This window comes from Paralichthys olivaceus, chromosome 14 (assembly GCF_024713975.1).
Source record: "Paralichthys olivaceus isolate ysfri-2021 chromosome 14, ASM2471397v2, whole genome shotgun sequence".
NCBI classification, from domain to species: Eukaryota; Metazoa; Chordata; class Actinopteri; order Pleuronectiformes; family Paralichthyidae; genus Paralichthys; species Paralichthys olivaceus.
Genome location: NC_091106.1, coordinates 1,654,997 through 1,722,322, shown reverse-complemented (window position 1 = coordinate 1,722,322; position 67,326 = coordinate 1,654,997). Strand labels below are relative to the sequence as shown.

General features: G+C 40.4%; 4 protein-coding genes across 6 annotated transcripts in view; 2 read left to right on the top strand and 2 right to left on the bottom strand.

Annotated features, from left to right (window-relative positions):
• Positions 1-6,889: 6,889 nt before the first annotated feature.
• Positions 6,890-8,854, bottom strand: soul2 (heme-binding protein soul2). The gene is made up of 4 exons (XM_069539089.1): positions 8,689-8,854; positions 8,465-8,597; positions 8,007-8,169; positions 6,890-7,511 (listed from the first exon to the last, which is right to left on the bottom strand). Exons 1-4 carry the CDS (start codon positions 8,809-8,811, stop codon positions 7,340-7,342), a joined length of 591 nt encoding a protein of 196 aa, XP_069395190.1. The 5' UTR covers positions 8,812-8,854; the 3' UTR covers positions 6,890-7,339.
• A 3,605-nt stretch (positions 8,855-12,459) lies between these two features.
• Positions 12,460-55,596, bottom strand: vps8 (VPS8 subunit of CORVET complex). Of its 3 annotated transcripts, none has more exons than XM_069538686.1 (45): positions 55,422-55,596; positions 51,363-51,431; positions 49,939-50,069; positions 49,422-49,518; positions 49,155-49,187; positions 48,557-48,611; positions 42,650-42,774; positions 41,133-41,219; positions 40,875-40,942; positions 40,473-40,626; positions 40,326-40,385; positions 38,944-39,051; positions 37,993-38,073; positions 37,449-37,619; positions 36,808-36,882; positions 36,455-36,490; positions 35,566-35,656; positions 33,792-33,838; positions 33,612-33,701; positions 33,062-33,108; positions 32,602-32,824; positions 32,365-32,454; positions 31,927-31,978; positions 31,776-31,818; positions 30,153-30,225; positions 29,751-29,870; positions 29,208-29,279; positions 28,300-28,419; positions 26,722-26,778; positions 26,494-26,576; positions 26,044-26,128; positions 25,703-25,801; positions 24,945-25,034; positions 22,956-23,002; positions 22,715-22,859; positions 21,033-21,122; positions 20,600-20,779; positions 20,293-20,374; positions 19,804-19,886; positions 19,438-19,518; positions 19,087-19,256; positions 17,241-17,409; positions 17,092-17,145; positions 15,496-15,576; positions 12,460-14,574 (listed from the first exon to the last, which is right to left on the bottom strand). In XM_069538686.1, exons 1-45 carry the CDS (start codon positions 55,491-55,493, stop codon positions 14,452-14,454), a joined length of 4,209 nt encoding a protein of 1,402 aa, XP_069394787.1. In that variant the 5' UTR covers positions 55,494-55,596; the 3' UTR covers positions 12,460-14,451. The 3 variants fall into 3 exon arrangements, with proteins under 3 accessions (XP_069394787.1, XP_069394788.1, XP_069394786.1); XM_069538687.1 differs by lacking the exon at positions 55,422-55,596 and adding an exon at positions 55,173-55,300 and having other exon boundaries at positions 37,518-37,619; XM_069538685.1 differs by lacking the exon at positions 55,422-55,596 and adding an exon at positions 55,173-55,299.
• LOC109639877 (DELTA-stichotoxin-Hmg2b-like) lies at positions 43,963-46,686 on the top strand. Its single transcript, XM_020103566.2, has 3 exons — positions 43,963-44,077; positions 45,382-45,488; positions 46,178-46,686. The coding sequence occupies exons 2-3, from the start codon at positions 45,421-45,423 to the stop codon at positions 46,602-46,604; spliced, it is 495 nt and encodes a 164-aa protein (XP_019959125.1). The 5' UTR covers positions 43,963-44,077; positions 45,382-45,420; the 3' UTR covers positions 46,605-46,686.
• Positions 55,597-63,119: 7,523 nt separating the features above from the next.
• The window catches only part of zic2b (zic family member 2 (odd-paired homolog, Drosophila) b), a 6,198-nt gene continuing 1,991 nt past the window's right edge, over positions 63,120-67,326 (top strand). The window contains exons 1-2 of the mRNA XM_020103524.2: positions 63,120-63,854; positions 66,703-67,326. The exon at positions 66,703-67,326 is cut by the window's right edge and continues 1,991 nt beyond it. Coding sequence (XP_019959083.1) covers positions 63,338-63,854; positions 66,703-67,326 — 1,141 coding nt within the window. The 5' untranslated portion in view covers positions 63,120-63,337. The remainder of the gene's footprint in view (positions 63,855-66,702) is intronic.

Genomic DNA, 67,326 nt, shown 5'->3' with positions numbered 1-67,326 from the left:
CTCTACACCTCAACATGTGAAGCAAGGAGACGGAAGGAAAATGCATGGATTTGTAGAGGTGCCATTGTGATAAATGGCTTTGCTATAGTTATCTGAAAGTTTTATTGCAGTAAATATGCTAGTGGAGAAAACGCCAAAAAATTACTTCATTACTGGCAACACAGCTATAATGTTAATATTAACAAACCTTGTCTTTAAGATTTATTTTGATTATGTTGATAAGGTTAATCAACTGCCATATATTCCTCAGTCCACTCATTTCTATCCTTTTAACAGGCTCCATCACTACGTTAGCTGGACTTACTATATCAGTACTTTAGCTTATGGAAATGTCACTGTTTGAATGAATTAAGTTGACCAGAAAATTTAACTCAGTGGTACATAGATCCGATGTAGTGATTAATCCTTCAGGATGACACACCCCAAAAATATTTACAGAGGTAAATGTATGTATTACTCTGCTTGTGAGATCATCATGTGACATACAGTAACTGACCCATCCAAATCTAAACAAATATGCTCACATGCTTTTTTACTGCACACATTTGGAATTGCTCCTTTCCCCTAACTTACAAGTTTCTAGTCTAGATTCTGCAAATTGAATGTGTTCGGATGCTGTGAGCCCACTGGAGGACCAATCTCATCTGTATTTGGTGTAAATCCTGGATCATATGTTAACACTTTAAAATTCAGCAATTTGAAATTAATTCCACATTTGAATAAAACTAAAAGTCCATGGGTTATTGTTATCAAGGAACTGCTTGGATGGTGAGGGTGACCTATTACTGAAGAAGCTGGTATTCCTGTTCTCATTACTTGCTCATTTTCTTTCCCTTTCACTTTATTATTAGATGTAAATTCACCCTTTGATGACTTGTAGTAATGACCTCTGCTCATAACTCGCTAAGACTCTAGAGTTAGACTGTCTGCGTCCGTCAGGTGTGATAGTGGGGTGACCGTCATCATAGGGTTTCAACATAATTTGCCATTCTATGTTACATTACCTAGGGGCAACTCTGGCTCAGGAGTTAAAGTGGGTCGTCCACGAACTCTAAATTTGGTGAGCCAGCAACATTCACAGCCATCCATCATCTATCATTCAGGACAAAGAACACGCTCTCCATAGTCACACACACTTTAAAATTTTAGATCAATAATTAACAGACTGAGAAGAAATTTTTGATAACACACCGTCACAATTGTAGTTTTCTTTCAGGGACCGAGGCCATGAAGGGCCTTAAATGTCCAGTGTGTAAGATTTAGGTGAAAGGAAACTATTGGCAGAAATGTAATGTAGAATAATTCTCATGATGTTTTCACTAGTTCGTTTCATCTAAATTGTATGAATTGTAGTTTTCTTTACCCCAGAAAAAGCCCTTTATATTTAAATACTTTATATTTACATTGAGGGGACCCTCTCTACGGAGGCCGCCATGTTTTTTACATTAGTCCAGACTGGACAAACTAAACACCTTTGGACTTTTTATAACAATTAAAGGCTTCCACAGGTTCTTTTTCATGTTTGGAAGGAGAGGTGAGGGGTGTTCAGCTGCAACATGCAATTTCAACACTCAATATCTCTAAATTCTACACATTGTACCTTTAAAAGTGATCAGTAAAATCTTAAAATCAATTCTCAAAAATAGTACAGGGAGGCAGTGTAAAGACACGAAAACAGGAGTGATGTGATCATGTTTCTTAGTTCTGGTTAAAAGCCTGGCAGCTGTGTTCCAGACAGATTTTTGGATCAGGCAGGTAAAAAGGCTTTTACAATAATCCAAACGTGATAAGATAGGAGATTGTAAAATGGTCTCTGTGTCTTTAAAAGTTAGCATGGCTCATATTTAAGAAACATAAAAACAGGATTGCACAAGCTTAGTGGTGAGCTGCTCAATACGTAGCTTTTCGTCAAACCAGACTCCCAGATTCTTTGCCACAGGCCACATTTGTTGTTAAATAGGGAACCAGCAGATGGCAGTATTTGTTTTGCCATGTGCTGGTACCCAATGACAAGAATCTCTGTTTTGTTCGAGTTCAGCTGAAGAAAATTCTGAGACATCCAGTTTTTAATATCATAGAGTCAGTTATTGAGTGAACTCAGCATAAACAGGTCTTTGTGTCTTACAGGCAAGTACAACTGCATATAGCCAGCATAAAACTGAAATGAGAAACCATGCCTGTGAATTATGTTCCCAAGGGGAATCATGTACAATAAAATAAAATAGGCCCCAAGACTGATCACTGCGGCACACCATCCTTTACAGTCGAAAATGAGGAGACAAAGTTATTGACAGACACACAGAACTACGGGTTACACAGGTACGAAGCAAACCACTCCAGCACTGTGCCAGATATCCCCACCCAGCGCTGCAGTCTGTTTAAAAGAATGCTGTGGTCCACTGTGTCAAATGCTGTTCTGAGGCCCAGAAGTACCAGGACTGAGCACATGCCATCATCAGCAGCTATTAGGAGGTCGTTGGTAACCCTAAACAGGGCAGTCTCACTGCTGTGGTAATTGCAATAGACGGACTGAAACTTTTCAATGATTTTATTGTTTTCTATTGCAGACATTAGTTGGACTGATAATTTCCTAGTTCTAAAACTTGAAAATTGGCCTGTAGTTTTCAGGAAGGGAGGGATCCAGCCTAGCTTTTTTTTAGAAGGGGGGGTTTACAGATGCAGTTTAGACAAGGAACTGTAAAGCAAGCAGGGCCCAATGGATTGCAGTACTTGCAGTGAAAACTTTTCAGAATTATATCAATGGGGCTTGAAGACACTCATGTTTGAGCTGGTTTTTAAAAGTTCAGAGAGTGTGATGGGATAGAACTGGTTTAAACTCTTTTGTTGGTGGTAGTCGAGGACATCCTTGTGGCTGGCATTGGGGCGCTTACTGTCTCGACTCAGTAAAATGAAATAGAAACACTTCACAATCAGCATCGCTTTCAGCTGGGACACATGGAGGGGCTGGGTTCAACAGCTGATCCACAGATTTAAATTTTGGACTATGTAGGTGAGTGGAAATAAGTTGTGATAAGTAGCTTGTTCTCACATTCTTAATCATTGTGTTATATTGCCCCAATAAATCTTTCATGTTATTGTAATGTACATATTTTCCAACTGTGCTCTTCCCACCTACACTCCCTTTTACAATTTCTGATGTTTTCATTTATCCAAGGCTGTTTTTTTCCTAAGGACCAAACCTTCACAGGTGAAATAATATTTAATGAAGACAGGCAGACTGAGTTAAAGTGGTTGACTGTGTCGCACGGCGGATGTGTGGGTTTTATTTTTTCACGTATTCTCATTTGCGTTGTATTTATTGTGCATGTTTTTAAATTTGCTTTGGGGTTGAAGTGGTTTGAGTTTTGTTGTGGTTTGCTTCCTGCCTGGGTATTCTTAGTGATTATGTGATCACCTGCACCTGGGAAGTGTGTTCGCCAATGACATTTGAGAACTGAGTGGTCAGCAAAACCAAACCAAAGGGATCGCAAGACGAGGACCACGGATGCATTTATAGGGTAATGTCCAATAATATAATATAGTAAACATTGAGGGAGTTGCCAGAGCTGCTAGATACAGGGTCCTAGGTCACATGTTGCAACAAAGCCTCTTTGAGAAGCATTTCGCCCATGCTAAGCTTAGAAGTGCCCCTGTAGTTTTCAGGTTGCGGGCAGCCAATGGACGGATGACGGTGTGGTTGAAGTGGCCTTGGTGGATGCTGCAGCTGCCCAGGAGAACCAGGAGCTACCAAAGGAGGTGAATGAGTTGACTAACAGGTCTAATCTGTCTGAACAGCAACAGGAGGAGCTACACACTCTGCTGCTAAAATGGAGCAAAGTGGTTGCACAACACGGTGAGGATTTTGGCCGAACAGACCTGGTGCAGCACCAAATCCATACTAGTGACACCTATCAGAGAGGTATCGACCCCTCTCTTGTATAAGGAGATGAAGACCCTACTCGCAGGTATGCTTGAAAAAAGCTGTAGCCCATGGGCAGCACCCATAGTGTTGGTAATGAAGAAGGACAGCAGTTGGAGATTTTGTGTCGACTACAGAAAGTTGAATGCAATAACACACAAAGATGCTTTCCCCTTGCCCAGGAATGAGGAGACTCTTACCAGCCTGACCCAAGCTGAGTAGTTTTCGACCCTCAACCTCTCCAGCGGCTATTGGCAGGACCGGGAGAAAATTGCCTTTACCACACCTCTTGGACCTTTTGAGTTTGAGCGTATGCCCTTTGGTCTCTGTAATGCACCAGCAACATTCCAACGGCTTATGCAGCAGTGCTTAAGTGGACAGGTGGCAGAGTATCTACTGGTGTATTTGGATGACATTATTATCTACTCACCTAACTTCTCCTCCCACCTGCAGCCTCTAGACGAGGAGTTCCAAAGGCTGTGGCAGCACGAGTTGAAACTGCGCTTGGACAAGTGTAAGCTCTTCCAGCATGAGATGAAGTTCTTGGGGCATGTGGTGGACCAGAATGGGGTGGGTCCTGACCCAGATAAAGTCTCAGCTGTACTAGACTGGCCCATCCCAAACACCATAAGGAAGACTCTAGCCTTTTTAGGACTGGCCAGCTATTATAGTCATTTTGTGTCTGGTTTTGCCAAGGTTGCACACCCTCTTAACGAGCTACTGACAGGGATTCCTTCCAGCTGATAAAAGGTCTGAGACTCGAAAGTGCAGTGGTCCTGATTGCCAGCAATTGTTTGATGCACTGAAAATGGCTTTGACACAAGCACCTGTTTTAGCATACGCTAACACTACTGCCTTTTGTCGTCTACACAGATGCCAGCAACCAGAGTTTAGAAGCAGTTCTGGCCCAGGTTCAAGAGGGTGAGAGCGTGTAATAGCTTATGCCAGCCGAAGCCTACACCCAACTGAAAGGAATGTTGCTAATTATAGCTCATTCAAATTGGAGCTTTTGGCCCTTAAGTTGGAGGTGACGGAGAAATTTAAAGATTATCTGACTGGAGCGTGGTTCACAGTATACACTGATTATAACCCTGTTGCTCACCTACAGCATCGCCTGGGTGCAGTGGAACAATGTTTGGTTGCCCAGCTGGCATTGTTCGTCTATGACATCAAGTACTGCTCAGGTAAAAGTAATGTCAATGCTGATGCACTGTCCAGGTTCCCAGTTGCCCCCATACCTGCTGCCCCGGATGAAGAATGTGAGACAGCCGGGGGGCCGTGGCAACAGTGGAAAAAGCTGCAAGTTAAGGGTAACATACTGAGCCCGAGCTCCAGATGTAAAGAAGTCTGGCGGAGAGGCCATGAAGCTGCTGCCCACACTGGTGTGGACAGAACCCTGGCCCGTCTACGTCAGCGGTTCTACTGAGCCGGCATGGAGGGGAAGGTATCTCAGTTTCATCAGAGTTGTTTCGCCTGCAGCCTGCAAAGGTAGAGAGTAGAGCCCAGGGCCCGTCTAAACCCAATATCCGTGTCATACCCCCTGGAGGTAGTAGGGTTAGATTTTTTGTCTCTAGGCAGACTCACAGACCCTTACCAAAACATCCTTGTTGCCACTGATTTGTTCACTCGTTTTGCTTGGGCCATTCCCACACATGATCATACAGCCCTTTGGTTGTCCAGCCTGGTTTCATTCTAACCGTGGACCAAATTTCGAGTCTGCATTAATGAAACAGCTTTGTGACACCTATGGTACAACTAAAAGCGGCACAACACCATATCATAGTAGTAGTAAATAAGTAAATGTCCCCGTTGTGGGATGAATAATGTTATAATGTGAATTATGTTACAGGGGCCGGCAACATTAAGGTTTGCCGGACTCATAATTAATATTAGTCTCCTGTATAATGTGTTTTTCTGTGGCACATTTTTATGATTGTTTTAAAAAACCTTCCTTTTTAAATTCCTCCATGAAGAGAGCTACTGACTTGTGCCCTGTCAAAAACAGTTGGAAATAAAAATAATCTTGTTTTAACTGAAAGCTACCGTCACTCCTTGGTTTTAAACACAGTGCTCACCACTTGATATTAAAGGACGAATCCAAAGTTGCAATAATCCAATTGGTATTGATCATCAAACTCCATTCTGACAGTCTGCCGTACTTATTCGAAATGAATACAAATTGATTAACAAACTTTAATGGCATTTCATAAGATTCATAAATTGAGAGGTCTTACTCATGAAATGAGGAAACAGTTTTGTTCCTCAGCTGGGATACCTTGCAATCATTGTTTTACCTTGTTACTAATTCAAACTTGCTCAAGCTGTAATATTTTATTAAATCAAACTAACAAGATCACTTTTCTAATGCAAAACATGATCACTAAGGTTTTTTTAGACCAAAAATAAGACACATTTTCCAGAAACAAGACTTTGTTTTACTTTCTAGAAATTCCTTTTAAAGGCATTCCCTTTAAACAATGGTGGCACAGTTGTCAAGACACATTCTCCAAGAAATAACACAGTGAGTGATGATTTCATTGGTCAACAACATAGCTGTCATTCTATTCGTAGGAAAATTAGGACAGGGTCATTTCACAAAGTCAAAAGAGCAAGAGCAGGAATGAGAGAGCAGAAGTTTGGTGAGTGCACAGATTGAGTCTGAGTGAGTGAATCTGCACATCATTGACTCTTTGAGAGAGAGGACGGAGAATAAAGGTAAAACATTTAAAAATGTTCATGTGAAATGAAGGAATAATGTTTAAATGTGAGAGCTTGTTCTTATGTACAAATAGAAAGAAGGTCTATAGCCAAACCATTGTCTTATTAGTAAACAGGGAGTCATTCTGCTGCTTAGATTTGCACAAACAAGTCTAACCAGTGACGAGGAAGAAGCTGCAAGTTATGTAGCCTGTACTTGCATTGAACTATTTAACAGGGAGAAAGAAATGAACCTGTGACACTAACAACACATGGCAGGAAAGATAACATTTATTTTGAAAAGACAAGGGTATATGGATAGAGATATTATCAACAGCAGATATGTTGAAATAAACATTGGAAGACACTAAATGTTGTCACATAGTACACAAAAAGTGACTGTTCGTAAATATCACAACATTCCTGAAACTGTTTTTTGTCATCCAACAGAAGAATGCTGTTGTCTCGCACCTAATGTCTGTTGTTTCAGCAGCAAAACACTGATTTCAATTTAATTTGGCTTCTATAGCACCAAATAACAGTATACATTATCTGAAGACCTAGTTTATAGAGAAACCACACAGTTCCCCAAATGAGCAAACTCTGGACAGTGTAGAGAAAAATGTAACTTCAGAGTGGAATTTGATTTAGAGGATAAGTTTGAAGAACACATGATTATATGATGGATAGTGTACTGGGTTCAGTTGATGATGCATCTTGTCGTCAGGCAGCATAGATCCAGATCTCATTGTGGTGATGAAAAGAGAAGAAGCTCTCATAGGCAGCCCCAGAGTAAGTATGGGGATCAAATGTGTTCCCAGCTTCGTTTAAAGCCTTTCGCAGCTTCTCTGCGTTGTCTTCACCAACCTTTAAGTCTGGAGTTCCCCCAAACACCCTTTTAAATGACAGGACAACAATGGAGGGCATTAGAATCACAGTTACTTTCAGATTACATCAACACACTTTAAGGTTTAGGCCACTGTGTCCATTCCTTCTGTCTCCTGCATTCACCTTCTCTTTTCTTATCTCTGTTGCTTTGTATGCCTCTTATGTTAATAAACACTATTGCAGCCAGATAAACCAGAGTTGACTGAGACAGCTTTATAACCATCTTTGCAGTACAGGTTCCCAGGACCAATGTTAGGTTCAGTGAAGACAGATGTCCGAAAGATATCCTCATTGTTCTCATTTGAACAATCTTTTTATATTCACATCTATTCTTTTCTTTTTATGTTTGCTTGTTTTTGTTAGTTGTTTGTTGAGGTCTTGTTTCTTTGGGGTTGTATTGATGTATGGGGTGAGTAGATGGCTGGGGGTGGGTTCTCTGGAAAATTAGTGAAATCGGCTCAAAGCAGAAAGTAGTGAGTAGATAAATGTAGCCTCTGCTCACCTGACATAGACAGTGGCTGCAGGTCTTTGTTCTAGTCTGATGGATTCATCAGTGATGTTAGGCATGGTGCCAGGAGGAATAAACCAGGACAAAGTAAGATCCAGATTGTCCCCTTCTTTAGAGGTGAGCAGTGCAGGCCAGGTGTCTACACGGATCCGATCATCTACAAGTGACAAACACGACTCTAAAAACCTTGAGGAAGGCAAACTCATTTTCTACACAGACCAAACAATTTATTGTCATCTTGTCACCAGTTACAAAACATTTAGTTGTAAAACTGATTTTGAAATACTGACAAAAGCACTTCAGATAAAAGTGTAGTTTTAAAATCTCCTTAGCCTTAATTTAAAACACAAAATATGTGTGAGTTTTTCTTTCATCAGATTACATTAACTGGACTACTAATCAGCATTAAACAACACAAAACAACAGTGTGAGTGAAAACCTTTGTGTCAAACCTTGGCTTCCTTGATTGTGTTTCTTGCAGTATTCTTTCAGCTTCAAGTTTGCACCAATTACACCTTCTTTGTTGAACGTTTTGGCTGTGATGGTAATCCAGTTTGTGGCAACATATAGACGCTCCTCAAAATCCTGTACACAGCAGAAACATAAAGTGTCTTTCTAATTAAACAAAGTTTAAAGAAGCATTCCAATGACGTGTGTGAACTGCTCTAAATCCTACCTGGGTTTTTTTAACCAGTTGGTACTCAGGACATTGTTTGCCATGACAAAATTCTGGAGCCTTCCAACCTTCACAGAACGACACCAGGACAAGAGCTACAAGCACAGACAGTGGTCGGTCCATGACTCTCCAAAGTTAATCCACAGATGCAGCTTCAGAAACACCGACACTGCTTTTAGATCATTTCCCATCTCAAGTATCCAGTTTATCAGGTTATTTAGACACGCCCACATTGTTCTTCTTGGAAGAACCACATTGTTCTTTTTCATTTCAAAGCTACAGATAGTTTGACTTCAGATCAAATGACCAAGACTTCTCATCAGCACAAGTCAATATATATTTGACAAATGTGTTTTCCTGAATGATTCTTTGATTTCACTGTATTATATGAGGTCATTGTCACGCTTCAGAGATGAGTCTAATGTTTTTGAGGATTCAACTTGGCCATGCAATCTGTAAATGAGATTAAGGCCAACCTGATACCATAGGAGCAGGGACATGAAGGAAGTGAACGACATGTACTCAGGGTGTTTTGATATGATATGTGTTTTATGAGCTCACAATGATGAGCTCACCTAATTTTCATTTGAACTGTCAGCAGCTTAAAGCAGTGGTTCTCAACCTTTTTGGGGGCCAGAGCCCCTCTATCCACCAGTTTCCTTGCTGCCTCCCATCAAATAAATGAAAATGAATTGTCTTCTCTGATAATAAATAACGTATTTGATTCCACTGTACAGTTAGTTTCTCAGGGAGCAAAATAGACATGTGAATTGAAAAGGTATTTGAACAAATACATCCATCAGATCTGTTATCTATACCATTTTTTGGGACATAGAGGAAACTGAAATCAAAGAGGCGGGTACACCCTGGACAGGCCACCATCGTATCACAGATCCAACATAAAGAGACAAACATCCAATAATCCTCACATTCATACCTACCATCAATTTAGAGCCTCAATCAACCTAATTCCAAATTTGCATGTCTTTGGACTGCAGGAGTTAGGACCCAGAGAGAACCCACAGACATAGAACCAGGAACCTTCCTGCTGTGAGACTACAGTGCTACCCACTGCACCACCATGCCAGCCATACCTAAGGTATAAACAAACTAACCCTGTGTTACATATGTTAGTAGTTTTGCAGAATAAAACTTTTTGGCATAAAACAGAGCAGGAAGGATTTAGTAGATTTGTGAATAGAGTTCAAACATTGTTTTATGCTGTCCCAGGAAAATGATCGTAATTGTTCTGTATTTTGGGGTGTGACATTTTCTTTTATTCTCAGACTTATCAAAGATTTTAAATGTTCACAACATGAGTGTGATGAAACCAGAGTTGCAGCAGTGTGTAGTACACTCCTCTGTCTCAGACACGTGCCTACCCCATTGGAGAAATCTACAGTCGTGCCAAAGCCCAAGACTTCCAAAACTTAAAACAACACAGAGAAATGATTGACAGGACTTGTTGTGGTCTCACTGATGAGAGAATGTACCCTGAGTTAGCTTCTAAGCACCTGCTTTGGTACCATATGAGAGTCAGTTCCAGGCCAGTAAGGTGAAGTTTAATCCTTAACATTTATACACAGACGAGTGTCTGTTGGTAATAGTCAGACTAATTAGACTGAACATATTATCTCCTAGTATTTGCTAATTCTGCAAACAGAACTATTTTGTCATTAACTGATTAGGCCTGGTCTTTTGTTCCACTTTGCATCTTCCACTCTCAGTTATTGTGTTTATCCAGCATTAGTGGTTATTAGTCAATACATTCGTTTTCATTAGACGGTGACATTGCTTGTGTGTTTATAAAGCTACACCTGACTGCTGTCTGCTGCAGTTATATTACTCATTTCTCCATTAGTATGTGATGTCAGTTTGGGCTAATTTATACTGCATACTGTACATCCATTATACTGAGTTGTCCAGAGGCTTCTGCAGCTTTAATGTTTCATCATCTTCTCAGAAAGATACTTGAGATGTTAAATGCCTGTTTGTGACCAGAAGTCCTAGTACAGGGTGGGATCACTGGGTTATCTCTGCCTCTGTTAGTATCCTCTTTGTGGAATGTGGTGGTTATTTCTATGGACACAACACATCATGTGAGATGTGAAAATGATTAGAGAGATAGATAAATAGAAAATTATTGAAATCACTCGCATCTCAACCTCAGTAGCACATGCCATCACTCAGCCACTCAACTGCTATTTTCTTTAATGTCAAATCAGGTAGAATCAGTGCATCAGGGCCTGTGTTTCAACCCTTATCTTGTGAGAGCAAGGGAAACAAAAAAACAGATGTAAATGGTGAAATTAAGTTATTTGTCAGCAAAAGTTTGGGATCAGATCACAAAAATAAAAAGGTGAAGGGCCGAAGGATGCTGCCCCAAAGAAATAAATATTCCCACAAGAGGAACATAGAGCTAACTACAGCAGGGACTAGAAATTGAAACAAAATCATCTGGTCTATTTCAAAAACCCAAAATACAAAGAGGACAGCACCGTGACACCAGTTTCTAATTCTAATACACCGGCATAGTCCCAAGGTTAAAAAGATTAACATGTTAGTCAGTACAGAAGAGGCATGTCTGGCTGAGTGCAGCTGCCATGACTGGTAGGTCGCACAATACTATTGTGAGTCTGCTACACAACAATGCGTCTGGTCATGGCCCAGCTATTTATGATTTTATCAGTTAGTGTAAAGATTCTTTTTAGTGCTTAACATATCCAAAACAAAAGGATAGGATTATTGACTTTAGAAAGTATGCTCCAACATATGATTCTACAATCCTCAAAGGCCAGAATGTGGAGAGTGTTAAAATAGCATCTTGGAAGAGTCATTGACTCTAAATTAACCTTTAATAAGAACTGCGAGGCAGTTCGCAAAAAAGGTTATCAGCATTTAACTTGCCTTAGTAAATTGTCTCCTATTAACATTGATGTAACCATGCTGACCCTCTTTTATTGAATCTGTGTTGTTTTCTTCCCTTGTGTCTTGGTTCAGTATAACTTGTCTCCGCACTACTGGTGTTTGTTTTGATGTTTTATGAGCTGATAAGATGTGATATCCTCTTTTTAACGAATGTTGTGTTGTTTTTGTTTCCTGTTTCTAACTTTGGATTGCTGTACCCCGTCTGCATAACAAATTTATCTACGGGTACTAAGAAACCTTGAAGTACAGTCTCACCAAGCTGCTAGCATGGGTTCTATTCCACTGAAACATCCTTGAAGGAAATGATGCTGACTGACAGCAACTACTCTTCTACATTTTGGCTGAGTGAGTCAGATCAGTGGACAAACAAACAAATACCTTGTGAACTTTAGCAGCATGATGGGATAAACAATATAGGAACAATGGAAATAGTGTTATATTGTCAATGTAGGTTTATTCCACCCTAATATGAGAGGTTCTGCAAATGAGATCATTGTATATTAACCGAGGACCTGAACACTTCCCATCTGTACCATCCATCACATACGATATGAACCTAAAGACACCTCCAACCTCTGCTGTGTGCACATCAACACTATGAATGTTCTGTGCTGTTCACAGTCCATAGTGTCCTGACTGAGTCTGTTAGGTGAACAGTAGTTGATCTGGCATGATCTCTGCAGTGCCATCCTGTGACTGGTGTCATACAGTATGTCCTATCATGTTTTCAGTCAATCAATGGGAGGACGTATTAAGCATCTTTATCTACTGTGTCCATTTTGGATGATTTAGCAACAGTGCTTGTGTTTTCTTCTGACACAATTATTACTCAGCACATTTTCATTTCAATTTCATAGCAAATTTCCATGTAACTTTATTACATGAGTTCAATGTTAAGGTTCACATTTAATGAAGTGTTTTCTATCATCTGTGAATACCTAAAATACCTTGAGAAGAATTTGATTAAATTAAGACATATACATAAAACCTGTATATATGTATACTTAAAATACTGTATAGATTTTAGGGTAAATATACATTTTAGCACTTTAGTTTTACTTAATTTAATCAAATCACTCATAGGTTATATGAATTATTTGCACTTCATTAAATGTCACTTCACTTTCAAAACGCAGAAAATATGGAAAATTACGAAACAATATTCATGCTTGGCAGAAATGGAAACGTTGGTGTAATGATGACAGCTCATGTAAATACAATTTAGTGCAATGAAAACAGATTCATTAGAATTTGAATATAAACCTTTCCCACCTCCTGAATATTTGAATTTTAAGTTAAAAGAAAAAGCACTATGGGGCGGATGGTGCAGAGGGGTAGAGCGGTCGTCCTCCAACCAGAAGGTCGGCAGCTCAATCCCAGTCTTCCCCAACTGCATGCCAAAGTGTCCGTGGGCAAGATGCTGAACCCCGAATTGCTCTCATAGAAAAAGGTGTTGTTAATAGATGCCCTGTGTGAATGGCAAACTGTAGTGTAAAGAGCTTTGAGTGGTCATCAAGACTAGAAAAACTCTATATAAATATTTACTATCATGCCCCTTTTCCACCACAGCAGTTCCAGGACCAGTTAGGAGCCAGTGGAAAAAGATCTTTGTATTACAATAGCTAAAAAACTGGCTCTTGGCCACACAAACTGGTTCCAGGCTAGCACCAACTCATTGCCGGTCTAGAGGAAAGAATAGTCTACTTCAGCGTCATTATCGTGACCATTTGTGATTCAACCATACCTCACTGCTCTCTGTGCAAAACACATCTGTGTTGGTGAAGACCAAATCTATTGTTTTTACCCATTCTGAGTTTACAGATGTGTCTGAAAACAAGGTGTGTGTCTCTGTGTCAGTGCGCAAGTCAGGGGGATATAAGGATGAACGAAAGATTTTAGTGATTGCAGAAAAGTCTTGATAATGATAATGTGGCGGTGGTTACAAACAAATCAACGAGTAACCTGAACACATCAGGGGAGTCAGTGTGTGTCTGTGTGTCAGAGAGAGAAGAGAGCAAGTGGAGTAAGGTTGGACTAAATGAATGAATGGATCTATTTCACGGGGCGGCCGTGGCTCAGCGGTAGAGCAGGTCGTCCAATAACCGGAAGGTTGGCGGTTCGATCTGTTCGAGAAAAATTGGATGGGGTGGCAGCTCATCTCCTCGCCACGACCGAGGTGCCCTTGAGCAAGGCACCGCCCCCCTCCCCCCAACATCTGCTCCCCGGGCGCTGACAACAGCAGCCCACCGCTCCAGTATATGTGTGTACATGGAATCTGTCTATGTGTGTGTTTCTATGCATGTGCGTGTTTCGACAGGTGCCAACTGGATGGGTTCAATGCGGAGAACAATTTCGTGTTTGCATGTAAAAGTGTTAACATGACAATAAAGTATATCTTCTTCTTAATTTAATATAACATATGATAAGTGCCAGTTTGTAGGTTCATTTATACAGTAGAGGCATAGAGATGTAGTCAGTGACGTATATGGTGACACAATGACGTGGCTCTAACCCATGGAAAAGCAAACAGTTTTTTTTTAAAGGTACCTAAATTGAACCAGCTCCGAACCAGCACTAGCACTCAGTCCACTTTGGTGGAAAAGGGGTATTATTCTGATACATGGAGTTATAGGAGAGGAACATTAATAGTAAACAGTTTGTTTCGAAATAAACTTTTTGATATAGTAACATAATAGTTATACAATATCAAATTTGTCACAATAAAAAAAGAAATTTACAATCCACACTGAAAATATCAAGAATGCTCAGTCTCCTCCAAGTTTCAAATTCTACTTGAAACTGGACAAATGACGGAAATGTTGAACAGTAACTATGCTACTCCTCCAACAGAGGTGGAGGAGAGAGCTGCAGTTGGAAATTCTCTGCTCCTGGTTGGGCCGGGATCAGAGGCCCCGTCTTCTCGCTGTGGCAGTGGGAGAGTTCTGAAAGGATGGACAACTGGAAGACAGAGACAAAGAGACAGAGAGAGAAAACACACACACACACACACACACACACACACACACACACACACACACACACACACACACAGAGAGAGAGAGAAAATAATTATATATTGTACCTGTGTACGTGGTCAACAATAACAAGATAAAAATGAGATGCTGTACAATTATTAGGATGTGACAATAAAACAGAGAGGTGTGGGGTGTGAAGTGCAGACCCTATATGGAAACTTACTAACTGTATGACTAATATTTATTCAATAAGACTAACTATATTACCACAGTGTTATGAAGAGCTGGCGTGACTCAACAGCTTGGGGCAAAGTGACCTTCCACTTAAACTTAGCTCAAAGTAAGGGTGTTGTGATATACCACAATTGACAATGCTCGTAATTCTTAATGAATGAATTATTGACATGTTATTAATAAACATATGTAAATTATTCAGAAATAATCAGCACCTCTCAAATCATTTCGGTTTCTTTACATTGTGAGTTTTATTTACATGATCTCTTACAAGTGGTGTATTGATTAAACAAACAAAATTAACAAATTATTAAAAATGTTTACTTTGGTATTCATTTAATACTACTAATACTACCACTGCTACTACTACCACTACTACTACTACTAATAATAATAATAATAAGATGAAGTTAAAGATGAAATTGATTAACAGAATCAATATTTAAACTTTCTATAGATATGATAATATCATGAATATGAATATTATTACTGTGAACTATTTAGGACCCAATAATCTCTCAGTGAAAATCTGATATTGTGACAGTGTTATCTCAAAGCTGATGTCATGACCTACAGTGATGTGACTGTGACTGTATATTGTGACTGTTTATTTTGACTGTATATTTTGACTGTATATTTTTGAATTTGTATATGCAGACAGTGTCTGTACCCTGGATGGTCCCCGGTATAAAGAGCGTAGCTGATCCCAGGACTGTTGCTGCTGAAGGTCCAATGATGCCTCAACAAACACCTGGTACACAACAAAGAAACAGAAGAAATTTATTTGTTGCATTTGTGCAATAAGTGAAATACATGCAGTTTGAGAGCAGCTGTGATACAAACAGCATAAAATTGGGATATTTTGTGGGGGTGGGCATAATTAGAAACAATACTGCAGCACTGCAGTGAATGCTGTTGAGTTGGGGCTCAGAGCAGAGGGCAGAAATGGGATCATCAAGGATGATCTTTGAGCCAGAGTGCCGTAGGGCAAAGGAACCAGCTGGAACTTAAGTTTCACTTTTGGTTGCCGTTCCCGGCAGAGCTATTAGATCGGCGCTCCACTGAAGAGAGGAAAAAAACAACAACAAATCACCGGGTCATTAAGAAAAAGTGAAAAAACCAGTGTGGACAGTTGGCGTCACAGCAGGGAGACAAAGAGAAGACAGCGTTCTCCTCACGGCTTAACCAAAGATGCTACTGGCGTGGAGAAAACAAAAGAGACTGATTCAATTTGATTTTGATATTGGAAATGTGTTACAATTTAAATTAATGAAAATGATAAAAGTTGACTCACCTTGATTACGAGTGATGTGAATATTATTGTTTAGAAGAGTATTATGTTTGTTTTCTATTTTTGATGTACTTATGTAAAGTTAAAGGTACAGTGTGTAAAATGTTTGTGACATCTAGTGTTGAAGTTTCATGTTGCAGCTGAACACCCCTCACCTCACCCTCTCCTTCCAAACATGAAAAAGAACCTGTGGTAGACTTCGGTTGTCATAAAAACTCAAAAGGTGTTTAGTTTGTTCAGTCTGGAGAGGACCACCCTCGATGTAAATATAACATATTTAAATATAAAGAGCCTTTTCCGGGGTAAAGAAAACTACATACAATTTAGATGAAACACACTAGTGAAAACATCATGAGGATTATTCTACATTCAATTTGTGCCAATAGATCCTTTCACCTAAATCTTACATACTGGACCTTTAAATTGATATTTTCTTTAGTATATATTGTGAACATTTTTAATTTTTGTCTTTTGACAAAAAGTGTGAAAATTCTGCAATCGATATCAAACCTCCATTGTGCACAAACGTGGATTGAAAATAAAAAGGGAGGAAAAGAAGAGCGAGTTGTCCTGTGCGTTAACCAGGCCATTGTCAAGTTTGGGCAGGGGCTGAACAAAACCTAGGAGAACTTGGCAAATACTATGCACATAATAAACCTTAGAAAGACCCATATAGGTTGCACAATAACCTCAAAACAATGTTGCTAATAAACATTTTGTACAGCAGCTGACATGTTACATTTTTCCAAATTAAATCAATCTTAAAGGTAATTCCACTTTTCCACTACTACAACTTGACTTGAAGGACATTTCAAAGGGCCACTACAAAAGATGGCAGTAACCTCTCCTAGCTGTTGGATGGAATAGTCAAGAAAATGAAACTATCCACTGAGTTTAATGAGTGAAAATCTAAAAACACATTTCAGTATATGCAGAGCCAGAGACGACAGGAGAGCAGCTCAGATAAAATGTTACCTTCTTCCTGTGAGCTTCTGCTCCTGCATCATGATGTACTGATGTAACACGAGTCTGAGACAGAGAGAGGAGCAGAGTTTGGTCACTGTGTGTGTGTGTGTGTATATTTGAACCCAGATCTTTCTTTCTTTGCATGAACAAACACACACCTGTGCCAGGGACGTGCTGCGGCTTCTGTTTGGTTCAGAGGCAGACCCTCCCTTCCCTCCTTGGCTGGAGGAACACTTGTAGCAGCTCCACCGCTGCTGCCGCTCTGAAGCAAGGCGCCACCCACAGTCCTTCTGCTGCAGGCACTGGAAGTGGTACAGGTGACCACATCTGACAAGACAAACACATTTTCAATTCAATTTGCAATTTAGCCGATTAAACGACAGCAATACAGTTAAACTTAATATTTTTGGGTATATTTTCTACATTGTCATGCAAGAAACATTCAACATATCCTTACTAGAAAATCAATATGATATTAAAACCAAAACATTAGCCGCACAAACGCTATCGGTCGAAAGCTGGATGTGACGTTTATTTTGCCCGTTCTGGAAAGGCTGGAATAATTCCTGACAACATGACAATAAACAGATTATCAGAAAACTACTAAATGTTAAAAGGTCCAGAATGTAAGATTTAGGTGAAAGGATCTATTGACATAAATTGAATATAAAACAATCCTAGTGATGTTTTCACTGGTGTGTTTCATCTAAATTGTACAAACTGTTGTTTTCTTTACCCTAGAATGGGCCCTTTATATTTAAATACTTTATATTTACATCTAGAGGGGGTCCTCTATACGGAGGCCGCCATGTTTTTTACAGTTGCCCAGACTGGACAAACTAAACACCTTTTGAGGTTTGATGACAACTGAAGGTTTCAACAGGTTCTCCTACATGTTTGGAAGGGGGGTTGAGGTGAGGGATATTCAGCTGCAATATGCAACTTCAACACTTGATGTCACTAAATTCTACACACTGAACCTTTAATGTTTCAAAACCGCGACACTAAAGAGGTTAAGTTTTCACCCATGTCCGTTGGTTGTTTTGTTTGTTTGTCAATTTGTTAGCAGGATTAAACAAACCAACACTGGAGGAACAAAACTTGGGGGAGGGATGGATTTGGGAAAAACATATTACATATTGGTGCAAATGAAGATTAAAAGGCAGATTTATTTTATGACAAATAAATTATTTGGGTTATCAGACCCCTTTTCTTTCTTCTATAAAAACTTCAAAAGTCATGTGTAAGACTGCTGGCCCTACCTAGTGGTATGCACACTGAGTTCTATTCTAGCTTCAGAAAAAAAACCACAAACAGCACATGCACTGAATGACAGTGTTTTCTAATATAAGGATCATAATTATCACAAATATTATACATTTTATTTAATTTCAAGCTCGTTTGCTTGACTCTGAAGAGTGAAGAAGCAAAAACCAAACAGGGCAGATGGACGACATCACCTCAAATAATGCTGTTATAAGTTCCCCATTTGCAAATCAGAGCTCAGTATTCAGGTCAGGTGACACTCCATGGCTGTGACTCAATATGCAGCCTGATAAAGAATTTTAATGTAATCTTGTGTATTAGTACGAGACCCTGGGTATTCATTTCATTCTGTTCAAATGATGAGCAACACCTGAGTTCTACTTTACTTCCATAATGAAAATACTGCGTGTGCTGCCACCTAGCAGTCCCTCCATGCTCCACCACACAAGCCTGAAAACCACTGTCTGAGAATGTGCCACACGCATTATTTCTATTTATGGAATTTAGGAGTTGAATTATACATTTTTTCACACACATTTTACATTTTTTGTGCACCTAGTAAACTGTATATAATAAAGTGTATATAATGTACAAAACTAAATGTTAAGGCTATTACCAGAAAGCCACACATATGCCAACAAAGAGCTGAATGCAGCTTGTGACTTGATTCTGACAAAACTTGAACTCACACCATCAAAAGAATTTGTCCAGGAATTAAACACGTCCGGTGTGTATTACCTGAACACAATGATCTCCTCAGCTGAATCCTGTCTTCTCTTGTACTGCTGGAGGCAGATGTTACAGTAGTCTTGGCGTGGGTGGAGTCCCCTTGTGACAGCAGCACGGAGGTGTGCCAGGGACCAGTGGAGGTCATGGTTCAAAAGACTAGTGGTTGTTTCAAGTAAAGTCTAAAAATTGAAAACACAGCATAATAAAAGGCAAAAGTGAAGTTTTTATTACAAATTATATATTCACATATTATGTAACAAAAAGAATTGTTTTCAAAAATTAAATATTAGTCCATAGCCATTAGTAATAACAAGTATTGTGTACACACACACACACACACACACATACTTTGTGCTTTACCTGTTCATAGTTAAAGGTGTCCAGCATACCCAGAATAAGGCCTTGGATCTCTGCAAGCTTTCCTTTCCCATAAACCGGGTCCTGACAGACACACACATGCAGAAAGTGTCATGGATAAACAATACACAGTCTCAACAGACATATCATCCGATAATTAAATCACACATTACACACCCACGAAGCACAACTCAGAACAATGCAACAACACACTGGAGATCACTGTAACCAGCTGAAGGGATGTAAACAGAAGCTGCAGGTGTCTGTGAAGCAGATCCACAGTCAGTAAGATGAGCCACTTTAAAGTGGGGAAGATTAATAAAAGACACACACACACACACACACACACACACACACACACACACACACCTGCAGTATTCGTTGGATGATGGCAGGCAAAGGAATGAAGCTGCTCATAGAGTTGAGAACCTTCATCGTCAGCTCCTTCAGCACTGAGATGAAATCAAGCAGAATTATATTAATGGACAGCGTGATCACAAGATCCAAACAAGACAATGGCTACTCAGTCAGTTTAAGGTGTTGAACACATAATATATAAAGGCTATATGAAGGCTAATTATTTCCAACAGTACATGATTATAAAGACAGAAATACATTACATCAAATCCTAAACAAAATGAGAAAGTGTACTGTGTTTCTTTGTTAGCCAGCAGGACCTAAACATGCACCATTCATTTTCATAGCACAAAGAAATGGTGCATGTGTGTGTTTGGTCCAGGTTTACCCATGTTCTGGGTACAAATCAGTTTACAGAGTGACCTTGTGGGACAAAAACAAATTCCCCACAACAACATGTTTTAAGATTAGGGTTAAAGTTGTATGTGCGTGTGTTTTTACCTTCAGAGGTGTGTTTGGGATTGGACCCCTTCACTAGTTTCTGAGAAGCCATCATGGTCTCCAGAAGTGGAAACCACAGAACCTGAGAGACAAAAAAGCAAAGAATGAGAGAGAGTGGTCCCACACCACCATCACACCCACATTCACTCACAGCCAAACCCCCCTCGAACTAATCCTAATCCTAAAACCTAAAAGAGTCTTAATCCTTAAAAATCCTTCTGAAGTTATGAGGACCTGCCTAAATCTGTCCTCACAAGCACAGACACACACACACACACTCAAACAAACAAACAAACAAACACACTACCTCTCTTTGTTGCTGGTAGAGGTTGTGTGAGCTTCGATGACACAAGGCGATGATGTCATTCAGTGAAAGCTTTACTCTGGTCAGTGTTGAATCATCGTTTCTCTCGTCTTCAACGTGTCGTCTGTCTTCTGCCTCTGTGCCACTCTCCGCAGTGAGGAGACACAGTTTCTCCTTCAGTGTCTGCAGACATGGGGACAATCGTGGATTCATAACATTCGCCCGCTTAATTCAAGGACAGTTTGTGCTATTGGCACTGGTGATATGTATCAATAATTCTTTACAATGATGGAACTGATGCACATAAGCACACTGGTGTGTGTGGTTATCAATATAACAGACATGTCAATCTGCACAAAAGCCAGTGCAGTCATGGGTATGATGAATAATCAGTTTATTCATTAATGACTGAGTACGTCCTGTGTTCTGAAGCTACCTCTAACAAGACAGAAAAGGCTCCGTGAACGTCTCCCTTCCTCTCCAGCAGATAGGCTGTGGCTTCACTGTGGTGGTGCCTCTCTGTTATCTAGAGAGAGAGACAGAGGGGGAGAGCTGTCACACTCATTGTTGTGGGTGGGTGGTGCTGTATCACACTTTACTATGGCAGATAATAGAATTAAATTCACGCACTCATTATATCATTCAGTATAATACGGGGCTATGTACGTTTTCATTAGTGTAATACAGCCTTCATGTTTACTTCCTACAAAGGAGAGTGGTAGTGAATCAGGTTGTAATGTATGTCTGGCTGTGTCTGACCTCATTCACTCCCCCCTACTCACTGTCTAACAAGAGTTCCATGTAGAAACTACACAGTGAGCCCATTGAAAAAAATGATTAAAAAAAAACACACTCAGGGAAAATACTCGTCATTTTCTTTCAGCTGTTAATGACACCATTGATGTGCCACATCAACATCAATAAGTCAAATCCGTATTTTAGTTACAAATACATAAGATACATATGATGAGGGTATTATCCCAAACAGAAAAGTGTTCGTGTCTATTACAACTTTACAACTTCTCTGTTTGGTCTTTTATCTCACATTTGAAGCTTGATGAGCTTGACTGTTTGTAACTCATGATTGTAGCATGCCTCTAGCACCCGTCCACATAGTTAACATTTCAGCCAGTTTCTCAATCATCTGTCCCACAGAGCAGGTAACAGCATCGTGCATTCACCTGCAACCACACATGTTCATTAAGGTTTCAATTTTATTTCCATCTGTTTTATACATGTAACTACCATGACTGTAAATTGATCAATGTCAGAATTGTGGCTAAACACTGATGGAAGTTTATCCACATAGAAAGTATTTGATCTGTCTCACGAGTCTGGATGCATCTGTCGTGTCGACACAGGCAGCACAGTGAACACAGCTACAGTCCCCTGCGGGGGATGCATTCAAGTACAGTATAGCTGTCTAGGTCTTCCCTGTTTGTCAGCACTCAGAGCCCAATAAACAATACACATATAAAACAGAAGAAAAGAGACTTGAAGGCTTAAAGGTCATTGGTCGATCATAATATCTTATAAGTAACGTATATGGTAGATTAAGTTCATCCTTGTGTATCTGACGTGTTAACATCACAATATAACTTTAAATTCTTTGTATGATTTTTCGAAATGTACTGTTCTAAAGTTTTTCTTTAATTTCAGGATATTTCTCTGTTCCTTTTCCACTTTTATACAGCCTCACCTTTCTGAAGCCTATCTGGCAGATTGAGACATAATTCAGAAGTAAGATGTGACTGTAATCAAAAGTCAGCAGGAAGAAAACCTAAGGGTTTTAAATTCTTAATAGACTGCGCTGGACTTCAGCCTCTTGTGGCCAAAAGGAAGTACTACATCAACAAACTAGATCACTAGATAATCTCTCTATTTTCTTCATTACAGCTGCTAATGACAGGCACACTGTGGCCTGTTGTCCAAATGAAAGATTATTTCTGTTGAACTTCACCTGAGGGCTAAAATAGAGTGAGAAACGTATGTTCCTGTTCTGGAATGAGAAAGATGTGCCAATGTGATCTATCCAGCCACCCATCCGGTCACATCTGTCCTCAGTCTTATACATGCTTGACAATACAAATATTTATAACAAACTCTAGCACACAGTACTTGTATGGCCTCCTCCAGTCTGTAGTGCTGGGAGGTCTGGAGGAAGCTCAGGAGCTGCTGGGGTGCAAAGCGACACAGTAGGTCCAGCAGACGCTCGTGGAGGTCACGTTCCAGAGGCAGGTCGGTCTCTGAATGATGCCCTTCCCTGAGAGACAGAGCAGATGAGCAGTTAGAGGCCAGAAAGAAAAGAAGAGAAACAGGGAGGAGAGATGTGTATATTCAGAAGCCATTCAGACTGTACCGGGGCTCCAGGAGGCAGCTGAGGAACTTGAAAAGTAGCTCATCATCCTAGAGACAGAGACAGAGAGAGAGTACTAAGGAAATGTACCAATCATTATGGTTTATAGTGACAATAGAAGCCTACAGTGATGGGTGTGCATGTTGTCTTCAAGAGAGTTACTGTCTGCAGATGTTCACTCAGCGACTGTATGCACACCCAAAAACTGTGGGCAACTTCTATCAGCTTCACGTTCCACAGAAAGACAATCATACAATTTGTGACGTTCATTGCACACGTGAGACTGTCACCAGTTAGTGCAAAGCCTGCTGCCACCTGATGGAGGCACTGTCCCACCTCACCTCGTTTACACATGTAGAGTTCAAAATAAAAACTACAGTTCTTTCATTTCTTTTAGAAAATGTTTCACTTGCATACACCGCTCCACCTGCAAATACATTTTCTGACACTGCCACTACGCCCCCTTTAAACTCCCTGCCTGAGGAACTGAGACTTTTCTCTGACATCTTTCATATCACTTCTGAAGCCACCACAGTACCAGTTTTAAACTATTTCATCGGGATTGTTTTATCGCAATAATCGAATGTTTTATTACATTCCCAGATCTCATTTGCTTTGACCTTGAAATGTTTTCATCCTGTTTCAACTATGGTAACCACTTTGTAACTGTGTTTTGGAAAGTGCTGTATGAATACATTTCTTCATCATTTATCAAGAGATTAGATGGTGTATAGAAAACAGTTACCAGTATTATCATGGTATTTTTAAAATGTGCTGTAAATGTTGAAATATTACTACACACAAGTTATATTCATTTCACAAGGTTGTATATTGATACATTATATATTATCAATAAAAAATAATGATAGTATTTTTATCATTTATTGAAGGTTGACAACTTTTTACGCTAAATGTCAGTCGGGACAAATATCAGCATATGTTGAACGCACACAATGTGACAACAGTGGATGTTAGCATTTGTTAGCTAAGACCAGAGATTACTAACAGTTTTCCTGCTGTTACACCCCCCACATGCCCACTGCTCCTTCCGCCTTGTTTTTACAACACACAACAAATCCTGCACTCGTTGCGCCTCATCTTGGAGACATGCTGACTTTGGTTGATTAAACGAAAGAAACCTCTGGAACCAGGTTGGTGTGAGAGGAGAAAGATGGGAACAGTTGTGTAATTGTGAAGTTGTTCATTACAATCGGGTCATGCAGATGTTCAACAGGTTTAGTGTTCACCATCTTTGTGTGTTTCAGTCACTATACACGGTTGAGCTACTGAGAGTCAGAACACAAACAGCAGCAGTTTCCCACATGACAGGAATAATGTGTTGAAAGGAGCAGTGCACCGTAAAAACCGAGGGTTAGAACCATTAGTTCAGGGGAGAAGTGTGAGCTGTGTTTTTGAGTGCTGCTGTCTTTCTTTGCTCCCTCATGTTGCAGTGCTGAGTCTGTCTCAGTGGGCAGCAGCATGTGTTTAAAGGTTTGATCCACGATGACTGACATCATATGGATTCTCCACTGTGAGACATTCTGAAGGGTATTAAACAGTACTGATTGGGAATATTAAAATCTGTAAAGTTGTATAAAGGCTCCAGTGATGTCACATGTCACAACCTACTGGCCTAACACAGCCAAATCTCCACATGAACTGTTGCCGTTGGAGGTGCGATGTGGATCGGCACCAGGTTTACAAGCAAAACGTTTCTGTTGTTCTGTTTGTACTAAACTACTTTTGATCCTTTTAGGTTCAACCAAATATTGGTCAGCGGGGGGATTTTTACATGAATCAGGAAAAGATGTTTCGAGAAGTGTAGAAATGACATCATCACATTTGTCCAGCAGAGCATGTTTCTTGCATTGTCTGCAGCACATGTAGCATCACAGCTGAGCAGAGCCACACAGTGAGTTTCTAACTAGTTTGGGTAACAACCTGCTGGAAAGTTCATTTTATAAAATACTATTTTATTTAATGTGAACTTACCTCAAGCTCAGAGATGATTTGATGCACCTCTTCAGTCAAATGAAACACCACTATGTCAGCTGACTTGCTGGGGTCTAGTGTCACCAGCTCCTGTGATCATATGTTGGAGAGCTTGTACATTAATCTCTTACAGACATATTGTTAGTCACAGAATGTTCTCCTTCATCTGTGTCCCTGCATTTGTAAAAATTCTTGATTCAGAACTACAAAAAGCGCACTGAAAGAAAACAAACCAAGCCCAATAGATATGGGTTCATTCAACATGAGACCATGAAGCAAAGCCACATTAACCTTCAGCCAAGACTGTAAGGCTGTGTTGTGCTCCATAGCTGTGTGAATCAAATTGCAAAAAGATAAAGACTGACAAGCAGATTTTAAACAGGGCAGCAGCTCTTAATGACTATTATATATCTATACAGGATTTTTTTATATAACTGCTATATATCTGTGTCAATCCCCTACATCTGCAGTGACCATATTTAAGTCTCCCTCATGTAGAGAGTACAGGTTCTCCTCTTAAAAGCATGATGGTGATTTTAAAGGGTAAAGAAAACACTTAATGATCTATTCACTCCTCGTAGTATCTAGGCTCAGGCAGCTGTTCCAGATGCCTTCTGGATCCTGAACATGCTCAACCACATATCCCACCCAGTGACCCTGCCAGGAGTTCAAGTACAAGTACCACAGACTGATGGATGTGTGTGTGTGTGTGTGTGTGTGTGTGTGTGTGTGTGTGTGTGCGTTGTGTGTGTATTGACCTGGATGTGTTGCAGCACTTTCTCCTTCACTGTTTGTTTCTCTTCAGGGCTGTAGCCAGGCATGGACAGCAGATTGTGGATGTAGCTGAAGACCTCCCCCTAACCACGCCAACACATAAACAAGTTTTCAAAATTAAATAGGTCACAACGTCTGGCACACAAGCAATAAAAAGCAGACGAACGGCCCATTCCAAACTGACAGGTTTGGAACAGACACTACATGAGTCTTAACCCTTTAAGTCTAAAGCCATTTGTTAAATACACAAACCATCACCCATGTAAATGTACACACTCAGTTCAACCACACACATGTCCTTAGATGAATCTGAACTGTATGTTACCTTTCTTAGCGGGTCTCTCAGGTAGCAGTCGATGATCCTGTCATAGAGATGTTTCTTCTCATAAAGGAATTCACAAATCTGGTAGCTGGAGGGCAGGACAGGGATAGACAGAGTTCAATAACAACAATAACAATAGCAACTAATATAAGCTACAAATGTAACTTACACTATATTCTATAGATTTCCATTGCTATCTTTGGTGTGTCACAGGTATTTAAGGTAAAATTATATGACAGTGAGACTTAAATTCAGTGTCTCTGTAAATGACTGCTGCAGCACTAATTAATACTTTATATTAACTATAGATCATCATATTGGAGCAAGGGTGTGAGCCCATTAAAAGTCACATAACACTGACTTTCTTAACAAATGTACGGTAGATTATGGATTTACAACATGTTACAATTTCTAAAAAATATCATTAGTTAAAGTCTTGGGTAAGCCACTTACAACTTGGCCTTCTCTGCCAACGCCAACAACCTTTCTTCATTAAACTGCACCACACCCCCGACCTGCAGCAGCTCCAGGAGCACCTACAGACCAGTCACAAGAAAGACCACTGACATGAAGATATCATCTAGCAGTCTGTTTGTTTCATACATGTATTTGTACATAAATCGGAGTCCAAAAGTCTGAAACCACATTCCCATTCCAGTTTAGAATATGAAAGTCACCAACCTGCTGCCTCTCTGTGTGTCGGGAGTCATCGTCAGGGCAACACAGGAACTCCAGGACCTGGCAAAGACATTAAGAGCAAAGATGCAGAACATGGCTGATGTAACAAAACGGCTGATGAGACAGAGGCAAAGGAAACAGGTCAAAAGTTGATGCTAAGTGGGTTAGAGGTATGTTGGGTGGAGACAAGAGAGAAGTGTTGTCAGCGGGCCTATTAGATGTATAATGGCACAAACTGATAACGTAATGATACATTTCATTAAACAGCAATTCTGGCTTTACTATGAACTGATTAGTATTAAGTTGGAGCATTTATCTGTACTTCATATTTTCTCTGCTCTCAAATTGTCAGATGATGGGGTTATTAAACACACATTTGTGGCTCATTTACATTGGATTTACAAAAAATAGGCCAAATAGGTGAATTTAAATTACAGCAATATGTGCTGAAGACGTTCCCTTAAGACAGCTGTTCCAAAAAGAACGCACATTTAACAAAAACACAGATTACATTGGTTAATTAAGTGTCAATGCTCAGTGACATGCGGAAGCCAAAGAGAAAACTGTGTCCAGCGTGCACTCTTTCTCTCTTTGATGGCCAGTAATCCCTCAAGCACAGTCAAGTTGACTCTTACACGTGGTGACAGTTGTATTCACGTCACTGAATGAGCACAGACGCCCTCTGCAATCGTTGTTGCTCCACTTAGGATTTACCCCTAAATGTAACACACACTATGTCAGGGTCTTCAACTGACAGTTCAAATTCACGTCAGCAAATGACCCCAGAAAACGGCAAAACCCTCAATAAATCTGATGGCAAAGCTTTATGCTCTGACACAAAATCATGTCTGAAATGGATTGAAGACTGCAGCCCCTCCACTTCAGATCAGTGTGACAGCAGTCAGACTTCATCAACATCATGAGGTCACAGGTTCAGCCCCTAAACCACTGATCATAACGCGTATTGTGCAAGATGTAGTAAAACCATGAGCAGGCAAATGTTTGTAAAAAAATGAACTCGAATTAAGTTTGTAGCTGTGATCCAGAATAAGCAACCCACTGCAGTACAGCAGGTAGGTTGCTTTTACTGTGAAAATCAGTTCTTTTATATGATTCATGCAGGACTGAATAAGAACCAGGCTAGTAGCTTATTTTCCTGATGTATGAAAGTCGTGCTGCTACTGACCCTTATTTGGATGAGAAACTTTGTTAAATTAAATTCATTGTAATGCTGATTTGCAATGCATTTTCCACACTACATTATCAGATCAGATTTCGATTTGCTGAAATCTATTCACCGAATTGAACATTTTCTGTGAAATCTGGGCCCCATGCACACAAATTCCACATGGTGGCCATGGTCACTAATGATCTGGAGCTGGTGCAGTCACATTTCCTGGAATCCAAACAGAGCAGCCAATGCATCAGTTTGAACTCATTATCATGTGTTCAGAATACCAGTATTCATTCCCTGTGTAACCATACAGGACCCTGTGCCAGTGGGCAGCTCTCAGTCAAACCATCAGGATATTAGGATTTCTAATGAAAACCTCAGCATATTTAGGAGATCTGATTGGTTACCTGATCAAAGAGCTTCCTGTTCACAAAAAGCGTGTTGTCTGGCTTGGCCAACTGTCGGGCCAAAAAGGTGAAGAGCCCGCCCACCTGGGAGGGGGTGAAGTCTGGGTTGTCCACCATAACCTAAGTAACCAGAAGACATGTTAATGATCCAGGAAAATAATACAATAGTTGATAGTCATACAAAAATATGAAGACATAAAAAGCACAAATGATAAACTATGAGTCATTTGTATGCAGGTCACAGTCTCTGCTCTGACATGTAGCTGCCTCAGTGTGTTGTTGGGTTCGATGAATACAGGGATATTGTGTAATTAACATATAATCTGTGGATATTTCAGCTGCATATGGCAACCATGTCACTTTTGTGTTTAGTATCAGTTGTTTCACAAAATTGCCAAACAAACGTAAAAACATAAGATGGGGTATTATTGAAAATTTTATTTTGTCACATTATGAGGATAAAGCCGTAATAATATATCCATAATAGTACCAGAAAGAAACACAATATTACAAGAATAAAGTTTAATTTAATGAGAATAAAGCAATACTAATAGGGGGAAAAGCAGCCAGGGCAACCCTCTGGAATTTTAAAGCTTGAACCAATCTGATAATGGGTTGAGAAACTGAAACCAATAATAATAACAGTCAACCACTACCAAACATTTCCTCCAAGTCTGTGTAATTATTTCTTCAGAATCTTCACTTTATGAAAAGGTGCTCCACATTCTTCATTTTAACACAAGCGACAGACTGATCTTTTGATATTTTTCTCTCTAACATGACTTTATTCTCATATATTCTTGTAATATTACAACTTTATTCTCATAATATTATGGCTTTATCCTGGAAATGTAATTTTGTCCTCCTTTACTTGGCCTTAATACTAAAAAGAAGTTTTGTGATTTTACCTGGAGTAAGATGTCCACTATCCTCTGCTGGTACTCAAGGGCCTGCTTGTCATTCTTAAAGTCTTCAAATGTCTGGAATGAAGTGAGAAACCACAGAAGAAAGACTGTCAAACATCTCACCTTTCCATGTCCATAGTGACTGAGTGCACCACTTTGAATTTAAACTACTAAGATAGATGGATGAAAACTACAGCTGAATGCAGAATCACAAATGTAGCCAGAGGAGCTGAAACTATCCTTAGTTACAGCTGAATAAAAGAAAACCAGTAAATAAACAATTGTTAATATTTCTCTGGATTATGTGACTCAACGGAATTAAATAAGCATCAGCATCCACTGATCTAACTTTTATTATTATTACCATTACTACCAATAATATTTTTTGTGTTAGTAGTAGATGTAGTAATAGTAGTCGTAGAAATAATAGCAGAAGTAATGAAGGTACAGGTGGAATTAAATTGGAACAGACTCAGATTAATTAATTATAATCTACTGTCAGGTACTATTTAAGATACAGTCATGAACAACATGACGGTATCTCACCATGGCGAGGACATTGAGGAACTCCCGCGTGTCAAAGTGGAGGAGTGTACGAATAAAGGGGAACACCTCCTCCTCCTCTGACCAATCAGCTGAATGAAGATGGATCAGGAAGTCAAACACCTTACACACACACACACACACACACACACACACACACACACACACACACACACACACACACACACACACACACACACAGTATTAATCACTTAATATTAGGTTCTCGAGCTGGGACTTGGATCACTCAGGATCCTGTGTTGTCTTTCTTAGTGTTCTACTGCTAATGACCTCAGAAGTTATGTTTTCATCGACAGTTGTGTGTTAGCAAGACAACAAAAACCACTGAAACGGTTTTGTTAATATAATTATATAACATACATACCATATCACGTATCTACATACCTGGTTCTTGACTTGAATCACAAGGTCTTCAGGGATGTCTCCCAGTGGATATGCTCTTCCTGCTAGACAACAGCTATGTACACAAGTGAAAATACAATTAAACTTCTGACAACACACACATTCATATTTTTCAGCCATATTTTAAATCAATCAAATTCAATCAACTTCTTTTTGTATGGCCAATATATTTACAAATCACAATTTGACTCAAAGGGCTTATGGTACGACGTCCTCATTTCTTAACCCTCGACTTTAGAGTGAGGAAAAAGTCTTTTTAAAATAATGTTTTTTTCAACAAGGTAAAATGTATGTACATTATGTTATTTTGCCTGTCAGACACTGATAAGCGCCTCTTTAACTGTGGCAGCACTGACATCTGCTGCCTCTACAATGACTATCCCAGCAACCCCCATAAATCTGTGAACTTAGAACAATCAATCAAATGCACTGCTCCCTAAGTGTTTCCTTAAAAAATGAAGGGAACACTTAATCGTCTCAGTATAACAGCAAGTCAGTTAAACTTCAGGGATATCAATCTGTCCATCTAGAAAGCACAAGTGATTGTGAATCAATCAACAAGTGCAATGGAGAAGCAAAAGCATGACAACCCCTAACAAGGAAATGGTTTTGTATGTGGTGGCCACAGACAATTGCTCTCTCCTTATCCTTCCTGACTGATTCTTCCTTAGTTTTGGGTTCTGCCAGTGTTCTTGTCACTACTGGTAGCAAGAGGCGGGACCTGCAGCCCAATCAGGTTGCACAGGGAGTCCAGCTCTTTTGCTGTGTCTCCCAGCACAGCCTCAATGGCATGGAGGAGATACCAGGAGACTGGCTGTTACACAAGGAGAGCTGGACAGGACTGTAGAAGGACATCAACCCAGCTGCAGGACTGGTATCTGCTCCTTTGTGTGAGGAGGAACAGGAGGAGCAGCTCGACTGACTGACATTCGCCAGAGAACACCAGAATTGGCAGGTCTGCCATTGGCGCCATGTTCTACTCACAGATGAGAGCAGGTTCACACTAAGTACATGTAACAGGTATGAATGAGTCTGGAGAAGCTGTGGTGAATGTTAACATCATCACGTTTGGTGGTGGGTGATGGTCTGAGGAGGCAGATCCTTGGAGGGTGGCACAGACCTACCTTTTAAATGTACTAAATATAGACAAAGTCACAACCATCGCAGTTTTTTTCAGGCTTTGTAAATAAACAATGCGTGGGCTAAATTGAAGTATTTGCATCTACTCCTCCCAATTTTTAGCACTCGGGTAGAAACGCCCAATATTTCATAATCATAACTATCAAACACTGACGCATGCATTTTGCAATCAACATGAAAATAATTGAATTTGGTGGAACCTCATTAATAACATTAATGCAATTACATTAATGTTTGTCGCCTGCAGTAGCAGCTATAGAAATACTGTCTTTGTAAAACTAGCTGTACTCATTAATGATGATAATCTTCCTCACTCTAGTGGAGAGTTAAAGGCAGAGGATGTTGCATCTTGTTAAGCCCTAAGAGGCAATTATGATTTGTTAATATGGGCTATACAAATACAAGTTGTTGGATGATCGATTGATTATTGGACTTCAGATTAACCCGATAAGTGTGTGAACTTACCTTATGTACACTAGAAGTTTGTTTCCCATCACCACTTCCTCATCTGTCAAAGAAGAGAAAGCTCATAGTTCAAGATTTGATTGTGCTTTTCAAACTCTACTTTTGAGACTTACAATTGTTGGTACTTTTAGGGGGCGGCTAACAGCCTTACCTGTTAGGCTTCTCCCCTCCCTAAGTGGTGGTCCAATCACTGCAAATAGTTTCTAAAAAATATATACAATTTAAACATAATCAATTACTGACTCTAACACAGATATCTATGATTAAAAAAATGGAATTAAAGAAATTAAGTTGATGTTACCACCCCACCAATGAAACAGGTACAATTTGAAGCTTTTGACCATAGAAAGTTTATCTGGGAACTTGAAAATTCATGAAGCCTTATCCCAGTGAAACACAAGCTGTAGGGACTCAGATTAAACCACAGAATTCTCCACCTCTGCTTCACTGACAGACCTAAATCTGTGTATCTGAACCTGAAGTAAGGATTTGTACTTTGTTTACACACTGTCATTTAAATGAAATGTAAACATTTGCATTAGCTTTGACATGATGGAAGAGACGACACAGACCTCAGGTGGAAACCTACCTCCATAGGTGTAATGTAGTCATTCATGCCTCTGTTGAAAACGTAGATCATCGCATCATACAGCTGATTTTCCCAACACACTTGAACGACCTTGAAACACACACACACACACACACACACACACACACACACACACACACACACACACACACACACACACACACAGTGAAAAAGGTATCAGTGAAAAATGTAGGGACAAATGGATGTTTTCTAATTCACACATGCACACACACACACCTGCTGTATGTCCAGGCTGGTGACATCCAGATGGACTATGCATCTCTCCAAACTGTCCATCATACCGTTGCCATGGTAATGAGCCAGGAGGTCCCTCATGATGGGTGTGGTCAGGTGACCGAGGCGATCAGCAACAATGTACGACTCGAGCGACTCCAGGAAAACTCCCTTGGCAACCATGTTCTCTACCAGGCGAGCATACAGATGGCTGAACAGCAGGTCACTGTCCAATGCAAACACACACAGCAATCATATCAATTTGTCCTTCAAAATGGACTCAGTGAAGTAAGATCTGAAAATTGCAGGTCTGCATATATGTTTGCAGTGTTCCACTGTGTGTTGACGCACAAACAGGGTCGTCAGAGGCAAACCTTACTGTACTGTTCAGGCAAACCTTCCTCTGATCAACAATCATTTTTCCAAAAAATTTTCCAAAAACAAATGTACAGTGTATACTTACGCTCTCTGTAGCAGCAGGCAGTAATCCACCAGGACTGGAACCACATCCTGAAAACACCACAGCAGAGAGAGAGAGACAGAGACAGAGAGAAACAGATAGAGAGAGAGACAGAGAGAGAGAGAGACAGAGAGAGAGAGAGAGTAAAATGAGATGAGAGATGACAAAAACAAGGATCTCAAGTCTTAACATTCAGAACATAAACAGTCCAAACATGTGTAACACCCTCTCTACTCCGAGTTGTTGTTTTTACATTTCTGGTTGTGTGGATTCAACTCATGAGATACACAGAGATAATTGGTGAACATCACAGATGCATTTTGAAACCGGCTGACTGGCTGTCAGTCTTTATACTCTGCGATAACCACCTTCTTATCTTACTCTCACAATGAAGGAAAATCAGTGTTGGAATATTTCATCAACCGTGCTGGTTTTGTTTGAAGCACTCCATTGTGAGCTATGGTGATTCACTGTATGTTCTGTATCAGCTCAGCTGCTGGTAGACTGGCAGACTGGACATTGTGGGTGTGTTCTTTCAGGCATGTCAGCTTACATAGAAATGTTGCTCCATCACTTGGATCTTGCCTTGTTCCGGACACTTCTTCAAAGCGTGATCAGCAAACTGGCAAAGGATCTCTACCATCTGTACACAGTTCAGAATGACAGAGGACAGTGTCCAGTACACAATATACACATGTAATACAGTCAGCTAGCAGTGATTTTCTGTTCTCACCTTGTCAGCTACCACTCCCTTCCTTTTTGTCGGATCTCCAAACAGGCCTGAAATAAAGATACATATCATTCTCATATCGCCTATCAACAACTCATTTTTATGTTAATACATGTATATTCAAATATCTTCAACTAATCTAAAATTAATAGCATTATTTTATTTTTGAAAAAACACTGATATATATTCATATGTACAGTATATTCAAAGTTTGGTGAATGTTATATAAAACTCAAAGGACTGGAGTGAATATACACAGCAATGGTGCCTGGATCAATTAGTTTATCTTAGTAACAGAGTGTAAAGTCGTGGTTACTATGTCAGTATTTGTATCATTTAAGAAGTCGTCTAAGTGACCTTTCTAAATGTCTTTACATAATAATTAATCGTACAAAATGATGCGAACATCAGCAAAGGCTAACCCCCTCATACTAAAGAAAGGGAGAAAATTCCTGGATCTACCTGTTAATCCGGCTCCGCAACAAAATTGAATTGGTACAATTCGGATCATGGGATAAATTCAAGAATCAAAACTTCACTCTCACACTAGCTGATGAATTTGTAAATAGTTCAGCAGCCTCATTACAAACAACCCTTGACACCAGCCTGGAAAGATAGTCTGATAACTTACAAGAGAGCACTTTGAAATGCCAGAAGCTCCTATTATTCATTACTAATAGAAGAAAATAAGAACAATCCTCCTCAGCTCTGTAGCCAGGCAGACAGAGAGTCTCTACTGGTCCATCTGTTTCTTCGCAGTAATGATCTCAAGAACTTATTTACAATAAAAGTATAACAACAGGAACAAAATCCCCAACTCATCCCCATGAATATTACAGAAACATTAGAGCCAACTGAAGCACCAGATTTGTATTTATCCTACTTCAATAGATCTTTAACTTTATCATCAGGATAGCTATTAAAGACTTTTAACGTTTTTCCATTCAAAGTGTCTTATCGTTAAAGTTTATGGATAGAATTACTTTCTCAGAACCACAGGTCTAGTAGCTTTCCAGTGAAACATGTTATTTTCTTTAAGCCAAATAAACAGCCAGCAGATTTTTGTCAATTCTATTTTGATCAACTAGGTTATGAATGTGTTTAGATATCAAATTTGGAGATTTTATGTCAAATGAACAATGCTTATTTCTCCTCAAGTTGTTATGACAAAGTCAATTACAAAACTGAATTAATCAGTGCCAGTTCCGACAACAACCCTGTTAGAAATACCCCCACGCACGTCTGCCCTGACGGTCACATTCAGTGGTCCAGTGCCAGAGGAGAGAGCCCGGAGAAGACCACTGACAGAACTCTCATCGCTGAACAACCATGGTTCCTCTAGGATCCATCAAACCACGGTCTGCAGAACACCAGCCGAGAAGGCTGTGGATTCTGAGATTAATGACTGGATGTCATAACCAGATTTCTAACCTCTACATGGACCTTCATAGTTATTCATTCAGTCACTCTTTTACTCAGGGATTAGTTGCCATTAGCGTTATCACTACACAATCCTACTTTAACATATTATCTGCCACCAACACCAACATTACAACCTTTCTATTTCATTGCTGTAATTGTTATTATTCATTTATTCCATTTTGTATCTTTCTCAAGTTTTCATCACTGCAAATTTCTTCTTCCTAGTAGATATGAATTTATAAGTCTCATTAATGAGACTGATTATTAATTCAATGATATAAAGTTGCTCAGATAGGAGCTGGTGCCCCTTTTTTATAACAGACGTTAATTCGTGTGTGATACATTTAATACTCACCAACCACAGCTTTAGCAGTTCCCTCGTGGAAAGACCAGGCCAAAGTGAGCGCTTCAGCAAAATGCTCCTGTTTCAGCAGACAGTCTATACGCTAGACACAGACAGAGACAAGGGGAGGACATGGGTCAGAGCGAGCAGCTGTAGGTCGATGAAAACAGAATAATTTCAGTTATAAGAAGCTCAAGCCAAGACATAAAATCAGTTTTTACCAAACTGTTTATCACAACAAGTATCCTTTCCTTTTCAGGGAAGAAGGATGGAGCAGATCTTATTGCAGGAGTGTCTGCAGTCCTTGCTTAAAGGGTAATCACGCCTCACCCAGTATATGAAATATGGTAATTTGGCCCTGTACACACACCTGGTATTAACATGTGGTTTTTGTGACCCATTCTCAAGCAGACAGCTGTAAGTACAGGTTTAAACGCACACTCAGATTGGATAGGGATCTGATCATGCCACACCACATTCGGAGGTGGTCTGGACTACATGTCCACGTCTTTTTAACCTGGGCAAAATATGAAGGACCTGACCCAGTGCAGTTTCACTATAAATCAAAACTGTATTTTCTCTTCTTGTTGATTTGTTTGTGACTACCACAGCAATATTAACAGCAATCACCACATAATGAATAACACTTCACTTAAACTGGTTCAAATTTTTCTGCTCGAGATTCATTCAGAATCTTCTGACTGTCGACACACACACACATAGCTGCATCACCAATGCCAGTGCTAAATATAAAACAGTACATTACATCACATCCTGGTGAATGTTTAGTTGCCCTACAGCAATCTACAGATGTTCTCATACTGTGAGATTAGAGTCTCATTTAACCATAAACCATTACTGCAAAGCTTTCTCATAATTAGTCTATTACTCATATACATACCTCTCTCCAGTTTCGTAGGGTCATAATGTGAGCCGACTGCAAGACAACACAATATCACACTGTTAAAGAATGAGAAAAAACAAAACAAAGCCAAGCCTAACACTTTGAGACATCTTCCAGAGAGATAAATCGAATGCCTCCTCAGTTTGAGCAAGTCTAGTAAATCCGTCTCTGATGGCAGAGACACATCAGAGCCAGTCAGTGTGGTTAAGATTAATTTTTAACTGCATTACAACACGAGTCAGCCCTTTCTTTTCAAAGTGATCGACAACAACTAATGTTAATCGGTGTGCAGTAAAGGTCAAAGATGTTGTGCACACACAGGCAACAAGTGCAATAATGAAACACATCACCTTAGTGCCCAAATAGACGATCTGTCCCGCGTAGCTAGAGACCGACTGGTAGCAGGCCTTCTCTCCAACTAAAGCCTGAAACACACGTTAACTGTTAAACTTACCAGGAAGAGGAAAAGAACAGGTGAACTGTTCAGAGACAGAGAGAAATTGACGGTCGAGTCAGGTAGCCAGCAAATAGGAGATGAAGAACAGGTCAAGTGAGTGGATGAGATAGGGAGCATGGCGAGAGAACAAAGTGAGTGACTGTAGTGGCTGCCACACTAGTTTACAATGTCCTTTTCACCTCTACAGGAACCATGTATACATCCAGTACATCTAACCCAAACCTCAGGATCTCACAACAAAAACAACAGGATATCTGTTCCATCTCTTCTTCAGTTGTAAAATAGTTCTGTCATAGTTCTCTGAACTTTTGGTTGAAAAGGGCGTATACTAGACTGACCAACTGTAAGCCTGAAGGGTTACAGACAACCTCCCCAGCTGTCATCCCTTACCTTTCAAATCCAAGCCATTATCCCTATCATGTTAAATTAAAGACTGATGAACAGCATTAATCTTAAACTTGACCTCTGCTCCTGAGCCAAAGAAATGTGAACTTTGACCTCTGATCCTGTCCCCCATCAGCTAATCCCTCTCACCAGAGCCTGGGAGACATTCCCTCCAGTGGCCAGCGATTTGAAATGTCGGCTGTTATAGACCAGTTGCACCTGCTCCAAGTCCAGAGTCTCCAAAACCTCCTGACTGGGTCGGTCCACAACGTGCAACTTTTCATGGCTGTCTACCAGGACCAGTGTGCGACTGTTGATCCACTGCAGAGACACAGAGAAAAGGAGAAACCAGCAATTTAAGATGCATGTTTGTCTTAATTCTGAAATGCTGTGATCAATGCAGGAGTTAGATCACACCTGTGGTGGAGACGCTGGTGTCAAAGAAAACGGAGGAAAACTCAAGGAGATATTGGACATAATGTATATGCCTAATGTAAAACTGTTCATGTTGCTTCCCTTGTTAACTCATCTTATTGCAAAGACATTTTCTGTTGATGAAGAGCTACCATGAAGCCAAAACAGACTAAGTTCACCAGGCAGCTCTCAAACACCTGCTGAATATATAATGGGACAGTTAAAGGGGGGGGGGGGGGGGCACTGGGAAGGGACCCACTGTCTTCAGTTAGGAACTTACACTCAGGCTGATGATGTCACAGCTGAGGTGGAGTTGTCTCTGTTTGATGACATGGATGGTCCCCGTCTCCTCCTTTTTAACCTGAGCAAGCAGTGGTGCAGAGGAGAACATTCAAACATGATAAACCGTTGTGCCACGCTGATCTTTCTCTCAGGATATAATGTGGAAACAGTCAAGCATTTGGGACATTTTCAAATTCTATATATATAGTTATTACCTCTGCACAGGAGGTTATGTTTTCATTGCCTATTTTCTGTCTCTCAGCAGGATTTCTGAAAAACTGCTTTTTTCCACTTCCTCAATACATGACATGCAAGATGATGATAAAGTGGCCAATCAGGCATGGTGGAGGTATGTGCTCCTTGAGCATCCTTCTAGTTATAAATAACATTATTACATATATATATATATATATATATATATATATAAGTACCACTATGCTCATTGCAACAACTAGTGGTGCTTAAATGCTAATTACAAAACTACCCCCCACCTCTCCTCCTTCTTCCATTTCTTTCAACCCTCACTGTTCTGCTGCATGTTTCTTCCTTTTAAGAGCAAGTGGGTGTCTTTCATTCTTTATCTGTCTTATATTGTTGGTCTTCATATCTTTGTGGTTCTTAAAACATGCAGTTATGTTACATTTCATGTATTAACTGTGTAATAACGCAACAAATGAAATAATATTCCAGAGTGAGAAGCTGGAAGCATTACTGGAACCAACAGGTCAGACTACATTCTGTTATCTCATTCTGAAAGTCAAACAGTAATCAAGTGACGCTGCAGCCACATGTCCGGCTGTCTGAGGATTGTAAATCAAACCTAAAGCATGGTCAGTGAGTGCACATTGATATACAGACACTAAATGAATTGTGATAACTGAAGAAAGTATTCAAAACAATAATTAAAAAGGAGTTGTAGTTAAGTTGAAGTTAAGATTTGAGCAGATACCAGCAGGAAGTGGACGGTGTCTCCTTTACAAAAAGCCAGGATTGGGTTGACTGTCTTCTGAACGGGAACAAACTGCCAGGCCAGCTGAGGAACGCTGGACGGATCAGACTGATGAAAGAATGCATCACATCAGTGACTCTTCATTAACCTTTTAAATTAATGTTCCAAATGTTTTTTTTGCTTTGGCTTAAACATTGCTTCTATGCGGTGCTGCTGGTTAAGAGCACTGTTCAGCAGACATTATGACTGATCAAAGTAGGAATAAAGTAATGAAATACATAGGATTACAGTGAGCCTGCAGTACAAATATGAGGACTTTGGAACTGTGACGAGGGATTTGAAATGGTCTGTATTCATAAAAAGCTTTTCTAGTCTTGATGACTACTCAGTGCTTTACAGTACAGTTGTGCCATTCAAACACACATTCATACAGTGCATCTATGTGCAGCACTTTTCCTATCACACATCACTCACACACTGCCAGCACAGCCGTCAGGGGAGGTTAGGGGTTCAGTATCTTGCTCAAGGACGCTTCGGCACTTAATTCTACCATTTAGTTAAAAAGGAACAGTTTGTTGAAAATGGGCTGAGCAACATGTTTTCTCATGTGGTGGACATCTGATGAAATAAAGCCTGCAGCAGGATGTTTGTTGTTGTGGTTGTTGCATTAAAGGGCCAATGTGTGCAAGACTTTGGTGAAAAGGGTTTTATTAGCAGAAACTGAATATAAAATAATCCTAGTGATGTTATCACCAGTGTGTTTCATGTAAATTGTACAAATGTTTTCTTTACCCTGGAGTGGGCCCTTTATATTTAAATACTTTATATTTACATCGAGAGGGGGTCCTCTCTCTTCATCGTGTATGTCAACACTTCTTTATCTTGACACATTTGTATTCTTTTCATAGTGTCTTGGAAACGTCATCAACACGACAACTCGCTTGTGATGAATCCTCCCAAAGATCTTCTGCTGTGTTTTCACATGAGCTAACCCAGACATTACCCTGAATTTTTATCAGGGGGCTGGCAGAAGACACTCCGGAAAAGGTCCTGAGCCTCTCACTCTGACATCTGTGTTCTCACATACAGTCCCCCCGGAGAATGTCAAGTGGCCACTGTTATCCCTGCATCTTGTCCATATTGACATGATGATTGACATGATGATTGACATGTTCAGGCTCATGCCACACACAGTGAGGCCTTTATGTTGAAGCATGTCCTTGGGTAAGACACAGAACCACCATTAAATATACAACACTACTTAATGTGAATTCAGTTACTGACACTAACTAAAAACATAATTGATCCTGTTAATGTTTCAAGGGATCTGTGCAAACCTGCACTTATCAACAACAAGCTGTTGAGCAGAAAGAAATGCAGACCTTGCTGTAGGGAAAAGTCATCCAGACTTTCAGGGAAGGCTTCAGGCCAATGACCAGAATCTGGTGAAAGAAACACAGGAGAGTTTCAACCCCAAAGTTAAATGGATAAGCAAAGGACAAAGCGTGAACAGAGCTGTCTGTGTGTACTTTAGTGAGAGAGGCCATGGCCAGTAGACAGTAGTGTGTGATGGGATGATCTCTGAAGTCTGGAGGAGCACGCAGAGGTTCAATACAGCAGACCTCCCCTTTAGAACCACTGAAGAGACATCGAGAGTCACAGGTGCGCATCCCCATTACTCTCCTGGAAACAAGGAGGAACAGATATCGTTACCAGAAACTAAAAACCTACCTCACAATAACGAAACACTTTATTAACACAAAGTGAGTCTTTTATCATCATTACTCTGTTGTGTCTGGGATAACATGTTTGTGTGTATATTGTTTTTTTTAATGAAGTGTCATATTAAAAGGTTTGTTTTGAGAAAACAGTATTCGCTCCCACATGGTCAGACCACTTATCAGAGTCTAGAAGGAGGGTGGACCTCTTACCTGAAGGCCAGCTCAAACACTGATCCTCCACTGTCATTGCACACTGCAAGAGTTGGGTCATCTGTGAACTACACACACAAACAAGGAAAGAGTAACAAGGCACTGAAATCATATCCAAACCATGAAACCCCAAGAGCAAATTCTGGGTGTGACACCATACAGCTATCCTCCCCTGAAGACTATGCAGTGTGTGTGTGTGTGTGTGTGTGTGTGTGTGTGTGTGTGTGTGTGTGTGTGTGTGTGTGTGTATGTGTGTACCTTCACATGCAGTATAGCTGTCCCTGGAGGGTGGGCATCGGTGATAGTTCTCAGAAGTTTCCCATTGGCCAGATCCCACATTGTAATCTAGTTATATAGAGAGAGAGAGACAGACAGACAGTTCAGAATTTGAAGCAGCACAATATGTTCAATATTTAGTTGCTCGATGTTAAGTAATTTCTCTGCCTCCTTCAGTGATGCCAGTACTTGTAATAAATGTAGTTTATTTGCCAGGATGGGGGCAAAGATTAGTCAACTGAAAGTGCTGCTCTGCACCATGTAAACTAATCACCCTCGTCAGGGAGGATGCTGATTGTAACAGGTTGTCCCTCTAGTATAACAATTTAAAGTAAAGAGGTCAACCACTGCGATCAATGTTTAATTGCAGAACCTTGTAAATTATACTAAAAACGTGCAGTGGAGTTATTTATATACTAATATTTGCAAACTGCCCCTTGACAAATAATGTAAATTTTACAATGGTGGCACACTCTGTAGTCACGGTCTGTTTCAAATCTGCTGTTCCAAGTGACAGTTAACAAAAGAGACTATACTTGCCATTGGACTATAATTTTCATGTGTGGATATACTATGGAATAAGAAATATTCATGTAGCAGTCTGTGGGCCAGGATTGATGCAAAATCTGCATCACAAATAAAACTGACAATGTGCAAACACTATCGACTCATTTTTAGATGAACAAAATATGAAGTGTAATCTTACATGTCACTGTTTTAACATGCAACATTTATGAATTGCTGAACGAGTGGCTTTAAATTAATCGGTGGCATAAATTAAAAGTATACTCACTTATCTAGGCATACCCCCCCTCTCTCGAGATCTGACACTACTCAACTATTATTATGACTGCATTATGGCAAACTCGATAGAGAGTCGGGACCCAATTATGCAAATATTGTCCATGTCTGAAAACTACTCTTCACTGCTTATTTCTTTTTTTCCTTTTTTTAAAATGAAATTATAACTTTATTCCGTAAAAATATGGACTTTAATCTCAGAGAATTTCTTTCTTTCTCTTTTTTTTGCTTTTCTTCTCATAAATGGATGGGTTTTTCTCACTGTATTACTCCCATTCCCCCTGGCTCCAACATATATTTTTTACGTACCACGGCCCTTATATGTCATTGTACAGTCCAGATCCATTGAGATTCCTTTGGTAAAATAATAAACTGTGCAAAACACCCATTTAATAAACCTATAATACCCGTAAGAGTTGTGAGCTCATACAGGCTCAGATGTAAACCCTAATGTTATGTATGTAAATACACAATTAGTTTTGTATGTTAAATCATGTCTTTCAAAATACAGAAATATGCACAGAAATCAAACTCATCAACCAGAGCACCACACCCTAATCAGAACAACTCACTGTATTCAAAGCATTAGTGGAAACCCTGTCAGCAGCGCCCTGTCTCCACCCTATTAAACATTTTAAACTAATCAACAGAGTCAACAAGCCTGTGATTGTAGTGCCTGAGTACACTGTACACTGTACCTGTCCTTTGGCAAACCCACAGAGAAGTCGTGAGCAATCGTGGTTGATGCTGAGGGCGGAGACAGCTCCAAACTCTGCCCCAGTTGTCTTGGTGCCCAGACAGAGTCGCAGGGCCTGGTTGGTATCTGGACAGGGAGATAAAGAGGACATTTATCCCCTGCAGCAGGAAACACATGTATGGGTTATAAAATGAATTGGAAAATTTTATAGATTTTTCCAAGTCCTATAGTTTAACAGTGAAAAAAGGAAATCAAAACAGCATATCAGCAAAGACACAACACACTGGAAGCAAATGAAGGAAAAATATCCAACTCAAAAAACAAAGCATGCACCAAAGTAGCTCAGCCAAAACAAAATGGACATGAGTATAGACATCTCAGAGCCAAATGAACAAAATGAACAAAATGAGCATAGGCGAGCCATATGACAGGGATGTTCATACCTTTTCCTGCCCAGGCATCATCATGTCAGCAATATAAAGAGACATGGGTCAGCCCCAGCCAAACCACATCACAGTTAGAGCCCTAGACTCTGTGGAGACCAGCAGCTCTCTGCATATTTCAAAAATGTCCCCTGGAAATTACAATAAATCTACAAAAGCATTTTATGTTCACTCACACTCTCTTCTGCTGAGGTTTTATTATGAACTAAATTTTCTTTTGTTCTTCTTCTTATGTTCTACCATCTTCTCACGTTTCTTTGAGTTATATTAATATTTCTTCGCAGTAGCTCAACATGTTTGTTTGCCTCTTCCACTAACACCTCCAATTCCATGACATTAAACTTCACTTTGCGCTTGCGGTCACTCTGCTCTCCGTAAAGCTCCATAGTGGAAACCAGTAACGTAGGCAAAACACTAAATACTACTCCCTCTACCATGTTTGCACCTGTTACCATTTGCGCATTAAAACACTAATGTCATGTAGATAATGAAGTTTCTGAACAGTTTGTGTCATCTCAGATTCACCGTGCGACTCAGGACTGAAGAATATATATGAAGAATATTCAGGAGAACAATCATCTTATTTCATGGTGAACTGATTTGTGTACATCTCCCCCTCATGTACTTTTGTAGTGTTACCCTGGCAGACCAATAGGTCCTTGCCCTGCTGACGTCCCACCCTGAATAAATACCCACAAATGGATACCCGCTATAAAAGGATCGAACAAACAAAAACCTAGGTTGATGTAATCAGCCTAATCCAACCCTGCCTAGGCGATAAGTTGTCGGCGAGGTCCGGGAACACAGGTGAGCGGTAAGCTGATACCAGACAGAAGATAAGGAGGGAGTCAACTGGTGTCTAAAGGTGCTGATTAGCTGGGTCAATAAAAAGCTACTGTGGGAGCAGCCCATGTACTTCCATGACTTCATCCTGAAACCTGGTACAACAATCATTTCAAACCACCGCTTCTGCAGAGCATAGAGAGGTAGGTTCTTGTGTATTCACTTTTTGATGGTTAGACAATAGACATCTGTACTACTGTGGAATGATGTTGCAAGTTTAGTTTACATTACTATTTGTATTCATTTATTTATCATTATTCTACAGGTAGTTTTGTCATCTGTTTTTACATTTCTTTTTCATCCAGTGTTTTAGTCACTTTTTGTCAACTCCATTTTAAATCTGTACATTGTTCATCTGGTTTTTGTCACATCCACTGAATGAATTCAGTGGATGTGAACAGTCACATACTGTATGTAGCTCCTCTTTTATTATACTTTGATATAATGATAAAAATAGAGGTAGTAGAGGTGATACAATACAACCAAAGAATAACAAGAAGCTATTAAAATATCAATAATTCTAAATATCTACAAATCAAGAAGCACACATGATTTACAAATAAAAAGAATATGCAAAATAAGAACAGTAAAGTTAGCAACTTGTGAATACATCCATCCATCCTTTGTTGAGCCATCCATAAAATTCTCACCTGGCTTCAGATGCGAGCAGTGACAGTCAGTCATGGATATTGATTGAGACTAGTATAGCAACAGTGATGAAGCACAGCAGCTTCTGCAAAGTTGGGTTTGTCTAGATTCTTTTTACTTTGCAGCAGTAGATCACATGACAGAAAAAAAGCTAGTCAGTTATAACACAGTGATTCATTTGATCCAGTTTGAAGGCTTGTATAAAGAAACTGTTACTTCATTCACCCAGTTATGCAAAGTTTGTAGCTGGCCTCCTGTCTAATTATATTTCACACTCAAATGATGTTAAGATCAGAAATAATCCTGGTGAGAATATGCAGATTTGTGTCCTGACACTACTAAAGGTTCATGGAAACATTGGCTCAGGTCTGTTGCTATCACTTCCTTCATTGTCACCTTCACACTTGGCTGAGCTCCCGAGGGTATATGACTCCAGGCTCCTTCAGCACTACATGAAGGTGACTCAAGCTCTATGACATGGGTTCCATTTTGATCATATCCTTCATTCAAAGTATTTATATGATATGACTTCCTTAGCTCTCTATTTGAAATGCCCAAGTACATCTTTGTACTAACTCCAGACCCCGACCTTGATGACTGAGAATCTTCAGACAGAACTACACGACTAGTAGTTTAGAGAGGCTCCTTATTTTCACTATATAAACACACTGTAACTTGCATCTTTGTGTTTGCCCTTTAATCCTAACATTTTATATCCAAAGCCATTAGTCAGCCTACTGAAAAACTATGACATGAATCAATCAGCAAATAATTGAAATAATTGTGTCTTGTCTCTAAGCGTGACTCTTCCCCTGCCACCACTTCACACCTCATCACGATGCCTCATCGTCACTGCTCCGTGGAGATTAACAACAACTCTGGCTGCTACACTCTGGCCAACCCAAGGTGATGTGTTGCTCATTTTCTGACGTGCATCATTTGGTGAGAAGCATCCCCAAACTTCTTTCATCTGGATTTTTATTCAGTGAGCAGCCACAATTACATGATGCCCAAAAAAAGTTAAGCTATGATTTTTTTGGTTTTGCTTGTTTACCTGCTTGTTCAAACTGCATCATGTTGGGACACCCTGTGACTGTTGTTAAAGTGTGTTTGTATACCCACATACCAGTTAAAGTGCCATTACAGGAACTATTCTTCCGAATACAAGTAGGTCCATTCTTTGAATCGTGGTGAGGAACATAATTCACTTCCTTGTTCTTTGTATCTAAATACATTCTTATCGTAAGCTACCGTAAGCAGTTTGGATTTGGTCCACAGAGAAATTAGTTTCCCAGTTTGGTCTAGAACGTCTTTGGACTGTACCACCACATCCTGCACCTCTGCACTGGAAAACCACTGACTGGCTTCACTAAGGCTCTTGTAACCAAATGGAATCACATGTTATCACAACATGTTCAACTGTCCACATACTATTGGCCATGCAGTATATTTTAATTGGCATGTGACATTATGCAATCATTTTGACTGCTTGTGGGGGAACTCACAGTCTTTCCTTAATATAAAACTGATGGTTGGTTTGACTTGATACAAAGATCACGTCGGACCTGTCTGACCCGTTGTGTTTCTGTGTTCAGGGTGTTCACTGAGAGCGGCGAATGTGAGGTCCCTCTGCCACCCATGGTGGGTCCCTGCTCCGCTGCTGGCGCACTGTTCAACAAGACCACCGGCTGTGCGACTGGAGCCATCGGTGTCTTCACCTACGACCTTTTCAACGCCGATCTGAACGACTACAGCCACATTATGGCTGTCATGTACTCTGTGCCCTATGACCGGAACCTCTACTCCAACTGGTTTGCTGTGGGCATCTTTGAAAGAGGAAATGACTGCGACTACAATCTGTATGATATTATGTATAATGGAGGTGAAAACAACTTTGTAAGAGCAAAAGCTGATGGCTCCTGCATTTCTTATGAGGGCGATTATGTTATTGTCAGTGCCTCCATGTCTGACTCAGGTGAAGCAGTCTTGAGGGTGGATATCAGTGATACTGGCATGTACTAAGTTAATCAAAGATCCAACTGTTAATATGTAAACTATAGTGTGAACCAAAAGTGAGTTTAATAAAATATTCCAAGAACCTCAATCAACTGTGGTGTTTATTTATCAAAATACTGGATATGAGTGTACACTAAATCCTAGTTATTAGAGGTGTGATTTTGAAAAGCTGACACCTTTACGTAGAATACAACACAGTTTTATATCCTGTTACCTTTGGCATCGGGCATGTTTAGATACAATTCACCTGTATGTGAATTTGAGATTTAATTTGGCTGATAACCCCTCCTAATACACACAGGTCTAGTTGATGGGGCTGTTCCTTATGGAATTATTTTTGAACAGTTTACAAATCCAAACAGTTTGTAAGTGAGGCGGTGTGAATAAAATTTGTGAACAAATGATATCAGAGTTTCTTAAGATGCTTTCGGACATGCACTCAACTCCAGAGATACTTCGGACATTATCTGAATGCAAATGTCCAAGTGAGAGCCTCCTGACTTTCTGCAGATGTTCTCCGGCCAGTCCCCTATTAAAGGTCAGCCACAAATCCAGAGGAGCTATTCTGAGCACAGCGCAGGAAATGCTCTGCAGGATTCACCATGAGCGAGTGGGAGTGACATTATTAACACCCGAAAGACACAAAAATTAAAGAAACATCTGAGGGAGAATCTCCTGCTGCCTTGTTCATGTGTTGAAGGAAACCTCCTGAGAAAGTCCAGACCCAATTCTCAGGACATTCTCCAGAAGTCATATCTGAAAATGGCTTTTTTACCTGGTTTTACACCTGATTTGACAGTGCCAATCCAATCACAACACAAAGTTTAACCATCCTATCAGAGGGCAGATGTTCCACTGAAGGTAAGCTAGAGCAGATTCTGAAGATAGGCGACAGCACGGGCTGCTCTGTCACCCAGGAGGGCTTCATCATATTCGATGAAGTTCCGCAAAATAATCGATAATCTTAAGTTATTTGAACTTCAGGCTCTTATGCAAAGTGTGGGAAGTTTGAGTGTTGAGTTTTATAAGCAATCGTTTCTTGTGTGTTCAGTTGTTCACAAAATCAACTTTATCAGTGTCACATTACTTGTTCATTGATATTATTCACAGAGTCTATTTTTTCCACCAAGACCAATCTCTTCTACATAAGCACAAACCTTTATTTCTCGTGGTGATTCATTTTACAGGATGATTAAGATTTTTAAAAAAGCTTCTAACTTGTATTTGTGATCATCACCTTACAAGCTCAGATTCTTTTTGACCATAATTTGAGTCCATCGTTTCTGGACACAATGCCAGAGCTGTTTACTACTCCACATTAATGGAGTAGTATTTACAACTCTAGGCTTCTTTTCACCACTGTAGCCAGGCTGACAGAGAGTCACAGCTCTATTGAACCCAGTATTCCTCCAACTCTTTAACAGCAATGACTTTATGCATTGATTTAATGATAACATTGTAAATATTTGAAACTAAATGTATCATCTCCTGACCATAATTGATAGTAATGTATCTTTAAGCACAAAAATCTCAGAAGCAGCTGAGAATCCTGTTGTCCATTTAAACAGCTTCTCTCAGATCAACCTTGATCACTTAACTCCAATTATCTCATCAACTCGCACAACCCCAACTCAGAAAACATTGGTAGCACAGAAAAAAAAAAAAAAAAAGAGAGCAGTGATTTCTAAATTAATTTGACTTGTATTTAATTGCAGACAGTGTGAACATAATATATTTTATGTTTTGTCTGCTCAACTTCATTTTATCCGTAAATATACATCCATTCCTGCCATTCAGGCCTGCAACACATTTCAAAAAAAGTTGGGACGGGGCAATTTAGGGTTAGTGATGAGGTGCATGTCAGGCTATGATGCAGGGTACACGACTATATCACTACACTTGAGCTCAGGCTGCTCTGTTGTGCACTGTGTGCATGTAGGAGAGTTGAGTAGACTCACCAAAAACCAGGGCCAGACCATGAGACGTCCCCACAGCGATCACACCCGACACTGTCTGAAAACAATCAAATACACAATAATACAATATTCAATACATAAGACAATATCAAACTTTCTGCCTCCACTTGCACTCACACAATCCAACACTACAAACAAAGACCGACACAGACACACATGTGGGTGTACTTCGTATAATAAATACTAGATAACACCAGTTGTGTAATTGATGTTTTTAATTGGTAATATTCCCATAATATTGGGCTGCATTTTTATAAACGATCCTATCATGTGTCTGCTCTCATATTCTCTTTCTTGCTATTTCAACAAAGATGTGTGTAAACACTGTGTCACCTTTGACTCACACCTTACACTTGCCTTCTGTATCTCAGAAACATCAAAACAGTCCCATAGATGGTTACAGCCATCCGAAGAGATATTCATGTCTCTTATGGAGCATGCATAAGGTGTAAATGGTCATTAAAGGTCATAGAAAGAGTGACATTATGACATTATCAAATTCCTTTAATAATAATTCCTAATAATATCACATTCTGTATCCTTGTTCAGTTGATTTAAAGCCAAATAAACTGATACTCACTATTGCAGTTGGCAGTCCAGCATCCACTTTGTCCTGCATAAAAGATACACATGTTATGTTGTTTAAATACAGCAATAAAAAAATTAGACGACGGAAACAAAGGCCCAATTCTGAAGCCAGTCCTGAAGTGAAAACTTCTGTAACAACAAATATTTGCACTCAATGAAATCAGCATTGGAACGAGAAAAAGGAACACAGACAGACTAGCTGATAACTCCCTTAATAAAAAGAGATAGGTAAGTGTGTGTGTGTGTGTGTTATTCTCACAGCAGCTGAGACGATTTGTGCCGAGATGCCCTTCAGCAGGCTGTGTCGAAGAACAGACCCATGAACTGTCGTGTTTAGATCCACCATCCTCTTTTTTCTTCACACATGTAAACAAAGACAGACAGACAGACAGACAGACAGACAGACAGACACACAGACACACAGAAAGAAGATATTCTATTACCTTGTACAAGACAATGAGATAATGAGATACACCCTACACATCCCTAAGTAAGTGTGCTTGTGCCATTGGGATACATGCAGTACCAAGCAAAGAGAAATGTGGCAGAGGATAGTAGTATAGTTGCATTGGGCACACTTGGGTTAGGTTGAGCATTCAGTCATGTTTAAGTTTGTGTGTGTGTGCGTGTGTGCGTGTGTGTGTGAGTGTGTGTGTGTGTGTGTGAGTGTGTGTGTGTGTGTGTGCGTGCGTGCGTGCGTGCGTGCGTGCGTGCGTGCGTGCGTGCGTGCGTGCGTGTGTGTGTGTGAGTGTGTGTGTGAGTGTGTGTGTCCATGCCGTTTGAGATGTGCAGGGTCTCCACTGTCAGAACTGGCCAGAGAGGATGTGTCACAGGAATGAGCATCCATGTTGTCTGTGCTCAGCGTGCATGTGTCCTCCAACACAAAAGGCTCCTCCTCATCATCCAGCTGCAGACACACAGGACGACAAACACACACACCTCAGTTACAAGGGTAATGTCAGTTTATTGAATAGGCCGGCTCTAAAGTGACGTGAGGGTTGATTAAGGTACCTGACAAGAGTTGTGGGATATCCTCTCACTGTGTGATACTATTTGAACATAACATCGATAAGAATGGACGGAGCAGAGAGTAAAGCCAACGCAGACGTGCCTGAAACATGCATTCTCTAAAATGAACAGCAGAGGGCGACTCCCCTGGTTGTTTCTGTAGAAGTCTATGAGAAAATGACTCTACTTCTCACTAGATTTATAACATCAGTGAGCATTTTTCACAGGTTCTAAATCAAACAGACCAGCAAGGTATGCATTGGGGCGTGGATACAGTGTGATTGACAGCCAGCATCGCCCAATGGCTACTGGTGGCAGGTGGGCATGTAATGTCGTCAAGTTCTGAATTAGGCTCCACCCCCCTCTTCCTCTAAATATGGTTTCAATAAATAAGAAAGCGCTGCACCAAATGCCAAACTGAGGCTTCAAAACAGAAGCTCACAAACCAGTGAGTGGCATCATTGTGGGTTGACGCTTAAATGTAACTGTAAAAACATAGGACTTGGCCATTTTGAACTGTGGAAGTCTTGTCTTGACTTCCACAGTTCCACTTAATGGCATTGCAGACAACAGCATCGGTTAACTTCATTTTTAGACCCTCAGTACACACTACATTGGCATACATGCTCTGAGCAGCAGGTCGACAGATTGACTCCTACATATCATTCCCCTCCTCTCTCACATACATTTCCCATTTCTCTCCGTTGGTCTTTCTCCTCTCTCTCCCCCACTGTCCCTCTTCTCTCCCCTCTTTGCCTCCCACCTTTCTTATCTTCCCTATTTTTCTACACTCATCCAAACTGCTCGAGGCAGACGAGTGCTAGAGTTTTCTTCCAGTTAATGAATGAGTTTTTTCTCCTCACAGTCACCAATGTGCTGCTCATCGTGGGAACTTTTTCGGTTTCTCTGCAATTTTTAAGGTTTCAACCTTATTATGAAGTAAAGTGCCTTGAGATAATGTATATAATGATTTGGTGCGATACAAAGAAAATTAAAATTGAATTGAATTGAATTTCACTACCTGAAAAGGCACAAAGGCAATCAACAGAATGTGGAACAAAAACATATTCTGTGTGGACAGTTTAGACTGTAGAAAACAAGTGAATCAGCTGCTTAAAACTGATTAATTTGACTTTGTAACTACAGTGTAGTTATTCTGTTGTGTGATGCAGTACAATCACATGTACTTGACCTCATTAAGGATGCTCTCCAGTGTGGGAGGTGTGTCCACTTGGGGAATGTCAAACTCCTTATCATCGATCTGAGAACAGAAATAAAATGAAAACAGATGTTAGAAAGCTGTATTTGTTACTCTGTTGTATTTGATGTTCCTTTGTCTGTCCTGATGACAGCATATGTGTTCTAACACCAGCTCACCACTATGCACATGCTCCTGAAGTGATGACCCAGTCAACATTGACTCAAGACAAACAATGACTTACTACAAACCACTGGTTTTTCAAACCTGTAAAGCTCTGAGGTTAAGATTCTTTGGTGAAATTGTTTTGGTGACAGTTTTATTACTGATGCAAAAGCAATTAAAAAACATACCTGTTAAACAGGGAAAAGTTTTGCACATGTTGGTTGCACCTTTCTGGTTATTTACCAAAACTCTTGTCATAATCTTCTCCCTTCTCCCCAGGAGAGTATTTTCAGGGACACAGGAAACTCTCTGTTCAGCACCTGGTATTGTTTTCTGTCTCGAGTGGTCCAATCACAAGAGGAAAGAACATAAACTCCTAAGATTAGGAAGTGTCTCCAAAGAGTCCTATGTACGGAAGCCCTAAAGGGTCATACATACATACATACATTTTATTCCACCCGTTTTCCTGTGATAACGAGATAATTTTCCTCCGTTTTCCCGTGATAACGAGATAATTAATTCGAGATCTCGAGAAAACAAAACGTATTAAATCATTGCAGGAAACATCATTTAGTGTAGCAATGTCAGAGGAGCAGGAGAATACCGATCAGCGCATCAGATATCTCTTCAATCAAGGCCTGACACAGGCTGAAATAGCTTTATGCCTTGCTATAGATAATTTACACATTAGTGTGCGTCATCTGAGAAGACTACGGAAGCCGAGAACGGCCATCAATTTTTTTTTTTTTTATTATCTCGTTATCTCGATATAACAAAGATCGTTTTCCCGTGATAACGAGATAATTTTCCTCCGTTATCAAAGAAAACGGAGGAAAATTATCTCGTTATCATGGGAAAACAGAAGGATTATCTCGTTATCACGGGAAAACAGGTGGAATAAAATGTATGTATGTATGACCCTTTAGGGCTTCCGTACCTATGTGATCTGATCACCTGAGACAAACATTAACACCTGGTCTGAAAAGTCAACAATGATTCGGGTACTATTCTTCAATCCAAAATTATTTGGACTATATATAAAGATGATCAGCGACAATCAATGACTGTATATAGAGATGGTCAGTGACTATATAAAGACGATCAGTGACTTAGCTTCTAGTGCTACAGTCATCATATCTTGTGATCTATTTTGGGAAGTTAAAATATACGAGAGCTGTCTCATTTGAAAATACTAAATTATGAATGAACGTCAATGAATGCAGTCAGCTACAGGTAAAGCTGGTATGGAATTTAAGAGCCCCCTCTGCTGGACCAAAAGGAAAACTACTTCAAACCATGTTTTGTGCATATAGACTGTGAAGCATCCATCCATACATTATCTATACCATTTATTCTTTGAGGTTGCAGGGAGGGTTGGAGTCAATCCCAGGTGACATTGGGCAAGAGGTGGAATACAAACAATTTAGTGAGTCTCCAATAACCTCGTCTTTAGACTAGAAAGGAAGAGAACATGCAAAGCCCACACAGAAAGGCCCCGACCAAACCAAGAGTTGAACCAGGAACCGTCTTGCTGTGAGGCACCAGTATAACATTGTGTGCCCCCCCCAACCATACAAACACACACATATTAATCCATCCAGTGATGATGGTCTGCCTATGACAATGAGTTGCCTTCGGGGCTTCGGCCTTAGTATAACTGCTTTCAGGTTGGTCTACTTTAGTATTGAGGCTGATTACGAGTAAGTTAACGACATACTTATATATAATGTATGTATATTTATGAGACTTGAAATAAAAAGTGTCAGTATCTTCTCTGTGCAATTCGATTTTAAAGAATTACCATTTCTACCATCTCATACACCTGAATGTGTTAACTGAGAAGATACTAGGAGAACTTCACAGCAATAAGATATCAACTAGCATTAACCAACAACTATCTATAACAACATAACACATGAATGAATCTTATACATGAAATACAAATAGAATGGTAAATGGCCTGCAATATCTTATCAACCACTCAATATGGTACACATTATAAGTCACATTCACTCATTCACAAACACTCATGCATACATCATTCACACACTGCAGAACAGCCATCAGGACAATTCAGGGTTCAGGGCACTTGGGCATGCAGACCAGAGGAGCCGGGGATTGAACTACAGACCTGCTCTACATCCTCAGCCGCCAAAAGTTGCTTTGTCATCGCAGGCTTTTATTCACACAGATCACACAGTGGCTGAACTTATCAGAGGAAAGAAAAGCACTACAGCAGCTCAGCACTTCTTCTGTTTTGTTGTAGGAACAAGCATCCTTCCATCCATTAGATATAACACTAGGTGGGGTACATCTTATAGCCAACACAAGGTGCAGCACAACTGTCTTTGCTAGTTTCAGACCAACAGTCATCATTTTCCCATCCTGCTGCCACATTGTTTGAATAGAAAATGGACTTGTGTCCATCTGCGCACCCACGTATGTCGGTCTTAAAATGAGGTGTGATCAGGCATATTGTTGGTTCATTGCTATCTGAGGCATTGGAAAGAGACTGTTCAACAAAAACATGGTCTGAAGTCAGTGGTGCAGGATTTCACTCTTAATTTAAGGCTCAAGAAAGATATGCACCTACATAGGTGGGTGCACGACAGACAGACACTGCTCGTTACACACAGATGACCCAAACATACCCATCATTAATTAAGAGACTAAGTACCTTCTGAACCATGCACCTGGTGCAGCCACCTTTTTTGTCAACTATTAAACTGACAAAAGTGGATTTGGACATGTGCATTAGAGCAAAAGCATAGATCATTAGAAATAGAGCGCTGAGACATGAACAACCATTCACACCATTGTTTCTGTTTTTATGAGACAGGAGAATGTCTCATTTCACTGTCATCCAGTTTCAACACCGCTGATGTCACCAAACTCTGTGGTTAGGATCTGTGATCAGCGAGGTAACTTCAGGTTTAATTCAAGACTGCTTCGCTTGACATTGCCATTGTAACTTATGCTACTCACCTTATGCAGGACCAGATCCTCCTCTGGAGCAGATTATGAGATTTGATCAATGTGTATAAAAGCATACTATTTGCTTGTGATCCAATGGAGCAGGTGCCAGTGAAGCCAGATAAAGGAAACATTTCCTGAGTGTGTTGAATTTACTTCTGGTTTTAGAAATGGTTAATTGTCAGGATTTAAGCTGATCCTCTGAACTTGGAGCAGGTTAGAGATCAGCATAAAGTTACCATGGTGACCCTGAAAAGCCAGAGTTAACCGGAAGTTACCTTAATAAACACAGCTTCGTAGTACAGGCCCTAGGTCTGATCAGGTGACACAAGTAGCCGCAGTGGTGGACTGTGGAACACAGAGGCTTATGGGAAATGCTGTCCTGTCCACTTTCTTTTAAATCACATTGTTGACGAACCATGTCACCACATGTCCGACTAACCAAGACCAACTGGATGCGTTTCCAGCTTTTTGCTAAAGGAGTAGGAACTGATGGAGCCTGAACGCACCACAGACTAAGAATTGCACCATGACACCGTGACTCTACATTCAAAGATTGTGAGAAAGAGTCACGGAGGAGGAAACACTCGCAGTAGTAAGTAACTGACACTGGGAGAGAACATCTGCCATTTAAATAAATAACGCTGCATGTAAACACTCCCTCACGTGACAGTGTTGGGACGGGGTCCTCTGTCGATCCACGATATGATGCATTAAAGACAAACTCATCGTCACACCGACGAGTCGCTGTGTTACCTGCTCACATGTAAATAACCCAAATATCATTGTAACAACACGAGCAGCTCCCGCAATAAGCACACAGTGTGGGCAGATCCCATCTCAGCAGCAGCACAGCGACCACCTCCCTCCCTCAGCTCCGCACACGTGAGAAGAAGGAGGAGCAGAGTCTCTCACCGTGTCCACCTCCATCAGGTTGAGCTGGGAGGAGGCAGAGAGCAGGCTGCGGGCGTCCGGGGACTCCGACATCTCTGAGTTCACACGGACTGAAGAGCTCTGACCTGCGCTGGTCTGTCAGTCTGCGGCTCTGCTGACAGGAAGCACTCGCTTTTTCTTCTTCTTCTTCTGTTTGTTGCAGAGTTTAAGGTGCATTACCGCCACCTACTATGCTGGAGTGTTAGGTCTGCGGAAATACATTCAGTAAAAAAGAAATAAAAAAATAACTAAATGGGAAAAAAATAATAATAATACATAACTTAAAGTTGAATCCTCTTCATTAAACCAGTTTCTTTTATAAACTCACACAATACTTTATTTTTTTCTTCTCCAACACTGAACAAATTCTTCAAGTTTAATTTCTCCACCCCACACTTCCTCAGCTCCCTCTTTAGTTTGTCTCTCTCTGTGTTATATATCTGGCAGTGACAGATGACATGGTCAACAGTAAACCCTAAACCACATTCACACTGTCCTGATGGGTGCTTCCCTATTAAATGCATTGTTTTGTTTAGTCCCGTGTGTCCTATTCTTATCCTTGATATAACTGTGAGTTCTGTAGTGTTTTTTCCCTATTGTTTTCAATCCCCCCACTTTTTGCTTTATTTGATACAGGTGGCGTCCTTTTTCTCCCTCATCCCATTGTTTCTGCCAGTCAAATTATTGTTTTGGCTTCAGACTTACTGAATGTTACCTCCATATTTATTTTCCTGTTTTAATGCTTGCTTGGTGAGTGAGTCTGCCCTTTCATTTCCCTCAATGCCGCTGTGAGCTGGGATCCACATAAATCAGACTTCAGCTTGTAAATGATGTAGTCTATATAGTGTTTCATATATTTCATAAATAATATCTGCTCTGCAGTAGGATGACATTGGTTGAAGTGATACCAATCATGATAGTGAATCCGAACATACTATAACCTTTTTTTAACCTGTTTTGCTCTGGCCACTGTAATGCCATAGCTATTGCCAACATCTCTACTGTATAAACTGTCAGGTGATCTGGTGTTCTTTGCATTATATCTATGTTTAGATCTGGGATAACAAAAGCAGATATACATTATCTCAAGGCACTTTACAAATAAGGTCAAGACCTTAAAATCTTATTAATATAGAGAAACCCAACAGTTCTCACAATGAGCAGCACTTTGGTGACTGTGGAGGAAAAATAAATTATTCATTCATAATAATTCATATATCTTCACATTTTTACTGCAATTTATTGAAAGAAAATAATATGCAATTAATTTAGCTTGTATCATATATGGGAATTATTACAGGCCATTGTTATCCCTGTGCTTTTACCATATATGGTCATGAAGATCCTTTAAATCCATTGATCTTGATGAGGTCTCAATCTTATTGGATGACTTATATGTTTTCATTTAAAAAAGGGGGCTTTGATATGGTACAAAAGCTTTGGGATAATAATCGTCCAGCAACAAACCTCACTTGCTTCCTTCATCGTGAGATGAGCAGCTGCATTTATCAAGACTCTGGAGCAAACTCTGCAATGGACGGAAAACAAAGCATGGTAAGATCATTTAACTTATACTGTCTTTTCCACTGTAATTTATTTATGTTTGGTCTAAAGCTCAAATACATGTTAATGGACTTTGTTGAGTTAATGCATCACAATTGGTACTTCTGATATCCAGTGGGCCATATTAATATAAACTGTACTTCTACAAATTAAATATAAATGTGATTTCTTTAAATAAGATTTGATCAAACAAAATGCTAACTGGAAATTGTGATTTTGTGGTTGCACTTGTGTTTCTTAGGCAAACATGTTCAAAACAGGGCAGACATTTTGTAAACTGGGTAGAAATATTGAATTATAAAGTATTTATCAAAAGCTTACAGGCTAAAAAAAAGACATATTGACCGCAATTTAGCTTATGGGGTTAGTGGCTAATAATAAACAAGTTCCGGTGTAAACAAGTGTATTTCCCAAATATATATCTGCTGGCTCCAAATGGAAAAGGGAAATCAAGCACGGCAACAAGCCCATGGAGAAGAAAGCTGGTCCAGAAGTTACTGTTCTCTCTCCTAAAAAGCTGTCCAGGATCTACCTGTCCAGTAACAGGCTGAAGCAATGGTGCCACACCCCCTTCTTTGCCACCATTGTGACTGGCTGCTTCACCAGGGTGGCTATTAATGACAGCAACAGCGACCCACTTCACTGAGTCGAAGAAATTGTGTCTGTGGTGGAGAGGGAGCAGGCCTACCAGTTTGGATCCACACGGACAAAGCTGGCGTTGAAACTCAGGCACGCTGGCAATGAGCAGATTGTGTCTCTCAGGTGTGCATCCAACCAGCGATTCACAGAAAGTGAGTTCATGCAGTGGACACTGGCAATGATGGCTGCTGGGATGCAAGTCCCAACTACAGACAAAATTACAGAAAAGGAACAGTCCATCAAAGAAGCCCTGGGTCATACCTTCACTCAGAAAGAGATCGATTTTATTGTGGCACGGAAAAACAGATTCCGAGTAGTACCTCTGAATGTTGCCAAGAGGAAAATTGAATTATTTGATAAACAGGACATCGCAAGAATGTGCAGAGACACTGACATGATGAAAGAGATCCAGGACAAACTGATAAAGTTAAATGAGGACAATAGAACCTGAAATACAGAAGACAACAGAGGTAAATCTGAAGATCAGACCCTCTCCCGTTGTCCAGTCCAGGAGAAGAACCCGTCATAAAGCACACACTGACAATTATCAGGGAACAACGCTTAAAAAACAAATCACTCCGTGAAGCTATTTACGATGAGCTCGACCGGAGGTACGGCTGTGGGTCCACATCGGAGGACACTAGCTCTGTTTGAGGAATGAGCACCCCCCAACCCTGCCACCTCCTCTTCCTTCCTCCCCCCTGCCCACCCTTTACCCACGTCCCATCCCTTTCGCTCCCAGCCCTTACCTTTTACCCATGCCCCAAAACAAATCCCTTATCCCCCAACTCTACTTATGAATGAATCGTGATTAGTGGTGGCAGCTGATCATGGATTATGCAACGACATTGCTGTGATATACATTATAAACTCCCCACATATTCTACCATTACTGACAAAGTAATGTATGTACAAATACTTTAGACATTAATACACCTCTATTTTGTTGATGTCTTCAGCTACATGATTATTGCATTTCTGTCTGTCCTGGGAGAGGGATCCCTCCTCACATGTGGCTCTACCTGAGGTTTCTATGTTTTTTTGTTTTTCCCCTGTGAAAAGATTTTTGTTGGTAGTTCCTCACTGTTCTTTAGGGTTGAGGGTAGAAGATGTAGCACCTTGTTAACCCCTATGAGACAAATTGTGATTTGTAAATATGGGATATTCCTGGGCCCTAGCGATCTCAGAAAAACTCTGTCTAACCAGTCGGTGAACCTAGATTACATCCGCCTGGTTACGAACTCCACTGTGAAGAACCTAGGAGTTCTGTTGATCTGTCATTTAACCAACAAATTAGTCAAACTTACAGAATAGCTTTCTTTCATCTGCGCGATATAAAGAGAATCAGACACATCCTGTCAAAACAGGATTCTGAAAAATTGATTCATGCCTTTATTACGTCTAGGCTAGACTAATGCAACTCTTTATTATCAGGATGTCCCAGCAGATCCTTAAAAACCCTTCGGCTAGTGCAGAACGCTGCACGAGTACTGACAAGAAACAGAAGACGGGATCACATTACTCCTGTGTTAGCTTCACTTCACTGGTTCCCTGTTCAACAGAGGATAGATTTCAAAATCCTCCTACAGACTTATAAGGCCCTCAACAATCAGGCAATCTTTTCTTTTCTCTCTGCCTTGTTTATTTTATTGTTTCTTATTACATGTCTCTTGTGTCTTCTCCTCCCCTCCTTGGTCCATGCTTTGCCGCTCTCCATGGCCCGTCCTGGCTCGGGTCCTGATGAGGGATGGACCTGGTGGAGGTCGCCGGTCTGTCGCAGGGCTGACATGGAGGGTCACGCAACCACCAGCACTCCCACCTGAGGACAATCTGGAGCCATGGGTTCACTGCTGTGCATGTTGGACCATGGAGGGAGGCAGGAGTGCCTGGGGGGGACCAACACGCCCTTGGAAGACCATGCAAACATCCACATGGAGACCCCCCCCCCCCTTTTTTTTTCCTTTTGTTCCCCTATTTTTTTCTCCACTCATCCCAACCGGTCCTGGCAGAGGCCGTCCACACCGAGCCCAGTTCTGCTGGAGGTTTCTTCCACCTGGGAGTTTTTCCTCCCCGCTGTTGCTCATGCTTGCTCAGTGTGGAACAAGTTGAAGTTTGTGTTTCTTAAGATCTTGGACTTTTGTGCAGCACCCTGAGACAACTGTTTGTGTGATACCGTGCTATATAAATACATTTGATTGATTATCAACAACTTTCACCTCAAAGCAAGAAGGTTTCTGACGATTGACCAGGGTCTTCCTGAGTAGAGTTTGCAAGTTCTCTACGTGACTGCATGATTTTTCTCCAGGTGCTCTGGTGTCCTCCCACACTCCAAACACATGGAGCTTAAGTTAATTGTGGACCTCTGTAGGTGTGAATGTATAAGTGTCAGGATGTCTCGATGTGTTGGCCCTGGGTGTACCCCACCTCACACCCAGTGATGGTTGGGATGGATGGATGAATGGATGGATGGATGGATGGACGAAGGACAATGTCAGATTCATTGCAGCAGCTGGAAAGATATAAAATCCATTTGGAGCATCACTTTGGTTAAATGAGGTAAGTGCATGTGTAATATTTGCTTCTGGTTGGATGGTGCTTTACTTAGTCGAATGTTCCCTCCACTGATTTTTCCATATTTGATTCACACTCTCCTTGATCACATATACATCTCCTTCTTTCTTTGGTTATATATTTAACAAATACAAACTTGGTCTGTCACTTTACATTTGACTTCTTACTAATAATGGACACTAACATTTTGTACATCTATATGTTTTCTCTCATTAAATAAGACAACACAACAGACTCTGATTTCTTGTCATCGGTAACAGTGGACTTTCATGTAAAATAAGTGTAAAACATGTTTTCTGTGATGGTTATGTGTGTTAAATTACATGAATTGTGTTTGGAGAACCTCAGATCATAATAAGTGAATGGATCAGGTTTTACAGTACATGAGCACACCTAAAGGAGAACACCTCTTCTAGTGAGTCTGGCTTATGCGCAGACATCGAAGGGAGGGGCAGAATAATGCAGAGACCCTAATGCACTTTTAATTTTAAGTTGTTCAGTTAAGATGTTTTGGGACATTGTCTTCATCAGGATAAATTCAGAACAGCCCTGATAGATGTATGTAGTGTATAGGAGAGGTATAACAAATCATAGTTCACAGATCTTTACAATCAACATACAGGAAGAGTCCACATCAGATCCACATATCAACATTCAACAGCAGACACATTTAAACTAGCTGCAGAGTAAAGGCTCAAAGTAGAGACTAGCGTTGAGACATTTTACACAGCTTTCTTCCACCTGCGCGATATTAACAAAATTTGAAACATCTTGTCTAAGAAGGATACTGAAAAACGAGTCCACGCATTTGTTACCTCTAGACTAGATTACTGTAATTCCTTATTATCAGGATGCCCCAGGAAATCGGTAAAAAGTCTCCAGTTGATCCAAAATGCTGGAGCACGAGTGCTGACAGGAAGTAGAAGGAGAGATCATATTACTCCTGTCTTAGCTTCTCTACATTGGCTCCCTGTAAAATTCAGGATAGATTTCAAGATCCTACTCCTCACATTCAAAGCCCTTAACAATCAAGCCCCTTCATATATCAAAGACCTGATAACACTTCGTTCACAAAACAGAGGCTGTCTTGTGGTTCCAAGAGTCTTTAAGAGTAGAACAGGAGGTAGAGCATTCAGCTACCAGGTTCCTCTCCTGTGGAACCAGCTCCCACTCTGGGTTCAGGAGGCAGACACCATCTCTGCATTTGAAGTTAAACTTAAAACGTTCCTTTTTGATAAAGCCTATAGTTAGAGCTGGATCAGGTGAGTCCTGAACCATCACTTAGTTATGCTGCTATAGGTCTAGACTGCTGGGGGAACTCCCATCATGCACTGAGCACCTCTCCACTTCTCTCTGTCCCTCCACATTCATTCATTTATTTATTTTAATACATGTCAATGACTATTTCACTTTGTACCCCCATAGTCTCTCTCTCTTCTTCTTTTTCTCTCTCATTTCAGATATCTCTGACCCCGGAGCCTCAGGATAACAACTTTTAACATTATTACTATTATTAATTACAATATCTCCGTAATTAATTATGATATGAATGTGCCTGTTATCAATAATTATGAATAGTCTTTACACTGTTGTTTACATTTTAACTAGTCAGATCTGATACCTGATGGTGATCAAGTGTCCAAGTGTCCCGGTCTTTCTCGCCCCCCCCTCTCTCCTACTTCCCACTCCCCACTATCCCTCTCTCTTCTCTCCCCTCTTTTCCACCCATCTCTCCTGTCCTTGCCCCGTTTTCTTTGCTCACCCCAACCGGTCGAGGCAGATGACTGCCCACATTGAACCTGGTTCTAGAGGTTTCTCCCTGTTAATGAGGGAGTTTTTCCTCTCCACAGTCACCAAAGTGCTGCTCATTGTGGGAACTGTTGGGTTTGTCTATATTTTGATTTTAAGGCCCTGACCTTCTATGTAAAGTGCCTTGAAATAATGTATATTATGATTTGGCGCCATACAAATAAAATTGAATTGAATTGAATAGTGTCCAAACATTGTCCGGAAGGTCGGTAGTTCGATCCTCCAGTCCGCGTGGGCACTCCAACAGCTGTGCTGGCGGTGTGTGTATGTGAGATAGACAAGCAGCTGTGTATAGCTTGATGAATGTGTGATTGTGAGTTATACTGTAAAGCGCTAAAAGCATAAACTACACAAATACCAGTTCATTTAACAAATAAAAAATACATGATGGTGAGTGAGAAGAATATATTTGGTTTAAGAGTGGTTAACATTTCATGACTGTTGAACTAATGTTGAACATTTAGTCCATGTTTGACAATTATGATACAACCTTTCTTCCTCTTTCTTTGATTCTATTGAGTTTTAATTTTTTTTATATGAAATTATTTCCATTGTTTAGTTTTTTTCTGTTTGCTTCTGCTACACAAACAAAAACTTTGTGGCCGACTGTGGAAGATGGAACATTGGATAGATTTTCAGATGAATATACTGACAAGAAAGGAATCATCAACTATTTAGTTGTCTGAGTTATTGTTTTTATATTGATCAATTCTTAATATGACCATATATATTATCTATGATGACTAGTTCCAGTTTCTCAGTTATGAAACAAAGATCTCTTCAAAATAATTATTATTATTACAATATAGATTATCTAATAGTCTATGTAAATATTGCTTAATGTATACATTTGGAATTTTCTAATTTAATATGTAATGATAGGGTGAGATCATTTAATTCTTATCACACATAAACTCCTCCATAATATTACACTTCAATTTCATGTTTTGGTCATCTCAATCTAAATTCCCATTCAGTCTGCTGGTCGTAAACTAAGGAAGGGGCTGAGGGAAGGAGAGGAGGAGGGAAGGAAACGAGGACGTCAGCAGACAGTGTTGGGCCGCGGCTGCTGTATTCCTTCGACTCTGTTCACCTCCATTCACACAGTAAATAAAAGCATGGAGGCTCTGACTCTCGGGATCTAACACCGAGCAGCGGGGGGTAAAGACACCGCCGCATGCGCTCTACCTTTCGCCTAAACGCACAGGACGGAGGCGGGGAAGCGGGGAACGCTTCGCCCGGTGGATTTAACTCGTTTTCTGCGGAAAGGAGGATTGTAGTCGGCGCTAAGAGCGGGGCAGTGCGCCGTGCCGAGCATGAAGCGGACGGCTGGAGTGGCCAGGCACAATGGCCTCGTCTCTCCGCTGGGGAACAACAACTCCGGAGCTTCGAGCATCGTATCGCCGCACAGAGCCGCTAGCATCCCCGCTCCTGCCGACAGCGGTGCTTGCGGTGGGATGGACGGCCTGGTGGATTTCTCCAAAGGCCCCGTCGTCAAAACCGAACTGGTGTGCAAATGGATTGACCGAACTTCTTCGAGACAGAGGCTCGGGCGGACGGCGACGTCCGTCTGCGACCAAACTTTCAGCTCCATGCACGAGCTGGTGGACCACGTCACCACCGAGCATGTAGCCGCGGGGCTGGAGAGCCTCAGTCACGTCTGCATGTGGGACGAGTGCCTGCGCGGCGGGAAGGCGTTCAAAGCCAAATACAAACTCATCAACCACATCCGCGTGCACACCGGGGAGAAGCCGTTTTCATGCGCGTTTCCCAACTGCGGCAAGATGTTCGCACGCTCCGAGAACCTCAAGATCCACACGCGCACGCACACTGGTACGGTTTCATGGTTGCATGGGCACACGCACGCACGCACGCACGCACGCACACGAACACAAACAAAGACACGGAGTCATTATGTCAGTCAGTGTGTAAATCCGTGACAGGACAGCAGGCTCGTGACAGAGCACAGAGGTGAAGCGAGACTGATCCAGTCTTGAGAGGAATCCCCTCCATGTTCACACGGGCTCCGTTCACTTCGGATTCACGCTCGTCCTCCGCTGAGCCCTTGTTTCCTTGAGGAGGAATCACAGCTCCACACTGCAGCTCAGAGTCATGTAAGGTGACAGGAAGCAGCGCAGAGAGAGGGAGGAAACGATGAGTGCACAATTAAAGTGATTAGGTTTACACAACTGAAGTGATTGTGTAGAGGCAGACGTGAGGCTATATATATCATTTGAATGCCAATCTGCATAATAATAGAGTGCACAGGAATAATGTTGTTTTTCCACAATGAGCCAGAAACAGACAATATGCCGTTTTAAACAGACTCAGTTGCCATCTCAATAAAACGGTAGCACTACTTTCTATTCAGACACTGAAGGCTTTATAAATTGCAGCTTTATTTATGGTTTATACATATTCTTCTAATGCTTTGTTCATCGTTTATAAGTCATGTAATACTGTCGGGATTGCAGGTTGGCGAAAAACCCCTATGACTGGTGTTCCTTTAGACTTAATAATTAGCATGTCATGGTTTATTCGTCAGAATGACGGGAGTGAGTGAGGAGGATGTGAACCATAGGACCCTGAACAGACTCAGAGTTGATGTGGTATCTTAGCTACCAGGACACGTCACTGAAATCCATTTACAACCTCGCGTTTAAAGCTGATGACTGGATTCAGTATCACATTCAGACTCACTGATAAAGTATGAAACACTTTCTAGGTTATTGGTATACATGTAGAGGAGCTGCAGACTTCAGCCTTGACCATGATCCTACAGTTGAGGCAACATCGCTGTGAAGGAGTGTGAACAAGATGAATTATTTGAAGATTTGTGAAAGCAGGAATGGGTGCAGGGATGCTGGAGTTGACTGCATTCATTTTATTTAGGTTTATGTAATAAACTACCAATAGAGCGCATGCTCACTTATATGTATTTTAGTTGTATTGGATGTCTATGGGCTCACAGAATAAGGTCTAAGTTGTTACCTAGCTTAAAAAGCAATGAGTTTTATTTCTATTGTGCCTTAAAACAAGAAAACAACAACACACAAAACAACCCCCACCATACAAACATCGTAGGTCACAAGAACTAATCCAAGAACTAATCCAACTGATCCACTGTACAACACCAGTATTGTGTACATACATATTACATGACATATAAATGAGAAATTACATGTGAATAGCGACCCACTTCCATTAGACTTTGCAGTGTTGCAACAAATGACTATCTATAGAGAAAGAAGGATAAATCAATAAATAAGTTAATTTATGAACATCATTTTGAAAATGCATTGCAATTAAAAAAATAATATACAAATGTATATAAAAACCATAGATTTCAGACCTAAACTTAAATGTACAGTGTGTAGAATTTTGTGATATCTAGTGTTGAAAATGCATGTAGCAGCTGAACACCCTTCACCTCACCCTCTCCTTCCAAACATGAAAAAGAAACTGTGGCCCTCAGTTGTCATAAAAACTCAAAAGGTGTTTAGTTTGTACAGTCTGGACTAATGTAAAAAACATGGAAGCCTCCGTAGAGAGGAGCCCCTCAATGTAAATATAAAGTATTTAAATATAAAGGGCCTTTTCTGGGGTAAAGAAAACTTACATACAATTTAGATGAAACAAACCAGTGAAAACATCATGAGGATTATTCTACATTACATTTCTGACAATAGTTCCCTTTCACCTAAATCTTACACACTGGACCTTTAACACTTTTAGTTTAACCTATTAGAAACTGTTGGTCATGTAAATCCACGTGGCCTTCAGTATCATTTATATTCTTTATATATTTATGTATACTTTATAGAGTTAGTTTTTATATATTCAGAAATACAGCCTCAAATACCAAAAGGATGAATCCTGCCTCTGTTTTATAGAAGCTGTCGTCCTCTAACTAGAAGGTTGACGGTTCAATCCCAGTCTTCCCTATCTGCCTGCCAAAGTTTCCTTGGGCAAGATGCCCACACTTTTACATTCTGTTAATTTATTTAATAGAAATTGCTTTTAAAAGGTGAAAAAACCAAAGACAAATATAAATACACAAATCTGTTACTCATTAAAGCCAAATAACAAAATAAACCATCCTTTTTTCAGTTCTTACAAGGTAAAACATTGTATTTATATTTTAACATCACCAAATCTTTGTACAGCGTTGAAATATAATTTCTTCATTAATACAAAGTGCAACATATTGTTTACCCGATGTTATAAAGTTTTCTTTCAGTTTGATGCAGTAATTAACTGGTATTGTTATTCACACTTTAAAGTATTATGGTCTTGAATAAAGATCTGAGTGTTTTAAGTAAAAAAAAACAACTACTTTTTGACCCTGAAGCAAGATTTTCTAACAAAACTTCTTAGTGAAATTTTTTATTGATTACAAGTCTTTATAACTTATTGACCACAGACCATATGAGGCTTCCTTGCGGCCACACACTGTAGATCAGATTGCACTCAGTGACATTAAAAAAGAACAGATATGAATTTTGCAGTGTACTATCAAGTGAAGTAAATTTAATTATTGATGATATATTAAAAAAACAACAAACTTTGACCAAAGTGCTTTGCAGATATATTTAATTATGGGATTGTTATTAATACAATACTAATAGTTAGTTGCTCATTCTAGACTGTGATTATGGAGAGTTTCATGTTTGTGTTGCAGGCGAGAAGCCATTCCAGTGTGAGTTTTGCGAGCGACGCTTCGCCAACAGCAGTGACCGGAAGAAGCACTCACAGGTCCACACAGCGTCTAAGCCCTACGACTGCAAGGCCCTTGGTTGCACCAAGTCCTACACCCACCCCAGTTCCTTGCGCAAACACATGAAGGTTCACGTCAAGTCGTCACCTACCTCTGAACCCCAGGACCCATATGACTCCATCGCTCATCAACTACACCAACCTCATCAGGCTCTCCTAGAGCCCCTCAACCTTAAAATGAACCGCCTCTCTCCATCACTTGCCAACAAAAATGCTGAATTTCCACTTCTGACTAATCACGAACTGGGTATCAGCTCAGCTAGCGAAGTGGACCATAAGCTGCTGCTGCGAAGTTCGTCCCCCATGGCAATGCCTCTGGATCTGTCTCTGTCGGGCCTGAAAAGTCAGCTGGCCCAGAAGCAGCAGAGTGGAAGGACCCCACGTAGGAGCCAGCGCTCAGTCAACCCAGCCTTACCTCAGTTGTCTAACATTAAAGAGTGGTATGTCTGTACCAGGACTACAGCACCACACTTTCCTCTACTTCACCCAGACCACATCAAATCAGAACCTAGTGATGATGAGGAGTATG

Bases quoted from the DNA above. Each gene is read 5' to 3' on its own strand.
- soul2 (XM_069539089.1), bottom strand. From the start codon at position 8,811: ATGGACCGACCACTGTCTGTGCTTGTAGCTCTTGTCCTGGTGTCGTTC. The intron at 8,598-8,688 runs GTAGGATTTAGA...TGCTGTGTACAG, and splicing joins AACTGGTTAAAAAAACCCAG to GATTTTGAGGAGCGTCTATA. The intron at 7,512-8,006 runs GTGAGCAGAGGC...GTCATTTAAAAG, and splicing joins GCAGCCACTGTCTATGTCAG to GGTGTTTGGGGGAACTCCAG.
- LOC109639877 (XM_020103566.2), top strand. From the start codon at position 45,421: ATGCCTCATCGTCACTGCTCCGTGGAGATTAACAACAACTCTGGCTGC. The intron at 45,489-46,177 runs GTGATGTGTTGC...TTCTGTGTTCAG, and splicing joins TACACTCTGGCCAACCCAAG to GGTGTTCACTGAGAGCGGCG.
- vps8 (XM_069538685.1), bottom strand. From the start codon at position 55,292: ATGATATTTGGGTTATTTACATGTGAGCAGGTAACACAGCGACTCGTC. The intron at 40,386-40,472 runs GTACACACAGAC...TTCTTTCACCAG, and splicing joins CCATGGCCTCTCTCACTAAA to ATTCTGGTCATTGGCCTGAA. The intron at 35,657-36,454 runs GTATGTATATGA...GTCTGTGTCTAG, and splicing joins CCCTACGAAACTGGAGAGAG to CGTATAGACTGTCTGCTGAA.